The sequence below is a fragment of the Elaeis guineensis genome, chromosome 7, assembly GCF_000442705.2.
Source record: "Elaeis guineensis isolate ETL-2024a chromosome 7, EG11, whole genome shotgun sequence".
Classification (NCBI taxonomy): Eukaryota; Viridiplantae; Streptophyta; class Magnoliopsida; order Arecales; family Arecaceae; genus Elaeis; species Elaeis guineensis.
Window position 1 is genome coordinate 723,103 of NC_025999.2, and position 72,089 is coordinate 795,191.

Sequence of the window (72,089 nt, forward strand, 5' to 3'; positions counted from 1 at the left end):
TCGCCCCATCTCTCTTCATTCTGTCCCCAAAGTTCCGACCTTAGCGAGGAAGGGGTGGGATTGATCTCCGAAGGCGGCGGGGGTAACAACGGCAGTAACGAAGACCTGTTTCAAGAAGAGCCGTAGCCATGACGGCCGCAACCTGAGACGCTCCGGCAAGGTCGGCATGCGCTACTTCCACCGTCTCCGCAACAAGTTCTACCGCCCCACCGTCGACCGTCTCTGGTCCCTTGGCCCCGACGGCGTCAAGGATCCCGTCATGACTTGTGACGTCTATTCTGCCCTCTTGACCGATATTGCCCCGCCTTACTGCTCCGAAATTCGCGGGCAGAATAGCTTCTACAACAGCCCCCGATATTAAACCCCTGTTGTTGAAGGAATTCTTCCTTGGGCCCCCTCTGAGATGACAGAGATTCTCACCGACTGTCCTCCTCCTCCTCACCTTCCTCCGAGCCCTAACAATCCCCTCAAGAACAGCCTCCAGAGTTGAGGACATGGTGTGGAAACCCTCAGAGAAGGATTGATGGGCAAAAGGCGGCGAGAATTGGCACGAGGGGAGCAAGACTCTCAGGGGAAAAGAAGAACGCCAGGATGAGACCGTGAATGGATCGAAGGGTTTAAATAGCCGGCGGATCCTGGCGCAGTTATGACGGCGAGAATTCCTGGGCCAGATGGTGTGTGCCGCGTGTCGCGCTTATCCGCTTCGTTGCTATCGAGGGTTGACCGCTCACAGATTCCCACAGAGCGACGCCTGGGATCGCATTTCAACGGAGGTTTCGAAAAGACTTTTCAAGTTGCCTTTGCCAAAAAACGGATTCTGACACGCGCACATTAAGTGGGGGCAGCTGCGCACAGGGATCGAGGGGGCAATTTCGGCTGCGCATCTCTCTCTCTGTGTACTTCCTTCGCTTGAAATTCAAACTTGGAAGTAGGGGGACTGGTGTTGGGTATAAAATATCCGCGGCCGAAATTCCCATCAGAACGGCTCCGCCCGGACTCCTACGGGAGCCGGGCTCCACCTCCGCCATCAGCAAGCGCTGCTCCGCCCGGACTCCTACGGGAGCCGGGCTCCTACGAGAACGGCTCCGCTCGGACTCCTACGGGAGCCGGGCTCCACCTCCGACATCAGAACGGCTCCGCCCGGACTCCTACGGGAGCCGGGCTCCACCTCCGACATCAGAATGGCTCCGCCCGGACTCCTACGGGAGCCGGGCTCCACCTCCGACGTCAGAACGGCTCCGCCCGGACTCCTACGGGAGCCGGGCTCCACCTCCGCCATCAGCAAGCGCTGCTCCGCCCGGACTCCTACGGGAGCCGGGCTCCACTGCCATCAGCAAGCGCTGCTCCGCCCGGACTCCTACGGGAGCCGGGCTCCTACGAGATCGCTCCACCTCCGACATCAGAACGGCTCCGCCCGAACTCCTACGGGGCCGGGCTCCACCTCCGATATCAGAACGGCTCCGCCCGGACTCCTACGGGAGCCGGGCTCCACCTCCGCCATCAGCAAGCGCTGCTCCGTCCGGACTCCTACGGGAGTCGGGCTCCACCACCATCAGCAAGCGCTGCTCCGCCCGGACTCCTACGGGAGCCGGGCTCCACCTCCGCCATCAGCAAGCGCTGCTCCGTCCGGACTCCTACGGGAGCCGGGCTCCACCACCATCAGCAAGCGCTGCTCCGCCCGGACTCCTACGGGAGCCGGGCTCCTACGAGATCGCTCCACCTCCGACATCAGAACGGCTCCGCCCGGACTCCTACGGGGGCCGGGCTCCACCTCCGATATCAGAACGGCTCCGCCCGGACTCCTACGGGAGCCGGGCTCCACCTCCGACATCAGAACGGCTCCGCCCGGACTCCTACGGGAGCCGGGCTCCACCTCCGACATCAGAACGGCTCCGTCCGGACTCCTACGGGAGCCGGGCTCCACCTCCGACATCAGAACGGCTCCGCCCGGACTCCTACGGGAGCCGGGCTCCACCTCCGACATCAGAACGGCTCCGCCCGGACTCCTACGGGAGCCGGGCTCCACCTTCGACATCAGAGCGGTTCCGCCCGGGCTCCTACGGAGGCCGGACTCCAACCGCGGCCGAACCTCAATCGACAGATCCGCACCCCCTCGGCAGGTCGCGACAACAATCATGATCCTGTTCCAGGTCCTACAGCGGATTCTACGCGGCTCCAGCAGCGGACCCATTACTCCCTGACAGGCTGTAGCAAACGGCCACGATTCTGTCCCGCTCCCTGCGGCAGGTGCTGCACGATCCCACTACTCACTGACAGCTAGCGGCAACGGACGCCGCCCCACTATCCGCAACAGGCCATACATAGCAGACTATGACAACAGCCACGAGTCTGCCCCACCACTCTCCGCAATTAATTTTCCTGACCGTGGGCGGCCCACTACCAGACGGTTGCAGGTGTCACCATCAATCCGTCGCCCCCTCTGCCTATAAAAGGGGATCCAGATACGTTATTCTCTAAGCTCATTTTTCTTATCTCAAAACTCTGCTAAATTCTCCGTTCGAGCACTCCATTCTTGTTGAGGCAGAGAACTGACTTGAGCGTCGGAGGGTCTTGCCGGAGCAACCCCACCTCCGGTTTAGACTTCCCTTGCAGGTCCCGGCGGCGACCGCGGCTTCCTCAACTCCAGTTTCTCCGACGCAGGCGGATTTTTGCACCAACACCTCCTATTGTTTCTTTTTTAAATTTATTGTGATGATAATATTTTGTTACAAAAAGTTAATATATTTTTTTATGATAAAGGCTTGATTGTCACAAAAAAAATTAGATTCCTTCTTTTTTTTAATTTATTATGATAAAAATATTTATTACAAAAAATTAATATATTTTTTTGTAATAAAGGTTTGTTTGTTGCAAAAAATTTAGATTTTCTTCTTTTTTAAATTTATTGTGATAAAAATATTTTATTACAAAAAGTCAATATATATGTTTTGTGACAAAGCTTCATTATTAGAAAAAATAATTTTTTTTATTTCCTCCTTTTTTAGTTTATTATGATAAAAATATTTGTTACAAAAAATCAATATATTTTTTTGTGACAAAGACTTATTTGTTGCAAAAAAAAATAAAATTCCTCCTTTTGTTCTCTTTTTTTTTTAATTTTTTGTGACAAATATTATTTTGTCACAAAAAGCTATTATATGTTTCTTAATTTTTGTTGCAAATGGGTTATACAAAACAGTATCATTTTATTTACAAAGCATTAAAATGATATCATTATAAAAAAAATATATAATTTTAAATATTGTTGCAAAAAATATTTTATCATAAAAGTCATTATATTTTTTATTTTTTAAAAAAAATTTATAAAATTATGAAAAAAATAAATGTTAAAATAAGTACCATAAAAACTTTAGAAAATTCGAGTATGCTTTATGTAATATTTTTAAAATATTTAAAATTATTTTTTAATATAATACTCTTTCTTTCTTAGATATGTATGATTTAATTTTTTAAATTTTTTGATATAGAGTAAAATAAATTTTGCTAAAAATTTAAATACTACAAAACTTTAGTGGTTCAGCTAAGATCGCATTCATCTACTTATTATATGTTGTAGAATATCTAACCAAGGAGTTCGGCACCAAATATGATAGGAATAAGTCTATGCAAGTAAACCGTCGGGCTGTTATTGACCAAACTTTGACTGACTATACTTTTCACATACGGTGGTGTTCGGGACGATCAAGATATACTTTTCATATATTTTTTGAGATATACACAGTGGCAATCAGGGTGGAGCCCAATTTGAGATTTGTCCATTAGGTACCCACTATCTGATCTAGATTATACATATTTTATAAATTTTTAAAAAAATATAATATAGATGTATAATGAGATTATACGAGGATTTGAGTCTCTAATCTTTAAATGGCTTAACCTCAATCTTAACCACTAATCAAAAATTTTAAATAATTTCTATATTGATCCATAATATATTTATACTTATTTTAACTCTTATATATTAGCACCCATCATAAAACCCAAGCCATCGTTTAAGATTAGTCGATCGCTCTGAGCCCCATCGTCTAAGCTTCCATAGTTGGCCGTTTCAAGCCTCCCATCAGATTCAAGCTCATCAGGATGGGAAAAATAGTGCAAAACCTAAGGAGAGACATAGGAAAAATCAAGAAAAGATGGAAAAATTAATAGATAAGATCATTTCACTATCAAAAATCAGCCTTTCACTAAGGGATATCATCAAGGGATTTGTCTCTCGAAAAATCACTAAGGGATTGGAAAAGAATTTTCAAGGGACATTAAGTTGCATTCAAAACCTAGTTTCACTAAGAAATCTTTAAGTGATTTGTGAGGAATTTATTGTCCTTCATAAATCCCTTGAAAATCACTCGATAATTTATAAGGGATCAGTGAGTGATTATTTTAATTATTTTCACCAAAGGATTTGTATTGTAAGTTATGTCCCTTGAAGATTTACTAAGAGATGAATCCCTTGGTATTGATAAGATATTTTTAAAAATAAAAAAAATTATATTAGACAGGGATTTTCTCTTAGAAATCTCTTAGTGATATTGAAATATAGTACCAAATGAATGTCACTTGTACATTCTCTCACTAACATTAAAAGAAAAATCGATTAGTACCACATATTGATCTCTAATACCAATTAAACTAAAAAAACCCCTCCACCCCTATCTTTCTCTCTCTCTCTCTCTCCCTCTCTCTCTAATCCATTTATATCTCATTAGAACACCCCTCTCTCTTCAACTGAAGAACAAACCGTCCACCTCTCCCTCCACTCCACCACCCCTCCATCTCTCGACCCCTGAACGAATGAGTAGGAGGTGAGCAGCTCATGAATAATATTGCTGAATGGTGCGAGGTAAGCACATCGCATAGGTAAGCCCTATTAAACCAACACATAGTATATTGTGCACCGCCATCTTACCAAGAAGTAACACCATTCAACCAACCATATTCGATTCGAGATAGGTATTGAATGGATATGGATATAAAATTTTAATTAATTACGAGATAGATATAGATATTGGCTTATCTGACCCATATACAATGCTATCCCTAAGTTCGTCTGGCAGCATCTTATAAAATTTGGAAAGACTTTAGAATTTAAAATTAAAATTCATTTGGATTTGGGATTTATCCATTGGATATCTTTTATTGAAGAGTCTTTGTTTGTGTTTATCTTTGACAGTTTCTATTTATCGTCGTAGAGTTTCTATTTATTATGCGTAGTTTCTGTTTATTATATAGAGTTGGTATTTATTCTAGGATAGTTTGTGTTTATCCAGTCATGGGTTCATAAAAGGTAGAGAGGAATCTAGATAGTTTGTGTTTATCCTGCATCAGTTTGTATTTATTATTTAGAGTTTATATTCATTCTCTGATAGTTTATATTTATTTCAGCAGGACTTAGTATTTATCCTCCTCTCTTGTTATTTATCCATTAGGTCATCTAATTTTTGGATTTCGAGTTTGTGTTTATCTTGAATAATTCTGTTTATCATTGTAGAGCTTTTATTTATTATATATAGTTTCTATTTATTATACAGAGTTTGTATTTATTCTAGGATAATTTGTGCTTATTAAGAATAAATACAAACTATCTGCATCTGTTGCTCAGCAGGGGTCGACTAATGGGGTGTCCTAGCTCCACTTCAGCATGTCAGGGTCGACTTTCTCTCTCTTAGGATCGACTTTTGATTTGTCAGCTTATGTTTATCTTTGACAGTTTCTGTTTATCATTACAGAGTTTCTGTTTATTATGCATTGTTTTTGTTTATCATACAGAGTTAGTGTTTATCCTGAGATAGTTTATATTTATCCAGTCATAGATTCATAAAAGGTAGAGAAGAATCTGGATAGTTTGCATTTATCTTAGATCTGTTTATATTTATTATTTGGAGTTTGTGTTTATCCTCTAATAATTTATATTTATTATAGTCAGTTTTTGTTTATTCTATGATGATTCATGTTTATTCTACGATGGTATGTGTTTATCCTCTCTATGATCTCAGAAACAATGAGTAACCAGATCCTAAACGCACAATAAAAACCACTTCCCTTGCAAACAAGCATAAATTGACCTAGGATAACTTCGACACAAAATCATCTATAAAATAATTCTCACACAAATAATAGAATTGAATAATTATTGGACTTATTAATAAACATGAACACAACCTATAAACAAACTTAAATAAACATAAAGAACAAACTCACATATCAAAAACTCCATTGCATCTATCACAGAGAATAAAATTGATTCTCATGTAACTAAATCTTCCTACACCATTAAGTCAAAAAAAATATAACATAATACATAAAGTAAATATCTGAACTTCATAATCATCAATGTAACATTAGATATACAAAATCTAACAGTCCAAATTATATTGTTATATAAGAGTCATATATTTATTCACAACTATGTATAGCTATATATCTTTACATGTTAGTGATGGAATAAATCATGTACATCATTTACTTATATCATCTATCCAACTCAAAATAGTGCCCATCATAGTAAAATTATAACCATGTGATCTAAAACATTGGTGAGCCTACATGGTCGTCAAATTTTTCTTCCTCAGATGAACTGTTACTGATGTAGGCTTTGAAATTATCTATCTGCATAAAGTACAACCATCCACTAAGTCATAGAAAAATATTTTTTTAAAATTGAATAAACATAAATTAATTATTAACATGCAGCTTTCACTAACATTTGTCGAGAACAAATTTTTGTTATTAAATACTTTTTTATCTAAATAATATAATAATAAATATATTAATTATGATTATTTTCTATATCATAGTAATAATTCTTATCCAATGAATCAAAATTTCAAAGACTAACCATCCACCCTCTTATGAATTAAACTATGTGTGGATTATCCTAATTGAAGAGTCTCTATATTTTTAATATCATAAATTTTTAGAAATATCACATAAATATTTGATACAATCAATGAAATATTTAGCTTTTAATGGAGTAACAATATTTAGAATATATCTTGCCAATGAGGTCTTTGCATTGGAGAAAAAGAGAGGGAGGGAGTGAAGTAAATACCAGTGACATATTTGTACTGAAGAGAGAATCGACGACGTCTTTACACTTGAGATAGAGAACCGATGACGTATTTACGATGGAGAGAGAGTCGGAAGGTGCTTACGTTGGAGAGAGATGGGGTAGAAGTTTCTTCCGAGAAGAAATAGAGGGAGAGAGTGGAAAAAATATGTTTTGCCGATGAGAGAGAAGGAAGGGTTTCATTTGAAAGAATTTCTTTTAAGGAGAAACAAAGGGAGAGAGAGGAAGAAATGTGTTTTGCCAATAATAGAAAGGAAAGAGTATCATTTGGAAGAGTTTCTTCCAAGAAGAAACAGAGAAAAAAGTTCCATCCCCATACATAAAGGTGTTTCTTTATTTTTTTTACAATAGCCATATTATAGCCTCAAGAGGATAAAAGACTGGAGGGACGTGAATGATGGCTGGAGAGAAGACGCGTGGCCTTCGGAGCTTTCGGAAGGGATGTGAACGATGGCTGGAGAGAAAGAAGAAAAGAGGATGGTGGTGGCTATGGGTGGGGGTGGGGTTCGGAGGAGACGTGGACGGTGGTTGTGGGTGGGGGGATTTCGAAGAAGACGACAAGAATGGCCGGAGAGAGAGAAGAAGAGAGGATGGTGGCCGCAGATGGGGGGTTTCGGAGGAGACAAAAACAGTAGTCGGAGAGAGAGAAGAAGAGAGGACAGTGGTCATAGGTGGAGGTTTTTAGAGGAGATGAGAACAATGATCAAAGAGCGGTAAGAAGAGAGGATGGCGGCCGCAGATGGGGGGCATTGGAGGAGACGAGAATAATGGTCAGAGAGAGAGAAGTAGAGAGGACTATGGCCGCAGGTGGGGGGTTTTAGAGGAGACGAGAATGGTGGCCAAAGAAGAAAAGTGTGGGTTTTAGGGAGAGAAGAAGGTGACTATTTTGAAAGGGAGAGAGGAAGAAGAGATAGGAGGAGGGGTGCACGTGGCCTTACGTCATGCTCCATTCAAAGCTGAGCTCTTTTTTTTTAAAACAAAGTCATATCAGCCAAATGGTAATCCAAGCCCTCCGTTAGCCATTCCCCCATGCTTTGAGATGTGCATTGATCTAAGAGATAGGGAGCTGATCGAATTTGGATTGGGATTTGATCAACTGGAGACCAATATATATATATATATATACATATGTATATATATATATGTATGTATATATATATATGTATATATATGTACATATATATGTGTATGTATATATATATATATGTATATATATGTACATATATATGTGTATGTATATATATATATATGTATGTATGTATGTGTGTGTGTGTCTATACACACACACGCACGCACGCACGCACGCACGCACACACACACACACACACACACACACACATATATATATATATATATATATATATATATATATATATATATATATATATATATATATTGCAACCAAACATATGGGTTCAGATAGGTTCGAATATGTGCGCATATGTTAGCTATGTAACAGAAGGGAGTGGTCGATTTTATGAACCATGATGGATGAAAGGATTTGCCCTCCTGTCCCGGATCCTAATCCCGCTCTTGGGCCTGCCACCATCCCTCCTCTTGTTGCACTTCAGCTATCTCATTAATATCTTGGATGGATGAAAGTGTGGGGCTGGCTCTACTATATTCAAATCAATTTCATCGATTTCATGTTCTACATAAACCATTATATTGCTCTCCCCCCTTACAGATAGCCAATATTTGGATCACATCTTGATCGATGTACAAAGGCTTTAGTCCATCTTTCAAAGACTGCCGTGGAACTGTATAATATAGTTGTTACCTTTTGATAACAATCTTCTTCACGAGATTTTGCAACTCTATATAATTGATTTGGTCTGTGTTATAATTATCAAAGGAGTTGACAGAGCCACCAACATACTGCATGCTGTGGAAAAATGAAGATATCTCCCATGATGGATCTTTAGTGTAAATAGATCATCCATTCTTCGTACCCATATAAAATCATTATTTATGTAATGTTGTTACTAAACTTAGTTAACATGTAACACTGTTGCCTAACTTATCTTAAAAAAGAACATTGTTATAATACAATAATATAATAACTAACTGATTTTCATTAAGATAAATAATATAGTAAACAATCATTTTTCTCTAATATAGTATGTCTCGCCTTTACCTATTAATTCAAATGTATCTCTACTCCTAATCTTTTAAAACCTTTTTCCTTTCTTAATATTGTGGTCCAATAATTCTATTATCAACATTTGCTCAAATAGGTCCAATAATACTAAAATCCTTTATTATATAAAAAACTAGTATGTTTTGGGTCTTTTAAGTTAGCTTATTCATTAACTCTATATCTGGTTGTCGAGTAATACTAATAGAATATTTATTCCTATAACCAAGTTATTCCACATATTAAATGGTTATTTTTAAATTAATATTATAGTCCAACAATTTTTTTATTAATATTTGCTCAAATAGGTCCAATAATGCTAAAATTCTTTATTATATAAAAATCTAGTATGTTTTGGGTCTTTTAAATTAGCTTATTCATTAACTCTATATTTGGTTGTAGAGAAACGCTAATAGAGTATTTACTTTTATAATCAAGTTATTTTATATATTAAATAATTATTTTTAAATTAGTTCAGTCTTTTATATCGAAGATCAATTTTGGTTGGAAAAATAGAATATGGAGATAATATATTATTCCTATAATCAATATTTTTTGTTTAATGATGCAATATATTATTTCATATTTAAAGTCATAACATGTTGAATTCTTTTGACTATAGCTATTAGCAATACTTAACTTAGATAATAGTGCTGCTTTCATTACTTAATAATTATCCCAAATAATATGCATTATGCAATGTTCATACTAATAAAAAGGATAAATAATAAATTTTAAAATTTCTCTTATATTTATCATTTAGGTTAAAAAATATTTTAAAATTAATATAAAATTAATAATAAAAATTATAATATATAAAATATTAAACTAGTTAGTTCTATAGTGGACCGCTGTAGTTTAACTGCTCTAACAATCCACATGAACATCATCGATTGCTGCCTTCCTGCCGTACCAAAGTTGTAGGATTTTAAGTGGTGTGGTAGTCCCCTAGCTTCAACAAGTCCAAATTCTTTAGGTTACCGTCCTCTTACACTAAGGCAGCACCTTCCAATGTATATGGACGATGGCCCCAAAAAAAGGTTTCCAACTTTAGGAGAGCCCAAAAATTTTTGAAAAAAAATAATTTCATACAATCTCCAAACCAGAATAGATTATAAAATGCAAGAAATCCATCGTATTATCAAATATAAAGAAATTGGTTGCATCAAAACACAAGAAATCCACTGTTATTGAGCACAAATAAATTTAAATAGCAACGAAATCCTTTCACGCATAAACATAAAAAATTTCAAAATTATCTTTTGAAATCAATGAATTTATTGAGAAAATCATACCAATGAATCGGCTGCTGGTGAGAATTTTAGCTATTTTGAATATCTCGATGGTCCCAAAGATAAAATCGAATGATCATCGTTGATAATGATAGGGGAAGGCAACAGAATTAGAAGGGCTTCGATGATTTTTTTCCTAAAAAGCAATCCATCCGATAGGTAAAAAGAATCAAGGGCATTTTTGTTATGAACCCTTTTTCCATTAATATTGTTAAAATAGAGACTAGCAGCTGGGACTTTTTATAATATTTTTAAAGTTTTGGGGTCCTTTTGAAATTTTTGTCTATTTGGAATCCAAATGTAAATGGGCCAAAATACAAGGGTGCCCGGTTTTCTTTTTTTCTTTGGATACAGTTTCTAGCTTTGCTTCGAGATCCAATTTTCATGGGATGTGTGCGCATGTGCTAACTAGGTAACGGAAGGGGGCGTTTCATGAGCCTTGCTTGAATGAGAGGGTCCGCACCGAACCGCTTCCGATCGAAGTAAGATAAGAGTCTGATAATGTGACTCACCTCCCTCTTGTCTCTGTCGCGCTGCAGCTTGGCTAATGGCTGGAGAAGCCATGATAGGATCCCGCTTCCTTGCTCCCTCCATGTATCACCCCCGGTCCAGTCTTCGGCATAAGATACCGCACACGATAGGAATTTGGAAGGGCACGCCCCATCCCAACCCCTCCTCCTCCATCGACCATCATATACGCAGCAGCAGCACCGCAATCCTCCTCTCCTCACACTCAAGTAGAGAGAGAGAGAGGGGCGTCCAGACTCCAGTAGAGCCGAATTGGGGAGGAAATAAGGAGAAGAAAAAGGCGGCAAGCTTTGGGGCGATGCCGGAGGGAAACCCTCGAAATCCTACGGCAATGGAGAGGAGGGAGATGGAAACTTTCAGATCCTTCAGGATGGATCGTAACTCCCCCGAGGCCGCCAAGCTCCGCGACGCCGTCTCCCGGAAGCTGTTCGACTTCCTCGGCACCTACTCCGACGACGTCCTCGCGGTACTAATTCATATCCCGACCCCATGCCCCTGCCTTCACATCGTTTCCAGTCTTCTTCTCTAGCAGATTTATGCGCCCTCGGTTTCTCTCTCTCTCTTTCCTCCCCTTCTCCCCGCTTGTCCTTTTTCTCTTTGTCGTTGAACTACTATCAGGGATTGCGTATTTTCTCTTGGTGTTGAACTACTGTTAGGTGATTGCGTTTTTGCTCTTGGTGTTCCACTACTATTAGGGGTTGCGTGTTTACCGATCGATTTGTGTCTGCTCCTGCGTTTGAAATATACGGTAAATCTATCCTTGCAGCTGATACACCGTATGCTCTTGTTCTCGGAACACTGGTTATGAAACAGCCACGGGGAATATATGATTGCTTATGCGGGAGGTCGATGTTGCCATCATGGGTGAATCATAGTTGAACATTCAGTTCGAACTTTGTCGGGGTTTCTTGCAGCGTTGGCTTTGGGGTAGAAGCAATGGCGGAGCTAGGATTTTACCAGAGGGGGAGCCGAACAGGGAAATTATTATCGAAGGTTAAAAATAAGCTCAAGCAATACACGTGAAAATAATAATAATGATGATGATGATGCCGACAATCCTACCATTTGAAAAATATATTTTTCACACAATTTTTTTAGAAGTGCGTCCAGCCAGATCTTTTTATTATCTTTAATCACAAAGGGAGAGGAGAAAACCTCTTTGGCCGGAGTCATGAAGTCTGCAATGGTTTATAGGCTCTCTGGTATACATTTACAAACGAAGGCTTGACCTTATTGGCAATGCTCAGTTTGGCAATCTGGTGTCTGTTTGTATTTGCATGTGTCTAGTCATCATCTGCGGATTCCAGAGAGTGCATAACCTCGCGAGAGATTAAACAACATTATAATTATATGGCATATAGCATGATTGCTGACATATGTTTTTTTCCTTTATTGATCAAGGAATACATTGTAGTGCTTGTTTGCAATGGCAAACATCAGAATCAGGCACAGGATGACCTGGAGGCATTTCTTGGGGATGAGAGTGCAAAATTTGTGGCATGGTATCTTGATTTTGACCCCTCATTATCCATTTGTGATTTTATTTCTATGTAAGATATGCTTATTTTTGCTTACCCTATGGATTTATGATTTTATTTAGGCTCTGGGATTATCTCTATAAGGAAGTAAGTATTTTGAGATCACCTCTTGACTCTTCAAACCTTAAAGCTGAGGGGACAAGTATGCAAGACAATTTTTGGACAGGGAGCAGAAATGTAGCAGGCCACTGGATCATCAGATTACTGACATTCTGCTGGTAACAATTTCCTTTCAAATTTCTCTTAGCATACAAATAATATTTGATCTGTTTAACAGTATAGGAGGTTTTAATATATTTTGCAGTCTAAGGATGGCTTGTATGAATCACCAAACTTCTCTACAAACTCAAGTCGGTCAAACACTGTTGAAGTTTCGGAGAACCTCCAACGATGGCGTCCGACCGACATCCCTTCAATTGAAGTAGATGCTGAGAGATCACCGGCACAGACACATGAAGTTCACCAGAAGTTTATTCCAACTGACAGTAACTCCAGTGGAGCTATTAAGCATTTGTCATCTAGCATACGATATGAGAGTCAGCATCAGAAGGTTGATCGGCTAAGCCATCTGTATTAGGTTTGATTATCATGTAAATTTCTAAAAAAGATTGCAGTATCTAACTTCATCATTGCATATGGTAGAACAGATTACCAAAAATAATTCCAGTGCAGTACCTTGTCAGCCTTTGCCTATGCCAAAGACAGAAGCAGTTGCAAGGAAATTACAATCAACTATTATAGGCAAGTATTTCTTTTTTTCGAGTGCTTGGATTAACTACTGAAGGTGCCTGCATTCTTGCATACTTAAATATCATGCCCCTAGGTTCTCCTATAATGGCAGTTTAGTTGTGTCTGATCTGCAACTTCAGAGTTACTGTATTCCCTGTCATCTTTCATTGGCCCTTGTATGATGCTATATTCTTCACAAGTATTTACTTTATCATGAGTGTCCAAAAGTCCGTGCTCTTCTAATTGAGTGTTACAGAATTGTGGTTTTTCCTTCTTCTTTTTTTATATGCAGAAGATGCTGAATCTAGGTCCTTGTCCATGAAAAATACTTCTGCAAGAAGGCTGCCTTCAAAAGCCATGGAAGTTGAAGAGCATCAAAATACTCAGCCACGTGGTAGTGTTTGGGATAGAATAGGCAAGCCATGTAAAGAAGGTGATCCTTTAAGGGAAAAGAGAAACTGTAATGGAGAAGAGCTTCAAAATATTAGATCAATTGAGCCAGATGCAAGATTGAGTTCTACTCTAACTGGTAGGTTGGTTGCACCTGATGAAGTTTGTGGCAGGACCATTTCCAACCACCATTCTGATAGGAACGGTAAACAGGAGTGGAATTCCCATACATTGCACGCTCCTGATCATGGGGATAAATCCAAACGCAAAAGACAATATGATCAGATTGATTCTGGGAACAGTTCTTCATCTTTTTCTGGGTGCAAGGAGAATCATCTCCAAGATAAAGAAGCATTTCCAAAGTTGCAAAGATCATTACCTGTTAAACATAACTGTTTGCAAAGCTTAAATAAGTCTACAGCTGAAGCTAAAGGTTTAACAATGATGTTTTCTGAGCCAGCATGCCATTCAGCAGAATCCTCAAGACCAGAGCCTCATCTACAGTCCAATACAGTATCTCAATCTCTGTTGGATAAAAGGGCTTTACGAACCACTCTTATGCAGAATCTGGTTCCAGCTAACAATCCAGCACCAACCCAATCTGAATCCCTCAGCAATTCAGAACATGGAAATGGCAACAGTAGGCCTATGGAAAATGTAAGAATTCATTGATATATGCTAGCACTATTCAAAGTTTCCAACAATTACCATTTTATCTCCTTTAAAACCCTCATGTAGGAAATGTTGAATGTGAAATTAAAACTGCACCAAGTTGAGATGGATATGCTTAAGCTCCGTTCGAAGCAGGTGGAGATGAACAACGGAAAACTCAATGCATCATCAGGTTTTGAGCTGCAATTTTGTGTATCTTATTTCTTTGAATTATGCATCAGTGCCCTCTGTCCTACTCAAAGATTTAATATTAGTGGTTGTTTTTCAGTTGAAAATGTTTAAATTTGAATATCATGTGCTGCTTGCCAAATTTTTGAGAGAACTTTCATCCAGGGTTCCTTGGTATTTTTTCATGTACTCAAATCCTTCTCCCACATCCAGTCTTTATCTTCACCCAGGCCTCTTGTATTTATTGAAGATAAAATTATTGTCTTAATTGATTCTCCACCATTGTATCAGCTATTATAGACATTCCTGAAGTTCCTTTTATGTGCTTACATTTATCTTTAACTTTATACTTGTCCATACACCTATTTCAGTTTTTTCATTTCCACTACACTTGCATGCTATATACCTGAACCTTCCATTGTCCAACGTACTGTTTGACACAATTTGTGAGTCTCACTGCTGTCCTTCACTTATGACTCTAGTTCATCGCATGTAATGCATGTAACTATCACACAGCACCTTAAAAACAATGTTCTACATCATCCTAATAATCCATTATTCTATCTGCATGCACAATGTGTGACACATGTTAGAACAATATTTCTTTCTTAAAGTCCAAAACTTAATCTTCAAAACTAGCATATTAACTGCGTGTGGGACTCCATCTTACTTGATGTAGTTGAATTTCATGATTCAGATATTAGGCATAATTCCATCTGGAGACATATACCCATTTCCTACAAGTTCCTTGCAATTTGGAGAATTTGGCTCTTGTTGCCAGAATTTATCCAATTACTTACAGTTACCCTATAAATTAGCAACTAATCATATGTGGCAGCAGCATTAAATAACAGATGTCTGCTTAATTTCTTTTTGCGATGTTACATATTCATGTTTGGCCTGATTTTCTTGAGATGTAAAGACATATTTTATATGTGAGAAAAATGGCATGAAAGGTGTTTGCCCTTTATCAGCTCCTGCTTAATTCACTAGTAATTATTTTATCTATATAAAATTTTTATTTAGCTTGTTTTGTTCTAGATGGAAATACCTGTAAGGGCCTGTTTGGAAAACCCTGATAAGTTATCTCTGAAATAGATTCATATATAGTGTTAGAAGTAATTTGGAATGGACCGATGATGCATGAAGATTCAAGCCCATTATGACCCATCGGACCCATATCAGCGTCTCTCAAGTGGCTTAGTTGTTGTGGTTTGCCCGATCTCTGATTGGTAAATGTCTGTCCCGACTCTTGATCGGAGGCTATTCTGTCCAACCTCTCGTCGGCATATTCTTTATTCGAATCCTGGGGGAAAAGATTCTTGGTCGGAAAACTATCAGTCTCAACTCCTAGTCGGCACGCCACACTCTTTGATCTTTCTTCATAAGCAGATTGATTAGGCTCAGATTCAAAAGGCAGGCGTCAATTGGTCATAGTTGTCAATACTATCTGGCCATATCTGTCAATACTATCTGGGTGTAACCGTCTGATCATGAGAATCTTTCGGATGTAACCGTCTGATCTTGAGAATCACAACCAAATAACTGCACAAGATTCGGCCAGTCTGTCTACCAAAAACGATTACACTGCCGTCTCCTCTATAAATACTTAAATCCTGAAGATCCAGATAAGTAACCCATTTCAGAGAGCTAAAATTTTACTTCTCTGTTTGCGTATTTTGACTTGAGCATCGGAGGGTCCTTGTCGGAGCACAATCCTTCGATCCGGACTTTTTTGCAAGTTGCTCCAGCACCGCGCTTCCCAATTTTCCGGCGTCAACCAGAAATCAGGTAGCAACAGAAAGAGGAAGGGCTGAATCTTAGGTCCTATAGAAAGAAGTAGACGAGTCAGAAACTCTCAAAGATGGCTCCCCGCAGGACTTCCTCTCGGCGAACCAATACCTCCACCTCCCGGTAGGTGCAGAATGAAACAAATCACTTTGCTCGGCACCTCCAGCGACGATGGAAGTTCCTGCGTCGGTGCAGTAATCCGCGGCGGTGATCGTGGAGCAATTCAATCTGCTTTTCCAGCAAGTGCAACAACTCACGACTGTCGTTCAGGCAGCGATCTAGCATCCGTCGGAGCCACAGCCGATGAATCAGACCCAAATCTCTTCGCCCCAGCGATTGGCGGCAGATTAGACTCAAGAGCCAAGGAGACAGTGGTCTTCGAGTCCTCAGTCGGGGCATGATTCAATCCCCGACCGACGATCTCCTCCGCGCTCTGAAGCGCATACTAATTGAGATGTGGAAGTCGAGTGAAGACTTCAAGAAATGGATCGGAAGATCCAGCAGATTTGCAACAACCCGTCAGCATCATTCGACGGGTTCGATTCTGAGCCGTCTTTTGTGACGAGCATCCTCTAGGAATCTATCCCACCAAACTTCAAGGTTCTTCAGTTGGAGTAGCTCAATGGCGCTAGAGAAACAAATAAATATAAACACTGATCCTGAAGACCAGTGGATCTTCCAATTCATTGGGATCAAGAGCTGGGATCATCTTAATCGGGCCGGAAGGTGATGTGGCGGAGTACGCTCTGCGGTTTGAATTTTCAGCCACCAACAATAAAGCAGAGTATGAGGCTTTAATTGCTGGGCTTAGACTTGTAAAGGATGTGAGAGCTAAATATTTGAAGGTCTTCAGTGACTCTCAACTAGTGACGGGATAAGTCAAGGGCGAATATGAAGCACGAGAGAAAAACATGAAGAGGTACCTCGAAAAGGTAAAAAAAATAGCCATATCTTTTCTAAGCTTTGATATTCAACAGGTACGTTGGATACAAAATATACGAATGGATGTGCTGTCAAAGCTAGCAGCCTCTCTACCATCCGAATTTCAAAAAGAAATTTATATTGAGATATTGGAAAACTCAAGTTTGGAAGAACCTCTTGCTGTTCGGCACGATTGAAGAAGAGTCTTGCTGGATTGATCCCTTACTGAAGTATCTCAGGTTGGATGAATTACCATCTGACAGTCGGAAAGCTCGAAAAATCCGCAAGCATGCTGTCTACTATGTGCTTCATGATAACAAGCTGTATAAGCGATCCTTCTCTCTCCCGCTTCTGAAGTGTCTGCGACCGTCTGAAGCCGATTATGCACTAAGAGAGATCCACGAGGGAATTTATGAAAATTACTTGGGTGTAAAGACTCTTTCTTACAAAATCCTCTGACAAGGTTATTATTGGCCTTCGATGCAAAAGGATGCCTCCGCTTTTGTAAGAAGGTGCGATCGCTGTCAGAGGACTTTCAATGTTTAGCATCAACCAGCGGTGCCTCTTACTCCCATCGTCGCTCCATGGCCTTTCGCTCAGTGGGGAATGAACATTTTGGATCCTTTTCCTCAGGTCTCAGCTCAGCACAAATTCCTCTTGATGGCTATTGATTACTTCACAAAGTGGGTGGAGGTCGAGCCCCTAACCTGTATAACAGAGGCTAAGGTTAAAGACTTCATCTAGAAATCCATTATCTGCCGCTATGGTCTTCCGAGAGTGCTGGTAACTGATAATAGCAGGCAATTCAGCGGCTCCGGGCTCCGAGAATTTTGTGAAGACTTTAGAATTGAACAACGCTTCACTTCAGTCGGACACCCACAAAGGGGAGGTCGAAGTAATGAACAAGATTCTTTTGCAAGGTCTGAAGGCTAGACTTAATCGAACTGAGGGATCCTGGGTGGACGAGCTGTATCATGTGCTGTGGACATACCGAACAACTCAAAAAATTTCGATCGGAGAAACTTCATTCAATCTTGCATTCGGAACCGAAGCAGTTATGCCGGTTGAGATCGGCTTCCTTAAAAGTCGAGGAGTACAATGAGGACACCAACTCTGAATGGTTGCGAACCAATCTTGATCTGGTTGAGAGTCGGGAATGGGCTGCCGTGTGAATGGCATCTTACCAACAAAGGGTGGCCAAATACTACAATTTTCGAGTCAAGTCTAAGAAATTTCGAGTTGGTGATTTGGTGCTGCGGCGCGCCAAAGTCTCACAACCTACGGAGCGGAAAAAGCTATCACCTAATTGGAAATGTCCTTATCAGATGGATGAGATGGTATGCTCCGAAATTTATAAATTGAGACAGCTTGATGGAACTCCACTCCAAAGATCGTGGAACTCAGCTAACCTCCGTATGTATTATCAGTGATATTGTAATTTTGCTGAAGTATATGCATGAATGAACGTTCTAATTTGTCAACGTCGATACTTCCACATATAAGTGAGAGTAATATCAATGAGGGGCTTATATTTGAATTCGATCTTTGATCGGTCTTGAGATGTTAAAAATCTTTGATCGGCTTATATTTAAACTCGACCTTTGATCGGTCTTGAGATGTTAAAAGCCTTTGATCGGCTTATATTTAAACTCGACCTTTGATCGGTCTTGAGATGTTATAAGTCTTTGATCAGCTTATATTTAAATTCGATCTTTGATCGGCCTCGAGATGTTAAAAGCCTTTGATTGGCTTATATTTAAACTCGACCTTTGATCGACCTCGAGATATTAAAAGCCTTTGATCGGCTTATATTTAAACTCGGCTTTTGATCGGCCTCAAGATGTTAAAAGTCTTTGATCAACTTATATTTGAACTCAGCCTTTGATCGGTCTCAAGATGTTAAAAGCTTTTGATTGGCTTATATTTAAATTCGGCCTTTGATCGGCCTCGAGATGTTAAAAATCTTTGATCAGCTTATATTAAACTCGACCTTTGATCGATCTCGAGATGTTAAAAGTTTTTGATCGGCTTATATTTAAACTCGGCCTTCAATTGATCTCGAGATGTTAAAAGTCTTTGATCAGCTCATATTTAAACTCGGCCTTTGATCGGTCTCGAGATGTTAAAAGCTTTTGATCGGCTTATATTTAAACCTAATCTTTAGTCGACTTAGAAATTCTAAAAGCCTGAGATCGATTATAACTATCCCTATTCTAGTGTCGAAGGCAAAAAATAGGTATCGGTGCATAATTTGAGAACTTGCGTCATATAGCTACTCCCTCAGCCTGATTTTTGAACTCGGAAGTAGGGGGATAGCATTACGAAAATTGAAATTTTATTAAGATAAAGCTTTTACATTTTATGACAACCATGTGGAGTTAGTATGATTCAGAAAACGACAACATAAAAAAAAATATATATGAATGCATGGTTGGAAAAGTTATAATTTTATTCCAACAAGAAGCGTTTATAAGAGTCTAGTCAGCTCTTTGTCTGACATTACAAGATGAGAAAAGACAAAATGAAGAGAAGAAAAAAGTTGGCTACTCGACTGGTGGGGCATCGTCGGCTGGTTGCATCTCGTCGACCTTGAAAATTCTCCCGCCATCAAGATCTTCGACATGTCGTGCTCTGCGGGCAATCACGAATTCGAGAAATATGTAAGCATTCTCTCGTAGCTGCATCAAGGCATCTTCCATGTCCATCTCGGGATCGGACAGCTCGGACCGGTCAAGTTGTGGGTATAAAATTCGAATTGCATTCCGACAAAAGTTGTAGTCAGAATGATGCTTGACAGTAAAGGTCGTGTGGATCGTTGATTGAGAATTGTCCATTAGCTGCTCGTGAGGTCGGGAATAAGAAGCTCTTTCTCCTCCCGCTGGAGATCGGCCTTCTTGTTCTCGCTCTCCCGATCGAGATCTTTCGTCATAGGAGATTGGAAGAGGCTCTTTTGAGCCGACGTTGGTGATGGGAGCCGTCACCTGGATACCTCGTTGTTGTACATCATTGGGAGTGACGACGATCTTCTTGCTATTCAACGTCTTTTCAACTTTGAAATTTTCTCTCTGGCGTTGCGGAGTTCGTTCTGAAGTTGCAATGTTCGCTTGGACCTCATCCAACCAAATTTCTTACACTTAATTAGGGACTCCAACGCGCGGATTTTTCCATGGATAGAGTCAAGCTGACGACGATATACAGTCAATTTCGCTGCCACACCCCAGGATTTTTTTTCGTCGCGTCGGATATCCACTGCACCTCTTCAGCAAAGCATGCCTTTTCGACATTGTGCGCTATAGCTCCTCGCCGAACCTCCTGTTGAAGTCTACCGACTTTTTTCTCGATCTCATCAAGTTTTTTTTGAGCCATTCGTAGTCTCTTTCCCCGGTTGGTGGCCTTTCTTTTGAAAAATTTGAATTTCTTCTCCAAGCTCTTAATGCGAGCTTTAATCTTGACCGCCATCACTGAAGGAAGAGGAGTGGCCAGTAAAGGAGCAGCAGCTATCGGGCCGACGTTACAAGCATCATTCGCCAACATGCAAACAATCGAAGACAATAAATTCAAAAAGCTCTAATTTCATTTCATTAAACGTAAGTTTCTTACAGAGATAAAAGAGGGAACAAAAAGTACAAGTCTTTAATTTTCGACCTTTCTTTGGAGAGTTGTGTCCGAAGGAGGCTCGGAAGCACCTGCATCAGCAGTTGAAGAGGAGAGCAGCTCAACGACGTTCTCCTTCTCGGAGATAGGGAGTTCGGAGACAGTGTGAACTTTATCTTCATTTTCATCTTGATCTTCATAGTCTAAGAAGATGAGATCAAGCTCTAGATGCTCCTCCTCTATCGACTTTCGATAGTTGACCTAGCCTTCTTTGTGAGCCTGATGAAAAATCTTCTCGCTGAAGGTCACATGGCTGTTGCGGTATTCTTCAGATGCCTTAAATGTCTCCACCGCTCGAGCCATCTTCTCAGCGAAGACAAGTGATGCCTTGAATTCTTCGATTGAGGAGCGCTTGGCATTTTGAATGTATTCCTCAGTCCTTCTCTCCGCCTCTTTCTCCCTCTCCAGGGTGAGGCGAGGTTGGACTCCACCTGCCCAAGGGCCCCCTGGAGATTCTTGGTCTCAGTCTCTAGTTCTTTAATTTTCCTCTGAGCTACTTGGTCATCCATCTCGGCTTTCTTCTCGGCCTCTCGCGTCTGTGCTTCTCCGATCGAGTGGTCCTACAGATTGACGAGAACATGAAACAGCTGCATTTCAAATCAACTGAGTCAGAGGAAATATGATGATTAAAAAAGAAAAAGGGGTGACAGGATAAATGCTATACCTGATGGCCAACGATCAAGGACAGTTTCTTCGGACTGGAAATGCTCATCTTGTCTATCTGCTATAACTCCATTGGAATAATGGAGTTTTCGACAGTTTCACGAATTGCCTTCCAGTCTTGAAAAAATAAGCCTTCTGAAATATCATCGGGAAGAGCCTCATCATCGTCGGCCTTCTTAGAAGACCCTGCTCGAGCAGAAGTCTTGGAAGGCTGAGGTCGCTCAATGATTTTTTTCGAAAGTCGGCGGTCAGGGTCGGAGTAGGTGCAGGTATCCCAAAACTATTCCGACCTCGAAGGAAAGTGTTTGGTCGGCAGGGACAAGCTCTTGGCTGAGCTTGGCAGATTTCAATTTCTTCTTTTCTTTAGTTCCGACAGTCTGAGTCTTCCTCTTCTATGGAAGAGAGGCCTTTAATTTCGCAAGATCCTCTACCGAGAGTTTCATTTCTATAATTGTTCAACAAATGTCGAGTTAGAAAGCTATACATACATACATACATACATACATACATATATATATATTATATATTTTATAATATATATTATATATATATATATAAGAAGAAGAAGAAGAAGAAAAAGCATGAACGACTCCACCACTTTAGGTTCGGTAGAGGAAAGCCCTGTTGAGAAGAGGGATTCATCGGATAAAAGCTCATCCAGATGAGGAGCGTTGCGATCCAGGAGATCCTTAAGTCCTCTCTTTTTCTCAGCACTCAACTCTACGGGCTTCAAGGATGAAGCTTCGATCCAGCTCTAGTTCGGAAGTCCCCAGTTGTCTATCGAAGCACAAGAGACAAAAAAAGAAACGGCTCTTCCAGCCGTGAATAGATGAGGGAGCGTCAGAAACTAGGGAAGTAGCACCCCTCCAGGAGGAGACATACAGCCAGTCGGCGTATGGGAGTTCTTTAATGTGAAGAGAGCTCGGAAGAGAGGATTCGAAGGTCGGATTCCTGTCCGAGAGCAGAGAACAAGAAACCCTATGATATATCTAAAGGAATTCGGAGACACAGAACAGAAAGCAATCCTATAGAACCTAAAAAGCTTAAAAATAAAGAAAAAGATCAGAATCTGAGACATGCTCGAAGATTTTCCTCGTACACCGCTAATCGATCTGGAGGTGAACTGTGGACTCGAGCATTGGAATTAGGAAGTTCAAGATGGAACTCATTTGGAATATAGTATTGGGTTCGGAGCAACTCCAGGTCATTCAAGGTCAATTCGGTTTGGATCTCTCCAAGTCTGACCAAAGGATTGGTTTTAGATCTAGAGTTTTTCAGATCCTTTGCTTTCTCTCGTACGGGACTCTCACTTAGAGTTTTTAGAATCCACCATGAAAACAGCAATCTAAGGGGAAACGAAAGGAAGAAAAAATCAAGAAGAAGGTAAGAGGGACTTACTTTCGAGTAAGAAATCAAAAGGAAGCAGCTATCTTTCGAGAACTCTTCACATGGTGGAGAAAGAAGGAAATCTGTTTGAGGGAGCTTTGGAGCAAGAAAAATGGCAAAGGGAGAAAAGATTTCATCAGAGTCAGCAGGGTAAGGGAAAATAAAACAAAAGAAACCACCCCTTTAAATAGAAGGATGCATGTCTCATGGAGGACGTCAAGTCGGTACGAATTCATAAAATAGACCACGCGTCAAGCCTTCATTAGCTTAACAACTGGCAGACGGTCTCCACATTTAATGCGTCCCAGCAAGACGAACGACGTCAGAAGTGGCATCTGCGCAGATTTCAAAAATTTCATCATTAGCTCGACAACATTTTCACTTGAAAAATCGCGCGCAGGTATTTGGTTTAAAAATAGCTCTTCACATCTCCGGCCATTCATAATGCCAAGATAAATACTCCCATAGCCCGACCAGAGCTCGGACTAGGAAGTAGGGGGTATCTGTTAGGAGTAATTTGGAATGGACCGATGATGTATAAGATTCAAATCCATTATGATCCATCAGGTCCATATCAGTGCCTCTCAAGCGGCCTAGTTGTTGTGGTTTGCCCGACCTCTGGTCGGCAAATGTCTGTCCCAATCCTTGGTCGGAGGCTATTCTGTCTGATCTCTTGTTGGCATGTTCTTGATCCGAATCTGGGTGGAAAAGATTTGGTCCGACCCATGGTCGGAAAAGTATCAGTCCCAATTCCTAGTCGGCATGCCACTCTCTGATTTCTCCTCGGAAGCAGATTGATGAGGCTCAGATTCAAAAGGCAGACGCCAACTGGCCATAGCTGTCAATACTATCTAGTCATAGCTGTCAATACTATCTAGGTGTAACCGTTTGATCCTGAGAATCTTTCGGATGTAATTGTCTGATTCTGAGAATCACAACCAAATAACCACACTAGATTCGGCCAGCCTGTCTACCAAAAACGGTTACACAGCTGTCTTCTCTATAAATACTCAAACCCCGAGGACCCAGATAAGTAACCCATCTCAGAGAGTTAAAATTCTGCTTCTCTATTTGCGCATTCTGACTTGAGCTTCAGAGGATCTTCGCCGGAGCACAATCCTCTAGTCCGAATTTTTTTGCAGGTTGCTCCAGCGCTGTGCTTTCTAATTTTCCGACGTCAACCAGAAACCAGGCAGCAATATATAGTAAAGAGTGAGAAAATGGATAACAGTTGAAAGAGAAGAATGTAAGTTCATTGGGGAAGTCCCGGGATCATGCAATCCCCAAAAAATAGGATACTACATTCCTTCTGGATGGTGAATAATGTTGTACTAGTTCATGTGAATCAAATTCCCATATTGGTAAAGCTCTCTCAATCTCTCACCCTCCCCCTCTCCTATCCCTCTCCATCAATGACACTCCCCAAAATCCCAATTTTTTAAACATATATGGACCTATTCCATTGATAAGCTATTCAAGATCCAAAGAGTGCCTAACTGAATATATTCGAATAGTGTACCCAAGCAATTGCTATTTTTGAGAAGTGGATTGGACCTTGATTATTTTAAGGTACATGTATCCTTAGGATCTTATTATGCTTTTCGAAATTGATCACAGATTTTGCTCATATATTGCAATGATGTCCTTCATATGTTATGTATTAGATGGAAGATTTGCCAACTTGTTTTCCCCTTTCTGCAGGTGTTCAAGATAATCCAGAGGAAGATATAGAGTTAAGGACTGTTCTTGTGACCAATGTAAGGGCACCAAAACAATTAAAAATTTTACTTTGTTTCTTTTTTTTTTTAAATATCTAGATCTTTTTCCTTTTTTTTTTTTGTGTGTGTGTGTGTCTGCAAACATTCTCAAAGATAGCATAACTGATAATCATGGTCTAAGATACTGATATAAGGGGTTCATGTTCCTTTAGCCTCGGTCCAGAAAGGCACACCCAATGCTTCATTTGAAAACTTTGAGATACTGGATTGTTAATGAGGTTTGACTTCTTGGAAAATAGACAATATTTTATAGATTTTAAGGAACATTAGATTTGTAACTTGGATGAGGTAGCATTCTTTTTAGTAGGCATTCTATTTTGAGTTTGTATGCAGTGATTGCTGTTACAAGGAAGTGATTAGTGCGAATTTTAGGAGAAAAGCTAAAAGTTATAATAAGTGGCATGGAGAGATACCTGAATGTATGATTTCCATATTGCTTACTATGGTATGTATATTTGATTCAGACTCAACTGTACTATAGTATATTTGCCATACTTATGCAGCTTTGACTATAATCTTTCCATTTTCATATTGAATCAGCAATTTTGTGCTTTTTTAAATAATTTATGCTATTATAGCATATTTGAAATATTATAATACATTGGAAGTACAGTGGCATGCTCTACATATGAGTGTTTTCAGGGGACGATTATATGGCAGTTTTTTAAAGAAGCAAAATGAGGAATTAGGGATCAGAAATAGCATTTTCTAATGTTATTAGAATAAGTTAAGAGGTTTACAGGAAACCTTTGTCATGGAGGAAAAGCTAATGCTCAATGTTTTTGGGCAAGAAAAAGGTATTTGGATCTGCAAAGTGATGAGTAAAAGCAATAGAGATCTAGATGGGTTTTACATGGAAAATCGTGAAAATAGTTTTTTTTTTTCCTCAGGTTCTACCCTGAAATCATGGACTTGCTAAGCAGGATGAGCTGTTTATTCCATCTTATTTTTCATGAGCTTGAGATATTTGCAAGTCTTATACATTTATGATTGATTGATCAGAAGTAACATTCCTGAAACTTGACCAAACTGCAGGCATAATCTGGGCTTACTTCATGTTCCTTTATGTGAGCATGTGAACGAAGATGGATGATCATGATCCAATCCAATGGATCAGCCTAGAGATTAATAGTTTAATTCTGATTACATACCCATCAATGAAAAATGACAAAAAAATTCGTAAGACTATACTATACCTGGCCTTTCCTCCCAGGAACCTTCGATTCTATCAGAAACTAATTACCATCGTTCAATGCTCTAATTATATGGTATTGTATATGGGTCTTATGTCATGGTTGCATGCCCTTCTACTTTATTTCCATCATTTCTTTATTCATATTTGAAATTTCAATCAGCCATTTCCCCCTTCTTTCAACTTTGGGTGCCGATATTGCATTTTTTTTATTCTTTATTCTCACTCAGGTTTTAATGATGTTCTGAGGCCAACTGCACTTCTGTCTCATTGCTACCACAAGGAAACTGGAAGTGGATATCTGATGCTGTTGTGACAATGTCTATGTTTCAGGTGCATTTTGCAGCATCAAGAGAAGCATTGTTATCACATTTCACAAAGTGTGGGACAATTGTCAAAGTTGTCATGCTAACTGACACAATAACTGGTCAACCAAAAGGGTATCTGTCTTGCAGTTATTCTGTTTTTAAATATTTGTGAATGATCTAATTGTAGCTTCTGCTAAATTGGGTCCCTTACAAAACGTGATTTTCGTTTCCAGGGCGGCATACATTGTTTTTGCTAGCAAGGATTCAGTGGACAAGGCACTATCTTTGACTGGGACTTCATTCTTCTCTCGGAAGCTGATGGTATGGAGAAATTATATACTCTTTAAGAAGAGTTTCACTGTCACAGATCTTCAACTTTTTTTGGGTCCTGCTACTTATCACAGTGACAGATGATAACTGCATTTACTTTAGCAGAATAGATTGAAACAAATCCTCAAAATGTGGAGACTTGAATGTTAATGCCGAAATCTTCTAAGTTGGCAGCATCCTGACCTTCAGTTTGGTTGGTTAAGTTTGGTCTGGTCAATATGGGCTATTTATGAATTCATGGAGTTTGTAAGATCAGCAGAAGTTGCATTACATGGAAAGTGTAGTAATACACCAGAACTAAGAAGCAATAGATGGAGAGAGTATCTAGATTGGATATATTCATGATTATCTTTGTTAGGAAGACGTTATGACTGCAGACATGAGGATTAATGCTTCATATCTCCCAAGATGGTGCCTTGGAAAATTTCAAGCTCGCTCTTGGTGTTAAATCAAAACTCATTTCTCATCACATCATTTCAACCTAGAGTTATCTTGAACAAAAAAACCAGCAATTAGTGGACTTCAATTGCATTAGCAATATGACTTACAAATTTTGACAATACTAACTAATTTATGACTGGTATTTAAAAGTTTACTGTACCGAGAGCATACCAATAACTTTTCTTATATTTCTGTGCAATTCTTTTCAGGTGATGCGAAAAGCAGACATTCCCCCAGGATTCTTGGTGCCAGCCCAGCCAGCTGGAAAACATCTTCAACCATGGAACACCCAGCTTCCCAAGAAGACACCCATCCAAAGACATAATATGAGCTCCAATCTCCAATGGAGACGTGACCAGTCAGCAAGTAGGGAGAACTCCATACCTGCCACTAATGGATTTGGATCATCCAATGTTGGCAAGTAATCCGTCATCAGCTTTATCTGGAGCCCTTGCATAAAAAAACATGACAGTTCTATAGATTCAAATATGAGTTGACAGAGGATGTTAGATTCATATTAGTATGATTTTATGCAGCTTCAGTACCTCTGTGATTTTAAGATTGCAACAAATGGTCACAGGATCGCAGCATTGCTGACCTGAGAGGCACTCCAACACCATCCTATGCTGCCTCAATCCCCACATTATCTGGTTGCAGATCATGATCCCATGTCTGCTTCTTTTTATTTTTTCCCCCCTTCTGATCAAGATCAGAGTTCTCGTGGAGTGATGTAGATCTCTCTAGGCTCCCGATCCTAATTTGAACTATGCCGGACACTTTATTATCTGGATCTATCTGCTTCACTTGGCAAGGTGCTGTCACTATACGTGGGGATTAGAGCAGACCTCCCATGTTCTTAAGGTCCCAGCCATGTCGAACTATGTTTTTTCTTGCTTGACTGTACGTAATTCATTTTCATAATGTCTTGGATAGGTTCACGCAAATGTTCAGATGAACTACTGGAATATACTCTCAGTTAAAATGAAGATAGCATGTAATTACTAATTAGTGAACAGATCATTCGTGGATGTTTAGGTTTGCGTCTCTCTGTTTAGCAGCCCTATCAAATTGCAGAGAATATAATTATACTGCAGATGGTTTTAGTTATCCATCTGCCTGAAAATTTAATTCAGGAACTTGAGACACATAGTTATTGATTTTGGTATACCATACAACCATGTCCGGTGCCTCCGCTCCTTCCGGTAGTGGAAATTAAGGAAAACTTTCCTCACGTGTCAGGTAGTTCGGTCCTCTCTTATGGTTGTATCTATTTGTTCCCCTTCCTGTTTGGTAAAATTTTCTACAGAGTGATCCTGTGGTCTTAATTTCCGTCACAGGGGACTGGTTCAGTAGGTCTGTTTCGGATTTATATCGTCTGTTGTTCTACCTCTGGTGTTTTCGGGTTTGCCCGCTTGCGTCGCTTGTGTCTGGGTACAACGAGCTGGTACAAGCAAAAGTTCCTTGGACCCATTTAATGCCGATTTGGCAATTTTTAGTGTTCAACCAGTTTTTAAAATCATCGGTCATTTAATATTCAACCAATTCTTAAATTATTGCAATGTTGTATGTGCATGAGTGGCCCTTTGCGTTACTTTCTCATAGCTGCTAGTTGCAGTTTGATGGTTTCATGTTGGTGATCATGCTTATTGTTGCTGTCAATCTCCGGTGAGATGATCGTCGATAAGATTATAGTTGAGTATTGAACCGTAGAGAATTTGCAAAAAAAAAGTCGTGAGAGTTCAGTTATTTCTATTTATCTGATCTCCTACGGTTTATCGTTTTATATAAAGCAAAAAAAATTATTATTGTGTAATTCTTATCCCTGAATGTTCGGAACATAGAAGTTATGGTATTTACTGGATGATTATCTCATTAATCATCATTAAGGTTGAGTAATAGATCGTTCTTGGGTGACTATCATGTCCCACGATTGCATATAGTTAATGCTCATATCGAATAATCGTCGTCTGATTTTCGTCTGATTTTCAGATCTGCGGGATTTAGATAGTCGGCATGATGTCGACAATTCGTCGGGCAAATGTCGATCATGTGTCGAACGTTGTCGGTTGGTTGTCGATTGTATTGAATCAAGTCGGTTAAATTTCGACTTGGTGAAGCCTGTCGGCTTAAAACAGCTTAATTCATAGCATAGTACTTAGTCGGTTCAATTTATAATTAAGTCGGTGCGGAGATGAGGAAAAAAGAAATTATTGTGCACTTAGTCGATAAGGACGTAAGGAGGAGAGATAGTCGTCTGAACGGTAAGGATCTATCCTAACATTTATTAATTTCACGATGCTCTATGTAGCTGAAACAAGCAAGCGTGCAAAATTTTTAAAAGGAGTTGTGACTCAATGGTCCCATCGCGACCTATTAACGCAGCCGAGGGGACGATGTCTCGGAATCTGGCATCAACAATCCGAGTCAGGTTCGACTGGAACGCTTGAACCAGACTCACATGTCAGAAGAGGAAATGGACAAGGCTTGTATAGAACTGGGCGACAAGAACTATTTGTATCCGCGCCTTGTTGCTCCTTTATAATTCGGCTAAACAATCATATGTATTATCTCTAGTAACTAACTAAAAACCAATACTTAGAAAACAACTGCTCGCTGTCTATCTAAACTATTTCAATTAACGAAAATTCCAATAATAGATGATCAACATTATATACTGACCGTGGTAATTCTTATGCTTAGGTAATTTTGCACGTTTCTATGCAGCTACTTGTGCTTTTCACTGCTCTTTTTGGGGAAAAAAAATGCATTTCCACTCGATAAATACATACGTACTTGATGAGGTGTATCATACTTTCGATATCTCATTCATAAAAAAAGGAAGGGGCTTTGGTGGGCTCTGAGATGTAGCCCGGTCCATCTGTTTCGAGCAAATGCGGCTTGGGATCCTGCTGCAGTAGCTGAAGCAAGTCAGTCGTGTCAAAAAAATAAGTGGAAGGCTTGGTCAGTGTCGGCCCTCTCTCTCCACCCTACTCGTTTGGAGATGGCAAAAATAGCAGCCCTACCCACCTCCCACCCCAATGGACAAGAGCTTGTTTCTTGCCCCGTGACATGCTCTTCAACGTCGACCCTATTATGTTCATCGACTCATGAAGCTTTCCATTGTATCCTCTCTTGTCTCCTATCTTCTCCATTCGGCTGATGACCAAGTTTTTGATCTCGACTCGGATAGAATTTTTATACAAATTGCAATCCACGAAGAAAGCTGATCTACATGTTTTTCCTGGCCTGGCCCAACCAGTTTTATATTCAATATTTACAAGGGGGTGAGGTTTTAAGTCTCACCGAGTTTTGTACTAAGGGACAATCATACATTTGCCTTTCTATCTGTCTATCTATCTACGTAATATATATATATATATATATAATATATATATATATATTCGATCTTGATAGTGAAGTGTGGATGGGCAGAGAGCATTCAATCTGATGGCTTCCGCGTATTTGGCAGTTTGCTGAAATGAATCTACATTGTTTCTCTCATTGATAGAGGTTTATTCTATGTGGCTCATCTCCGATAGACCTGGTTTGTGTTCATCTTCTATCGGCCCACAAAATTGTCATAAAGTTTAACGTGATTGCGGAAAAATGGTGCATGTAACTGAATGAGGTGCAGCTTTAGATATGGAAATTATAGAACTTGGAACTCGTTTGGTTGACGGAAAGTAGAGGAGGAATAGATACTTTTGAAAAGTGGAGAAAAAGCCTCTTATTTGTTGAATTTTAAGAGAAGAGAAATTAAAAAAATATTTTTCATGAGAAGTCACTTTCCACATTTAATGGGAGTGAAACTCATGAGAGAGAGAGGATTTTGTACTTGTCGTAAATAAAAAATAGTGATATTTTTTTCTTTCCTAAAATATCTTTTTAAAATCCATAGCTAAAATTTAGTAAAATATTAATGGATGGTTAGAATGGAATACTGAATAGTAATATAATATAATATTATATTAATATTAATATAATATAATATTTATATTTATATTAATAAATTTATTATATTAAAATATTTATATTATACTAATACAATATTAATATATTAGTATTATATTAATACAATAAATTATTTATTTGGTCTAATGTTATATTATAATATATTAATATTATATTTATATTAATATAAATATAATATTATATTTATATAAAATTTATGAATAAAAATGTATGGCTTTATATCTATTAAAAATATAATAGATATTTTATATAATTTTTTAAAAAATAAATGTTCATCCAAATATAAGTTATTTATAATAAGTCATTTCTTATAGTTAATTAAATATATTAAAATTTATTATAAAAAATAATTTTTTAAAATTTTTTTTTTTTTTTTTACGCGAACCAAACAGATCCTTAGGTTTGTTTAACTTCCGGACGTAGTATGCATTTGAGATAGAGCTTATGTCTCTCAGAAACAAATGTTCCTTACCGAGACATTAAGGCCTAACAGTTCACAGTCTATTAGCCGATCGTTCCATTTCCACCGGCAAGAAGTAGTCTCGCCGAGCACCAGTTTTTCAGTAACTTCACATGAAATAGTCAATTATAAAAGGATAGAGGAATTGAAAAGAAACCAAGAAGCCTACACCTCCACTTATCGTAGTCATTTTGAATGACTAAGCCTGACATAGTTCTTGATCATCCGATGTTGTTCTGCATGTCTTGAAAGATCTCGTTGACCTTCGAAGCCAGCTGATGCCATCTTCGAATTTATCCATCTTGCGATTGTTTCGGAGCAACTTTTCAAAATTGAATGGCCAATAGTTGGCGGTTTGGCCAAAGATGGAGGAGAATCCACCCCACCGATCCTGGCGAAGACACGGGCGGTCTCGTAAGATGCATTAAACCCTGTTGAGTAGGAGAAATTATACCCTCCGTTGAGTACATAGGATATTGTCAGCTACATGCAGCTACCGGAGATATTGACCTCTTGAAACTTGCCATCCAAAATCCGGACTCGGAGAATGACGAGGGAATTTAAGCTATCCTTCCAGGCAGGGAACTCATGGTGGAATTTATTTTTATTTTTTTCCCAATGGAGGAAGCGAAGTGCTTTCCCCAGGTTTATTGAGAGATGACTACTTACATCGATGGGAGCGTTGCAGAGAAGGCGAGCATTTACACTTGGCCCTCCAAAACAGGGGAAGCTAAGCACGAGTGCACCCAGGTGTTGGACAGCCTCTTGAGGACTCGTCTTAGCTTTGCCATTACAAACATTTTCCCATATGATGAGCTCTATGAAGGACTGAATTAATATCCAAGGTTTCTTTTGGAGGAAAAGCAGGGAATTTTGAAATGTGCCAATGAAAAGCTGATCCCATCCCCTTCTATCTCTCTTTTGATTCTCTTGTGCGACTAGGAGTCCAAAGGTCCCGAATATCTTTTGGCCAACCTTTAGTTCTTAGGTGAAGCTTCGATGTGAGCCAAGGGGAATTTGACAAGAAGGCGTGAGATTGATTCGGTGACAGCTCCAAAAATTAAAAAAAAAACGAACAAACACGCACCACTTCCCCAACCTATTTTTTATTTTTATTTTATTTTATTTTTTTGGCTAGAACGCAATCCGGTTTCAAGAGTCAGCTGGATGAAGACCTCGATTCTCCCAGGGGCTGCCACTTTCCAAATAACCATGCAATCAATACCTCCGATGGCAGGCCAACAACCATGTCGAAGTCCCAAAGGGACCGACCGCATCATGTGGTGAACAGACCAAGAGACTACAGTATGTTGCCAGATTGATTTTTCCGCCTACCATTACGATGACTTCATCCTTAGAAAAGTTCTCGATTAGTCTTTTTTTTTTCCACACCCCCCCCCCCCCCCCTCTGGGAACATTTCGTTAGTTGTTCATCCGTACGGTGTCGGATGCTCCACCGTTTGGTTATGTCGGTGTAATTCCTCCAATTTCATTTCTGTGGTGATGGGTGTGATGTTTATGACCTGCAATGTGTCGGGATTAAATTCTGCGTCTGGGTCGCCAGACCTCATTAGAATTCGAGCTTTCTGTGCAAGTCGTGGATAAAATTACGTCATTCGAGGATGATCGGATTCTTTAGCCTGAGGAATAATAATCCCCTCCAATTGTGTGCACAATTCTTAACCTTTTGCAGATGAGAATTGCGGAGTAATTTATTCGCGATCTTTCTTACAGAAGATGCTATTGCCAAGCGCTGCAATATACTCTGATTTCTGCGGTATTTTAGTTTGCTTTGGAGAGAGAGAGAGAGAGAGAGAGGAAAGCAGAAATTTAACCGTAGTTTATACTAAACACCAAAAAAGAACTCAAGACTTTTTTTATTACCGGGTCTTGGATTTCACCAAACGAAGCGTAGCCTCAGCTGCACTGCTACGGTCAACTCCACTTGAATGTGAGTTACGGTTGGTGCAACTTCAACTGCATACGGTTTCACGCGGTAATCCGCCCACAGGCCACAGCTGCTGCTGCTGGCAGCCAAACGGAAGTTTCCTTTTTTTTTTTTTTTTTTTCTTTTCAAACGCTGAATCCAAATGGCTTTTCCTTTCCTTTTTTTTTTTTTCCTCTTTAAAAAATAAAAAGTACTGAATAAAATAATATAATAATAAAAGAAGAAGGGGGATCGATGCTGGCGTGCTTCTTACGCGGACCGAAGAAAACCTTTCTCCACCCATATCTCTCTACGGTCGCCCCACGAATGCAATCACCACCGTTGGTTTACGTCGTAGACCCCGCCCCTCTGTCCTATAAGACTCTCTCCTTCCGCCCTCCACCGACCCAAATCGAAGAAGAAGACAAGGAAACCATCGTCGTTGTAGACGGAGGAGGGACCTACTCCTACTCTTCTTCTCCGTTCGCGTGGTGGCCTGCCTTGCGGAGACCTCCGTTTCCTGTAGGTAGGTATTCGAGTCGTCCTCCGCCCCCTCCTTCCCCATGGATTCATGCCACTCCTTTTCGTTTCTTCTTCTTCTTCTTCCAACTTTCGTCTTCTTTTTGTTTCGCTTCTGGCCGGTGGATCTTTCTTTCCCCATCAGGAGACAGAGAGAAGCAGCGCATATATACAAGTTCTTGGTCATCTCCTCCTCTGTGGCGTCTCCCTCCTTTTTCTTCTCCTCCTCCTCTCCTCCTCCTCCTTTTTTTTTTTTTCCACTAGCGGCTCATCTCTTCAGCGCAAAAAGGAAAAAAAAAAAAAAAAAAGAGAGAAAGAAAGAAAGAAAAGAAAAGGCTTGCTTGTATTTTATTAATCAAAATCGCCCCACAAGTATTGCTGTCTATCCTTTTATTCAAGATTTCTTGGGACATGGCATGTTCTGCGACTGGCATACATCGTGTTCTTCTTGCAATACCATCAACAACCCCACCCCCCCTCCTCTATAATTTAATGGTTTTTCCATCCGGGACTCGTAATGTTTCTTTGTTTTCATTAAAAAAAAAAAAGGATCTTTCTATTTTCTGACAAAGAAATGCTTTGTTTTCTTAGTAATGGCCTTCATGCCAGTTTCCTCTGGTTCGATAGGAGTGGGCTTCTAGGGTTTTTCTGAGTCCACTAAGGCTCACCATTTTTTTTCCCCCTAAAGGAACATGGGGCAAATTCTGTCTATCTTGCTAGTTGCTTAGCTGATACAATCAATCGGGCATACATCTGGTAATGAGGACCATGCGAAGTGGCCATTCCCAAACCTTGCTGATCGGTTCCCACCGCGAGGCGTGGATTGATAAAATTATAATGAGCAACCTTGATTTTTACTGCTTTCTTTCGGCTTCCAAAATCCTTCTTCGATGCAATTCAACTCTTTCCTCGCAGCTGGTTGTTGATGTGATGTCAAAAATCTGTCCTTCTTCTCTCCGTTCAGGACTGGCATCTTTGGATTTTCCATGCAAAGTTTGCAAAGTTTGATAGATTATAGAATTACAGAAGTTTCAGCTGTCTCTAGGTCATGAAAGATTGTGTTTGGTTCAGATCTTTATAACAGTGCTGTCTCCAGCGGTCCAGCACCTGTAAAAAAATTCTGATAGTTGACGGATGATAATGATCTGAGCTTGTAGAACACAATAATAATAATAATAAAAAGAAAAGCTCAGGCAACTACTCTGCTGGTGTCCTACACTGTTGCAAGTGTGATTATATGCAGTTAATGGATATGCATTTGTCCCTTTTAGTTCAAACATGACTGTCCATTATTTAAAAAAAAAAAATGGTTTTCAATCGATGAAATGCAATGTTTACCTTCCAAACTCCCTGAGAATAAATTATACACAAGGTGTCTTTGGTTGTGGTTGGTTCAACTGTCAAAATTGTTTGCCACCTTCCCTTTGCCACCCATTTTACTTATTTAAGTTCCCCAAGTACATAAACTTTTAGATTACTCTCAACATTTCCGTCCTCAAATTCATTGTTTTATGTGAAAAACTCTTTTTTCAAAGATCAAAAAAAAAAAAAAAAAGTCATTTTTAGCATTAGATGTACCGAGTTTTGAGTTTTGTTGAATTTATATTTCTGCGTGATGTTAATGTCCCCTCTTAGATCTATTCCATCGCCAAGCTGCCCACAGTATGATTTAATTCCTGCACTAAATTTGTCCTGTCACCTACATATGACATAAGTGCAAAGGCTATAGTTAAATCAATAAAAATTTCCTTATTCAATAGTCATAGATGAAAGAGAAACATTGAATTTTTTTCGTTGTAGGGAATCTTGTTAGCAAGAAAGAATGTCTGGAGGCATTGCTCGTGGTCGTCTTGCTGAAGAACGCAAAGCATGGCGTAAGAATCACCCCCATGTGTGTAATCCCTCGACTTGCGCCCCTTCACTCCTCGCCTTCTCTCCCACTCTATGTAACTATTTTATGTGTTAATTTCTAATGTGCCTCTCTTGGTAGGGTTTTGTGGCGAAGCCAGAAACACTGTCAGATGGTTCTGTAAATTTGATGGTGTGGCATTGCACCATCCCTGGTAAACAAGGGGTATGTCCAACCTTTCATTCACCTCTCTTTTGTTCACATACTCCCTTTTTGCCTGGAAAAACTTTAAAAATTGCCTTCTAATATGTTTGTTTTGCAATCTTCATGACTGCATGATGCTTCTCGCTTCCACCAACATGTCAATTTATTAAGCATGTAGCTTATGGTCATTCGTACACACTTTCAAATATTTGGTTGTCTTGGTTGTTTCTTTGCTTTGGTTAACCAAGGGAGCATGGCTCATCCTATGATTGAGTTGTTTAAGGCATGTTTTGCCAATCTCCTATATTTTGCCTCTTTTGGTAGTTGACTATAGTAAGGTGCCTATAGATGACACGTGTTTATAGGCAAGGTTCATCGTCTTGGTATTGAACCTCATATCGATATCATCATATTACAATGTTAGTATACGTATGATATGTTCGGTTCCATATGGTATTGATTGGTGCGGCAAACTTGCTTATAGGCATGTAATTTCCCAATTTCGCCTCTCTTGGTTTTTGACCATAATAAGATGCTTAGATTATGTTCACCGTCTCAATACTAGATTCTGTACTAGTTCTATCCTATTACAATATGGGTACAATATTTGGTTTGACGTATCGAGTGTCGGTACACCCTCGATGCTGGATACCGGTTCGGTGTGGTATGGTCACTTAGTGTGCCCCTCTCCCTTTCATACTACGTATTGGTTCAGTACTAGTACGATCGATATGCACAGGTACTGACCACTATAGCAAACCTTATGCTGAGAGATGGCTCATGTCTATGGGCATGTATTCCCCAATATAGCCTATTTTGGTTTTTTTGACTATTTATTCCTATTTGGACTCACTTCTTGCCCTACCGATTTTCTTCTCTCCCCCTTCCTCCCCCCTCTCTCTTTCTCTCTACCTTCTTTTCAAAAGTGTTGGGGTTGCGGCTAGCTATCTTGAAGGCTTATGTTGGAGTTTCATCGAGGGGTTTTGGAGTATAAAAGAAGTGTTATGTCATAGTATATGTTGAAATTATTCTACAAGAAGCATTGGGTGGCCTAGATGTGAAAATTTTGAAGTTTTCTTATGGCTCTCGTGGGTGAGTTGTGGTGAAAGTTCAGGTTGAGGGAGTTAATAGTAAGTGGCATGTAGCCATGTATCTACTGCTCTTAGACACAGTGTAAGGTCTCATTGTAGTTGTTGGAAGTGTCTCAGAGAACAAAGCCATTGGATCCGGAATCAGGTTTGGGGAGGGGATGGTCATGTAGCTATTATATATGTGATGCATGGCATGTCTTTGTATCTTTAAAAGTATGCTTCCTACCTATACTAGTAAAGGAATATTGGGATTATGAGGGGGGAATTTGGAGTTGCATTTTGTGTTTGCAGGTAGAGAAGCTTAGTGCCACATTTCATTGTTGTAAATTACTTATAATTTGACTTCCCAAGAGGGGTGAGTGGGTGTAGAAGCAAGGACGGTCGGGGTGGTTTCAAATTTTTGATGGGAGCCTTTCTATTAAGTCTTGTTGAGGGTGAGCTTTGGCACACTGGTAAGGTTGCTCCATTTTAACTTGTGTCATGGGTTCAAAACATGGAAACAGACTCTTCGCATGTGGGGGTAAGGCTGATTACATCTGATCCTCCTTAGACCACACAACAGTGGGAGCCTCATGCATTGGGTCGTCCCTCTTTGTTCTCTGTTAAGTCATCTTGTAAGTTGATCAATATGCTCCCAATTGTCTTGTCCTTGTTTTGCTTCAATGTCAGGCTTTCTGCAAACAATTAAAATATTTAATTGCCAGTCTGTTAGTCACCCACAGTAAGTTGCTTATAAATGAATATCATGAAATTGGGACCACATTTTTTGATTTGGTTTCATGTATTCCATCAGGCATGAATATCCATGTCATCTAATAATCTTCTGGGTTATCAAGAAATGCCGATATTTATCTATTATCAGATACAAATATCTATTATTTCAAGAGGTCAGGCTGGCCTGATTGGCCTGATGACCTGGTTACAAAAAATCTGTTTGTGGGCTGATAATTCAGGCCATGGGCCAAGCCCAGGTCTTAGTAGTTGACGTTTGAAAGATTTTAGGCCAGGTTTGATTTTGGACTTCAACATTATTTTAGCTAGGCCAAATTCCAAACCAACGGAATCTGTCAGAGCCCAACTCAGGCTAGTTTCAAGCTGATCTTGGGCCCGAGCATAGTGTTTTCAAACTCAGACTAATTTTTAGCATATCTCGTTCCTGGCTCTACCTTGCCTGTTTGACATGCCTCTTGATTATAATAAGCTTCTTTAATGCTTTCATTTCACACAAACAAAAGGGAAAGGAGATCTGCTTATGGGGGTATTGGTTAGTGGGTCTGGTATTTGGTTGGCCTGTCCTATGCGACCTATTGTTGTGAAACATTGCTACTATTGTTTATTGGAGACTATAGATGTTTTTTTGGTTGCTGCCCTCTAAGGATATTGTTTTTTTCTGATTTAAGCTGCTGGTATGTTGGTTATGCTTTATCTCCTTTTGGTTAGATTTCTTGGGCTTCTTTGTGGCTATTTGCTTTTGGCCACCCTCTGTGACCTTGTATCTACCTTTCATTCCTTTTGGAACTTTGGTTATGGATGTGTGCATTCATGGGAGGAAAAGGTAATGAAACAACAACATGAAATCTAACGAGGGGAATTGGCAAATATCAATTGAACCAAATTGGATGCCAGATTAGCTACCAAATTGTATCATGAAAGCTGTAAGAGAATTTATTGAAGGATTTGTGTGTCTGTATGTTATGTTAGAAAACTGAGGAAAAGAAAATAGTTAAAGAAAGGAAAGAAAATAGAAAAATTTCATGTTCTGTCAAAACGAGTCGTTAGGATACTGGTGGCCTTATCCACTTGCCTTTTCTTATTTTCACTTTGAATTGCTTCCTAGATCAAGAATTCTTTTGCCTCTTGCCTTTGTTTGCATCCATATGGTTCCATTGCTTCTTCACCTCATGAAGAAAACCAGTTTTCTTCTTGTTCTACTTCTTTTTGATCTTTTTTTTTTCGTTTGGGGTTGGGGGGGGGGAGGGCATCTAATGGGATCATAGGATGCCTTTTCTCCCCTTTAATTGTCTTATGGATTTTGAACTTGTTCATTATCTATCCTGGGCACCGGATCAGAAGCCTTTTGTTTTTTCTCTGTCAGCCACTTGAATTTTAGTGTCATCAATTTTCTACTGTAACCAAGAATTCCCTAGAGGGCAAGAAGATGACGCCCCTGTACCTAGTGATGAATGCCCACCATGATAGAGGGAAGAGGAGATGCAGTTATATATAAAAAAAGGAATGTGTGTTGGATCGGGAGAAACCACTGCTCGCATAATCCATGAATTTTCAGAATAACATGTTTCTTCAGAGGTGATTTATACGGTCCCTAAAATTTAGGTATATGAAGAGCAAAACGTTCCCTCAATCAATGAATATCTGTTTACCTCAGATTTTTTTTTTTGCCCTCACATTTCCCACTGCACACAAGTTATCACACTGGTAAGGAATGCAAGCATCCAAACTTGGCCAATGTGCATATTTTGTACCTGACATTCTAATTGCACATTAAAGAAAGATGTCCGTTTAAATAATGCACAAAATGCAAGTAACAAATGACTTTTTAATAGAAAGGTTCCTGAAAGTTTTCATGCGTGCAGTAGAATACTTGGTTTTGAAGGTTGAAAATTTTACTCTAGATGTTTTGAATACCATCATCACATTAAGCTGGCATGCTCAAAACTTTGGTGCTTGACGGTTTGAAAACATGGACATGGCAACTTAACTGAGCGTTAGTGTTGCCACTTCTTCTTTCCCGTGGACAACAAAAACAGAAGTTATTATTGGATATGAAAACTGTAATCATAAAAAATGCCAAAATGTAATATTTGCAGACCGACTGGGACGGTGGTTACTTCCCTCTCACGCTTCACTTCAGTGAGGACTATCCCAGCAAACCTCCCAAGTGCAAGTTTCCCCCGGGCTTCTTCCACCCAAATGTGTACCCTTCTGGAACAGTCTGCCTATCAATCCTCAATGAGGACAGTGTAAGTATCTTCCTATCAACTACATATATGGATCATTATTGATGTAAATCATGAGCTTAGATGAAAACATTGTTTTCTTATATGCAGGGTTGGAGACCAGCTATCACTGTGAAACAGATTCTTGTGGGGATACAAGACTTGCTAGACCAGCCTAATCCAGCTGATCCTGCACAGACAGATGGCTATCACCTCTTCATTCAGGTTTGCTTCGCATCAGAAAATTCAACTGCTCATTTTCAAGCTTCTGGGGTCATTGATCCTCTGCAGAAAATCCCTAACAAGTCTATGAATTTGCAGGATCCTGCAGAGTACAAAAGACGGGTCCGTCAGCAGGCCAAGCAGTACCCACCTCTTGTGTAGCCTCACCTATTTGCTGAATGAATTATTCTCACCTGTCTGAATACTTAAAACAAATAGACGCTTTTTATCAGTGTTGTTTAGTAGATTGTCAATCCTCGCCCTATATATAGGGCAATACCTCTGTGAAAATGAACTATACAATTGCATCTCTGCATGCAGTACTGATTATATCCATTTTGTTTTGTGGTTGTCGGGTTCTGGTATCACATTAAGTTGTTGCAACCAGTCTGGCTGGTGCATGTGTGATTAATTGATGTCTGAAGCATGATAGAATTGGTTAGGAAGGATGCTTATTGTTTTAAGTGATAAAAAATGGCCTTGTGAATGCTAGCTAGTGCATGATTACTTGATCATAGGGGTCTGGAGTGTGAAGACTTATTCTGTGAAGTGCTTTTCTCGGACTCAGTTGTTAGAGACGGTTCTTCCAATATCTTTGTGAGCTTAATTGGTGTCTGAAACATGATAAGAGCTGTTTAGGAAGCAGATGTATCATTTTCAAACGAAACAGAAATGGTCTTGTGAATACCAGGCATGACATGATTACTTGCTGATCCTGATTTCATGGGTCTGGAGTGATAGAACTTATTCTGAGAAAATGCTTGGTGGCTCTTGAAAAGTTTCCAGGCGAACCGCAACTTGATGCTGTCTTGTCCACTCCACATTCTACCACCCGGTGTAAGTTGTACTGATCTCCTCCTGCCACGTGGCAGTGGAAGTTTTCGTCTGCAGGAAATGGAAGCCACACAGCATTATTCCTTTGTGGCTGGCTGAAATTGAGAGCAAAAGGTTCAGCAGGCCATTGGTGCGTAATATCATCCCAATTAAGTGAGAGCGTCTGCTAATTCAAGTACCCAGCAAGCATGGTTCATAGTTTTAGTTGAGTCTCTTCCGCCTGTCAAACTTTTTCATTTTATTTCTTCCCAATGATAAATCTTTAGAGTGCTGCAGTAGTTCATGGATCCTGTTCTAGTTCTATATACTTCGAAGGTTATGCTTTTCACCCGTCTCAGATGATTCACTCTCTAAACCTGAGAGGATGGTTCAGCAATCAGCATATAGGCCATTAAGGATATGGTTGTACGATCCTGTAGATCAGATCCTGTTCAAGTACGCCAGTAAGCAAATCAAAGGAAACAGAAAAAAAAAAAGGCATAAAAATAATGCCTTCTATGAGGAATAAGGGCAATTTTACCCGACTAACCTGAGCAGGTTTTATATTGAAGACAGAACATGAGCAGGTGTCACATAACGAGAGCTCCACTTGAGATGGTTTCTCTTTAACTACTTTTCGAGTCCCACTTCCCTTTGCACCACTCAATACTGAACCCAAGCAGAGGGTTATGACCACTAGGGAGCTCCCCTTCACATGGCTTCTGTTTAACCACTTTTTCTGTCCAACATTTAGGCTTGATTAACAGCCTTTCATTCTCATAAATAGTTTCTGGCACACTTGTCACAGCAGAATAAATTTTAGCGTGTTGCGCTAGCTTAAAAAGTGTTGTAGCGGATGAAAAACTAGAAGGCTTCTCTCCTGTTTTCTAGACCAAATGGTTGGAACATAGAAAGAGATTGTGTCAAATTTTTAATGCAGAGTGATCAGTTAGTGGAACGCCATGATACTGAGTCAAGTAGACAATGCATCTGATAAACCAATACTTCAGTGTATGCCTGTACAAAGAAAAGTTAAGGTTCACGTTTGGATAAAGATGGAATAAACCATGTAACTTAATACAATACGAGAACTCAACAAGGATGTTCAGAGTATAACCCTTCTGAAAGGGAAAGCACCAAAACCCCATGATACACAACAAATTTATCTAATCCATCTACACTCACAGCGCTGTTGATGCAGGAGGCTTCATTTGTGAATTTCCAATCCTTAGTCTGTAGTCATCGGTTGTGATAGGCAACACCTGAAGCGTGCTTTGCGGACAGTCATCATGATCTCCGATTGTGCACTCTCCAGCATCCTAACGACCTCAGCGAAGGGCGGACGTGCATCAGGGTTGGCATCCCAGCAGCGGGTCATGATCTCATTAAGTGCAGGGTGGCAATCATGTGGTATAATTGGTCGTACGCCCTTGTTGACAACAGCAAATGCTGCCTGAACAGCAGTCATATTCTGGAAGGGAAGCATGCCGGTTATAAGCTCCCAGAGCACAATGCCAAAGCTATAAACATCAACTTTCTGATTATAAGGTCTGTGCTGGATCATCTCTCTGCGATCACGAGGAAGGTGTGCTCAAACAGAGCAATTCAGCAACAAATGTTCATGTAGAAACATTAAAAAAGAAAATAAAGAGCAAAGAAAAATTTGCAACAAAATTACAATTCAAAAACAAAAACCAACATTCAAGATGACTGAAACATATATTAATTATCTCATATACAATTTTGTCTGATATTTACACAGTAATTTTTTTAGTAGAATATTTACATAACAATTTTTAATTTAATAAAAAGACTATTTTGTCCATTGCCCAACTACAATTGGATATATGTTCAACAAGCCTTCACAACCATGAAGTTAACAGAAGTACCTTTATTTCAAAATATGAACATTGACTTCCAATATAAGACCTGAATGCAATTCAATGTGGTTACTACTGCTAGTCCGTAAATCAATCCAATATCCATGCAAGAAGACTTTGCAAGATCAAAAGTTATGGGAAAGGTGATCATATTCTTGACATCTTTTGGCTTCAAATATATGATGGACATGCAATTTTGGCAATGCCGGTACATCAATGGCCTACATTAAGCAAATCACAAAATAGGAACAGTAAATCAAATTTCTACCAATTGGGACAGAATAGGGCCTCTAAAACGTAGCCCAAATGCAGGCTTAAACCAGCACGGTCTTAAGTTTTAGTAAAATGTGTGATCCTTTTTATTTTTATTTTGCCATATGGTTATTAACTTGTGGTTTGTAGATACGTATACCTGGTAACATGTCTCTTCTAGGATAAGTTACAAACAACAACAACTGATTGGAAGAATGCATCATGCAGTCAATAGATACGTCAAGGTTTGTAAGAGGTTTGCTTATTACTCTATAAATCATTCATAAATATCCTAGATGCAGAATAAAGAACAAATTTCTTGACATATCTTTTGGAAATCCCTTGTATGCATGCTCAGACTACCAATTTGTAAACTTCCATTTCCTAGCTTATCAATTGATATACTAGCATATAAAGCAAGATACCTAACTAGCATGACAGTCACTTATATAGCTCAGATATGAATAAGAACCAAATACTGCTCAATTATACTTTTCAAAAACCCAGCAGGAAGAATTGCATTTTTGTGAAGACTGGGACTTCGGACACAACATGACAAGACATTCCATTCTGACACATGCTAAGATGGAACAATGAAGGGAAAGGATGACTATCAACAGTTGAACCACAACAAAGGTTTGTGGACCTAGAACTTCAGATTTATATATCTGTTATAAACAAATGTCATCAGACACAAATATAAATATATTTGCAACATGCACAGTGATCAAGAAGTCAATTGCTGTCAATGCCCACCAAATGTCCTTTCAGGAATTTATACTCTTTAAAAATCAGACACAGAGGAGACAAGAAGAGGAAAAATATATCCAGGTCAGTTAAACTTCAGAACTCATATACTAGCAAAAAAAACAACCATAACTCTGAAAGTGGCAAGCATCTCCTTTCAAAAAATTGTAGAACAATCAAACAAAGGGTTATCCACAAACATCTCTAGTCAAGACGATTACTCTGCATACATCAACATAAAAGAGGCAACATCTATAAAGTTAGAAACCAGAAACTTCTAAAATTTGCACTATCCAATTTAAAAATCTATTCTGTAAAAACAAAGAAAAAGCTATAAACAGTACTATGAAGCATAGATGAATAAACAGCAATAAACCCAAGCTAAAGCTAGGGATTCTGTGAACCTCAAAACCTCAACTCATGCCCACTAAATAGCCCAGTTATAAATGTACGTTAGATTTGTTAGTTACCAAGTCAACACATCGATCCATATCTGTCACCTCATTAACATATGGATTGTTAATATAAATCAGTTTACTTCCAGATTTAGACATGTTGATATCCAATTTGTTGATCCACTTATGGATGCCAATATACTAAGGCCACAGCCAACCAGATCACTGGCTTGTGATTGTACAACTTTTACCTATTGGTATCCTAATTGTTTGAGTTTAGAATTTCATCCTCACCTACAACTCTACCTGATACATAGCACCTGACTTACATGGTTAATGTTTCTTTCACATAAACTAGCATAGCAACACCTATCATGATTCATAGTCGAAGGATAACCATAAATGCTCACTAGAGTATGCTGAAGCATTATGAATGTACATGATAGCAGCATGTGAAGTGACGTCACCACATCCCACCGATACATCAAAGCAGTAAATCTTACTAAACTTATGATCAAAAGAGTTTTAGCAATGCAAAATCAAGCACTTAAAGAACTTAAAGGAGAAGACAACAAATCTTTTACACAAGCAATGATCTAAAATGGATGACCTACTTGAAGAGATAATGCTGAAATCACTAAGATTCCTTTTATAAAAGATGATGCTATCTAATCACAGTTATTGCAGTTACATAGTTGTCATTAATTTGCATAGATGAAAAACAAATTCATTCATGTGTAACCTGGTATCCAGTAAAAGATTGTGTGAGAACTAGTTTGCAGGAAAAGGTTCTAAGCTAGTGATGCAACAACAGTTTAACAAACCAATCAAAGTGATAGATGTAGAACACTGACTTCGATGTTAGCACCACATAAGGTTCTAAACATCATAAAGATGATAGGTAGTGTAGGTATACATACGGAGCCATCCAACGATAAGTTCCTGTCTCTGGGGTCATGCCTTCAGCCTGCACCTCAATACGGGCCACTCCAAAGTCAGCAATCTTAATTGATTTATCTGTAAATATGAGAAGATTGTCGGATTTGAGATCCCTGTGAATCAACCCCAAACCATGCACGTAGGCCATACCCCTGGCGACATCCAGGGCCTGCTGGACAGCCAACTTCAGCGGCACTGACCTGTTCTGCCTTCTCATCAGAAACTGCCTGACAGAGCCACCCTTTGCATACTCTGTTACAATGCACCAAACCATTGGCTTCCTGCATGCTCCAATAAATCTCACAATATTTGGGTGTTTCAGGGTAGCCAGCATCATAACCTCCTGTGCAAATTGCTGCTCCATTAGCTGTGCTCTCTCCGGGTCATTCTCTGGCTTTTCCAACAACTTAATAGCCACATCTTCTCCATTATAAGTACCCTTGTAAAGCTTCCCAAATGCCCCCTGAGCAAAGGCCATACCCACATGGAGCTTCCTCAGGTCAATGGTCCACTCATCATAGTTCTCAAGAGATTCTGTTGGGTACTGAGGATCCATCAAGGTTTGGGCCAAGGCATCTTCATTGAGAGCATGAGATACCCTCCGCGGGCGCAGCACGCTGTGGCCTACCGAATAGTTCGCACTGGGCATAGGACGGAGACCAGGGTGGTGGAGGATTCTGGTATGGGAGTCATTTGACCCAACGCTGCTGTTCTCCAAGGACATGGCTACAGAGTCACCATCGTTGCTCATCTGAAGGCTCCCAATGCTGTCTATGGACATGTTGGAGCCCTCCTCGAGCTTCCGATAGAAACCCATGTCGCAGAAGCTATTCCCAATCACATTCCCACCACCACCGCCACCCCCCCCTATAATTCCAGTAAATTTGGTACCCTCTACCATCTTTTTATGCAACCCGGCAAGAGAACGCTCTCAGTTTCCGTCAAAACTCCGCGGCAATCTGCTGCCGCCCACTAAAGTTTAAATATTTCAAAATAAATTTATGATCTGATTACTTGCTCTTTAATCGCTCGAAAAAGTAAAACTTTACACATCCAGGCATCCATCCCCAATCCGAAACATAAAAATAGCAGTCAAGAAAGATAAAGCCCCAAAAGGTAAAGCCATTGATACCTCGTCCAGTGCCTACTTTTCCGAGCTATACCCGAAACATGATTTGGAAAACGCGTGATCGGTCGGAAACCAGCAATCAAATTCAAAGACAAACCGACGGCTACATCTGAGAGCCGAATCCTCCCGAGAAAGAACAGAGATCAAAAGAAATGGAGGAAAAGATGAAACGTCGTGGAAGCCTGGAAACCAAGAAAACCCTCGATCTGAGATCAAAAACCACCGATTTCTTCGATACGTACCTTGATCGAGAGAGGATCTTCCAGCGCGGCGCCGGGAGCTGAATCCGGGTAACGGATCGCGAAGGCAGATGTCGGGATCGGCGGCCGAGAGGAAGAGAAAGAGATAGAAAAGTTTATCGGTCTCTTCGTAGAGACGGGACGGTAGAGACGACCAGTGGGATGGAGAGTGAAAAAGTCGTCGTTTTTTCCCACTTTTTCTTGGGGTTCCTTTCCTTTTTTTTTTTTTTTCATAGAATTAGGTATCAATTGCCGTGTGTAAGACTGTAGAACTAGGCTTTCTCGGTTTGTGCGTGTCGTCTACGTTAACTAATTGAAGTCGGCAACGCAATGCTTGACTTCAATAGTTCACATTGGGGATTCCGTTCTCCACTTCCTTTGATGGACTTCGGCTTTGTTACCTCTTCACCTCTCGAACCCGTTAAAAGCTTTCGTTGCTTTAACTTTCGGATTTGCCTCCCAACTCGATCTAAGCTTGAATTCTCTGCCGCATTTAGTTTTTCAACTCCAGACTGAGCGCCGAATTTTGCTATGGATCAAACGACTAAAAAGCTTTTTTATATTACACATACACGATGTGTCTCTCTTATTCTTCTTTATTATTCTGTTGAAAATAAGAAATTTAGAGAAAGAGAAGCGGAAAAGAGAAAGAAAGACGAAGATGGTACTAATGAATACTTTAGAGTGGAAAAAAAAAAAAAAACAGTCATGTTAAGTGCATATAGTTTAATATCTCGAGAGAATAGATGTCGATCATTAGGCTATTTTTTAAATTTAACAGATAATCTGTTGCAACTAGTTTCAAAAATACACAACGTGGGGTTTGATCCGTCACTTAAGGTATTATCCATTCTGATCCATGAGTCTCACGGTTTTGTCTCTTAAAAGACATTTTATGTGGAAATTTTTTTTTTCTCTTTATAAGTACGAGTCCTTTTTAACTCATAATCGATGTGAGACTATTGATATCCTTCATATTATTAGAACCACAACTGTATATATAAATTTTTTTATAAAAAATAAAATTATATATGCAGTTTGTGTTTTTCTATTTAGTCTTGCGTTTATTCCCTAAGCAAAATAATACGATCTTCAATAATTATAGAAGGAATACTATGAGTATATGATATAGATCACGGGCTACCTATCTTGTCGCTCGCTATAGAAATTGCTAAAACTTATGGAGAAATAAAAATAAAAAAAATTAAGCCCATTGGTCGGGGGATGTTTGGCTGCGGAAAAGTGAGGGGATATCCTTCAAAGTGAGGGGATATCTCCCCAAATTTTTGCCAAAAACCTTATAATAGGAGCTTATACCATGGCTAGAGATATCCCTTGCCGTGGTTTAAATCTATCCCACTAAAATGGAGGTGACTTATATGGCAAAATAGGTTTTGCTTTTATTTTTTTTTCAAAAAAAAATTAAATCATAAGAATCAACTTAAAAAAAACATGTTTGGTATTATTATTTGTATTTGTATTTTTTAAATCATTTATATTATATTTTCAAAACAAAAAAAAATTACTTTTATTATTCTCAAGAATGAAATTCTTATTTTATTATTCTAATTATTATCTTCACTACCACCGTGCTACTATTGTTATCTCTTTTACCACCATCACTATTGCCATTTCTACTATCACCACTGCTGCCTTCATTGTTATAATGTCCACTATCATGATTACCACTATCTTTAGCATCACGATAGCCGTTGCCACCTATCATGCCCTTGACTCGAGATCGTGAGCCGAGGGTCATGGTAACTATCACATACTTATGAAAAATTCTTTTCATAAGCATGTAAGATATTCCAAACCAATATCAATGCGATATAATGGTCTTCATTAAAATACTAAAATACTAAAATTTAGATTTATTAACCAATCCAAATAGTATCCAAATTCACATGTCTTATATCAAATAAAGTTCCATTAGAAATAACAAAAATATATCTAAGTTCAATGAAATTGACAGTGCTAATTCCGCCTCTAAAACTCTCTCCCAAATAATGCCCACGTTAGTAGTCAATTATCTGAATTTGAAAAAAATAAAAAGAGAAATGATGAGCTCAAAAATTTAGTAAGTAATGAATATCTCAACCAGATATTTTAGATATAAAATATGATGTTTGAAAATAAATACCATAGATAAATATAAGAACATATTTCATGCTAACCGATGTAAGTCAAAATCCTTTCAGATATTCATATACTTGTATAAACATATATCTAATTCAAAATAGAATACATATAACTCAATAGTCATAACAAAGATCACACTTATCTCTGTGGTAGGGTCCAGAACAGAGTGCCAACATATAATCCTCATTGGTAGGATCCAAAAATCAATACACAATCTCCATTGATAAGATTTAAAAATCAATGTATAACCCTCACTGATAAAATTCAAAAATCAACATATAATCTCCATTGGCAGAGTTCGAAATATAATTAGGTTGAGAGCATGAAATTTGATCTATATCAAAGTATTTTTGCAACATAATATATAGATATCATAATTTCATTAAATATATGCACATTCCATAATAAATAATAAATCATGATATTTCATGAATTAGTCATCATTCAAAATATATTTTTATAAATCATGCATTATTCAAAGATTGATATTTGCTTTTAAAATAATTATAAAATATCTCGAGAAGACAGTTCATTACTTATCCTCGTAGAATACTGAATGAATGAATCGATTAACATTGAGGAGATCTTTCAGAATCTATTATTCATAATTATATTTTTATATTAATTTTAATTTATAACTAAATTAAAATAAAATCTCAAATTAAAATCCCACTTAAGATCGGATCAGAGATTGGGTGTATGTTTTGAATTAATTTCTAGGATAAAATCAAACTAATCATGGAAGATGGATCTTTAGTTTCACAAATCCAGAAAAGAGAGAGAAAATATTAAATAAAGAAAAATAAATCTAGAGAGAAAATCTTAGAAAGAGAAAGTGGAGAGAGAGTTATAATTTTTAGAGAGAGAAAGATAGGATTCAGACTCAAAGTAGAGAGAGAAAATAGAGAGAAAAAAGATTTTTTATTTTCTTCTTTTTTTTCTATTTTTTTTTCCTCTCTTTCTTTTTCTTTCTTTTTTTTTCCTCATGTAAGAGAGGACCCGCATCCTCTTCTTCTCTTCTTTTTTCACAGAATAGGAAAGGTTCCCTTTCTTTTGTTGACGAGGCTATGAAAGCCTCTTCCCCATCGACAAAGCCCGTGGCTAGAAGAGCAAGCTCCAGTGGCGACCATGATAGAGTCCGATGACTGACGGCAGCTCACGACAATAGGAATCAAGAGCAGCACACAAAAATAGGTAATTCAAAAAATAGTGATTTTTCAAAGGATTTTTGATAGAAAAATTAAGCAAAAATTTAAGATTAAAATCAGAAAAGATTAAGGGAATAAGATGGAAGAGATTTACTTGATTTAGATAGGATTTGATCTCATTCTTAACTACCAAAGCAAAAATAATCCATCAAAAAAATAGGAAGAAAAGAGGAAAAATAGAGAGATTAAATGATGATTTTTGATAGGAGAAAGCTAAGAGATTGAGGCCTTTATATAGACCTCTAACAGGGAGCAATTTAAATTCATTTTCAAATAGAATTTCTAATGGATTTAGGATTTTTGATCAGAAGAACTCTTTGGGAGTTTTGTTTACTCACCCAGCTCCCATCGTAATTTCAAGCTTCAGCTTTTCTAGCACATGCAGAGCATGTGCTGGTCTTAACTTTTTTTTTTTATATTTTGCTGCTTTGATAGATGTACTATGAGACTGGATATTATATTCTTCTATCCTGAAAAAAAATTTCATCCTCAAAAATTTTCTTGCTTAAGTCTTCAAAAATTTAGATTACTTTTATCTCAAGTTATAGTCATTCTCTAATTTTAAAATCAAATCTTTCATTATAATATCTTTCAAATCAAATTCTCATCTTAATTAGCAAGTAATTCAAACTATCATTCTTCCACTGCATACTCTGATTTAAATCCATAAATGTGTTTGTATCAAATCTAAGTCTCCAGATTACGTCATAATCAATATAAGTCATCGTTCCAATGCTCCTAGTATCTACGCACCTATACTAGTATGTCTGATTCTATGTGTCATAATTTATCCACTCATGCTCTTATAACAATTAATTGTCACGCCTCCAACTCAAGATCGTGAGCCGAGGGTCATGACAACCATCGTATACTTATGAAAAACTATCTTCATGAGCATACAAGATATTTCAAATCGAATTAATGCGATATAATGATATTAATTAAAATATTAAAATTCAAAAATTTAGATTTATTAACCAACCCAAATAGTATCTAAATTCAAATGTCTTATATCAAATAAAATTTCATAAAAAATAATAAAAATATATCTAAATTCAACGAAGTTGACAGTGCCTATTTCATCTCTAAAACTCTCTCCCAAATAGTACCCATATTTGTAGTCAATTATCTGAATCTGAAAAAAATAAAAAAAGAGAGGTGATGAGCTCAAAAGCTCAGTAAATAATAAATATCTCAACCAAATATTTTAGATATAAAATATGATATTCAAAAATAAATATTATAAATAAATATAAAGATATATTTCATGCTAATCGATGCAAGTGAAAATTCTTTCAGATATTCATATACTTACATAAATATATATCTAATTCAAAATAGAACACATATAACTTAACGATCATAACTAAGACCACACTTATCCCTGTGGCAGGGTTCAGAACAGAGTGCCAACATATAACCCCCATTGGAAGGATCCAAAAATCAATGCACAATCTCCATTGGTAGTTGTCATGTCTTCGATATGAGATCGTGAGTTGGAGGTCATGGTAACTGCTACCTACTCATAGAAAACTCTCTCTACAAGTATGCAAGTTATCTTATCATACCATCATAAAGCATCAACAGAATAATTAGTCAATAATTTAAGTCTAAAACTTAATAATTTTAATTTTAATTTTAATATCTCGATGAATTTAATAATATTCAATAGATCTTACATCAAATTCAATAAAATTTTTAATTTAAAATAAAAATACTGAGGCTTTGCTTCTAATAACTCTCCCATATGTATCTCGTGTCATCTTAATTTCTCAAGATCTGTAAAAATAGTAAAATAGGAGGTAATGAGCTAGACAGTTCAATAAGCAATGATTACTTTAACTAGACTACATCAGATAATAAAATAAATAATTATTTATAAAAAATAAATATATAAAGTTCATCAATTTGAAATCTATTTCAATCATGCAACATAGTTCATATCAAATTCAATTTTTTTTTCAAAAATTTGAATTTTTTTTCAGAATTCAATTTCTTTCATTTTCAAGTTCTTTTCATCAACCATAAGTTATGATCATATTTTTCTATGACAGGATCATAACATCGTGTATCATCTTATAATGAGCAAAGCCTTTCGATACTGCTGGTCTCGCAGGTAATTTATTGCTAATCTCATTAGCGACATATTGTTGGTCTCGCTAGCAATATAAATCCTCAAGATAAATTAATTACCAACGTATTAACCCCTATTGACAGGATTCTTTACATAGTCAAGTTGTTAATTCATATCATTCTTGAATCAACATTCTTCATAAATTATATTTTTTATTCTAGTTCGATAGGAATACACATAATTATGTGATATCAATCAATATAATATATAACAAAATTAATACGTTCAATCATGCTTCACCATAATATTTTAAAATAAGATATTTTTAATAATAAAATATTATTCATCAAATTCATATATTATTTTATAAATTATGTTAGAAAAATATATTAATCTATCGATAAATTTAAAAAAATAAAGCATTACTTATACGTATTCCAATAAATCCACATAATTCTAGAGATTTTTTTCTAAAATTTTGATTCATAGAATATATTGCAGTATCCCATTGTCAGATATTTACAACCCTATACAGGATCAATTTTAATAATTAGAAAGAATACGAAGAATTAAGAAAGACAGGATTGATGCATACCTGCATCCAATAGTCCAGATTGGTCCGATCATCTAATTTTATTCAATCAAGATCTAATTAGGACATAGATGGTTCAGAGTTTAGCTATTTAGATCAAATCAGATTGAAAGTAACAGGATTAAAAATCCTTCACTGAGTTCATAAATCAAGCAGAGAGAGAAAATCATAAGAGAAAAAAATTAATCAGGTATAATCGAACTGATCAGATGATACAATCCAACATCTCGATCAGTCTGAACAAGATGATTTTCATCAAATCATGATTAAATTAGTATACAGATGATTCAAAATAAAATCATGGATGATTAACTTAGGTAGTATCAAATCTGATCAAGATAGATGCCAACATAATGCCCGACGATTATGGATCAGAATCTTTTCCTCAAAATTAGTCAAACTCGTTGATATAAAGTTATTTACTAGATCAATCTTGAAGATAAACTTCTAGAGAGAGAAATCTATGAAAAAAAAGAACTATCTAGAAAGAGAGAGTAGAGAAAAAATTATCTAGAGAGAGAAAATAGAGAAAAAACTAGAGAGAGAAAGAGAAGAGGAGAGAAGAGAGAAAAAGTCTCTTCTTTTTTTCTTTCTTTCTTTCTTTCTTTCTTTTTTCTCTTTCTTTTTCTTCTTCTTCTTCTTTTATTTGGGTGGTGAAACAGGGGAGTTCCTTTGTCCAGAGAGGGAGAATATGGAACATGAGTCTTTTGTTCCAAAATTAGTTAATTGTCATGCCTCCAATCCAAGATTGTGAGTCAAGGATCATGACAACCACCACATACTTATGAAGAACTCTCTCCATAAGCATGCAAAATATTTCAAATCGATATGATATAGTGGTATTAATTAAAATACTAAAATTTAAAAATTTAGATTTATTAACCAATCTAAATAGTATCCAAATTTAAATATCTTATATTAAATAAAGTTTTACTAAAAATAATAAAAATATATCGAAGTTCAATGAAATTGATAGTGCCAATCTTGCCTATAAAACTCACTCCCAAATAATGCTCATGTTCGTAGTCAATTATTCGAATCTGAAAAAAATAAAAAGAGAGGTGATGAGTTTGGAAGCTAAGTAAGTAATGAATATTTCAATCAGATATTTTAAATATAAAATATGATGTTTGAAAATAAATATCATAAATAACTATAAGAACATATTTTATTCTAATCGATGTAAGTCAAAATCTTTTCAGATATTCATATACTTACATAAATATATATCCAATTCAAAATAAAACACATATAACTCAACAGCTATAATTAAGATCATACTTATCCCGATGGCAGGATCCAGAATAGAGTGCCAATATATAACTTCCATTGATAGAATCCAAAAATCAATGCACAACTCTCATTGGTAGGATCCAAAAACCAACATATAACCTCCATTGATGGAGTCCAGAATATAGTTAGACTGAGAGTATAAAATTCGATCCGTATTAAAGTATTTTTGTAACATAATATATAGATATCATAATTTTATTAAATATATGTATATTTCATAATAAATCAATAAATCATAATATCTCATAAATCAGTTGTCATTCAAATCATAATTTTTTAAATCATGCATAATTTAAAGGCTGATATTTACTTTCAAAATAATTATAAAATTTTTCGAAAAGATAATTCATTACTTATCCTCGCAGAACATTGAATGAACGGAACGTTAACCTTGAGGGGATCCTTCGAAACTTATTATTTAAAATTATACTTTTACATTAATTCTAATTTATAACTAAATCAAAATAAAATATCAAATCAAAATCTCACTTAAGATCGGATCAGAGATTTGGTGTATTTTTCAAATTAGATTTTTAGGATAAAATCAAATTAATCACGGAAGACAGATCTCTAGTTTTACAAATCCAGAAAAGAGAGAAAAAATATTGAAGAAAGAGAAATAAATCTAGAGAAAAAAATTTAGAGAGAGAAAGTGGAGAGAGAGTTATACTTTTTAGAGAGAGAAAGATGGGATTCAGACTCAGAACAGAGAGAGAAAGTAGAGAGAAGAAAGATTTTTTTTTTCCTATTTTCTTTTTTCCACTCTTTTTTTTTCTTTTTCTTTTTGTCTTTTCTTTTTTTTTCTTATGAAAGAGAGGACCCGCGTCGTCTTCTTCTCTTCTTCTTTCACGGAACGGGGGATGTTCCCTTACCTCCCCTTCCCTTTATTACTGAGGCTAGGAAAGCCTCTTCCCTATTGGCAAAGCCTGTGGTCGGAAGAGCAAGCTCTGACGGTGATCATGATGGAGTCCGGTGATCGATGATGGCTCACGGCAATGGGAATCAAGAGCGGCACACAAAAATAGGATAATTCGGAAAATATTGATTTTTCAAAGGATTTTTGGCAGAAAGAATCAGCAAAAACTTGAGATTAAAACCAAGAAAAATTGAGGGAATAAGATGGAAGAGATTTACCTAATTTAGATAGGATTTGATCTCATTCTTGACAGCCAAAGCAAAAAGAATCCACCAAAAAAATTGGAAGAAAAGAGGGAAAATAGAGAGATTAAATGATGATTTTTTATGAGGAAAAGCTGAGAGATTATGGTCCTTATATAGACCTCTAATAGGGAGCAATTTGAATTTATTTTCAACTAGAATTTCTAATGGATATAGGATTTTTGATCAGAAGAATTCTTTGGGAGTTCTATTTACTCACCCAGCTCCCATCATAATTTCAAGCTTCAGCTTTTTCAGCTCATGCAGAGCACGTGCTGGTCTTAAGGCTTTTTTTTATGTTTTGCTGCTTTGAGATCTGTACTATGGGATTGGGTATTACACTACCGCCAGTTGCACTCTCTTTGCTGCATTGGAACAACTACTATAGCATCGGTTATATCACTTCATCATTTTTATCTTTATTATTGTATTGTCAATGCACCCACCACCACTATCACTATCGCGATCACATCACTACAATTTTCTTAGTCTCAGGACTGGAAGTGGGTCTGAGCCGAGCGGGCTTCGGGTCGAACTTTGGACTTGGTCCAAAACCATTCAGGTCGGATCAGACAAAAAAATAGGACCCATTTTACTTTCTGACCGGGCTCGGGCAGATCTTTAGCCTGGCCCGAGCCCAAGCTCAAATCTAAATCTGATTAAGCCCGAGGCTATTAACGCGGCGAGAGTTTATTTAAAGAAGCGGAGGATTTGTATTGAAGGAAGCACAGCACGCCCAAGGCCCCCACCTTCGAGGAGTTTTGATCTACACCGGCATCGAAGAACTCGTCGTCGTCTTCACCGTCATCGCTAGCCACCTAGGCCATTCGCGTCTCTACAGCCCATCGCGATTCCTCCCTCTCCTCCGCTTATGGCGAATCCGCCTTCTCCTCCGCCTATCAGGAATCCAATTGTCCCAATCCCCCCAGGTTCATCCCATTCGATTTATTCTCTTGATTGTCTTTTAGTTCTGGAGATTTGATTTCGATCTGATCCTAGCCTCCTTATATAAAGTGATGGAACTCAGAGGTTTCGTTCACATGTAGATGATTGGAATCCAAATTTATGGTGAGAGATTTGAGGAATTCACGGTGGGTATGATTGGAAGTGGTGCTTTTTTTTTCTTTTGGTCGGATTTAGTGACCTAATTTTTGTTATTGCTGTGGAAGAGAAACTTTAGGTAAATTGACGGAGGAGGGGAGCTCGAGGTGCTCGACCTCATCGGGGACGATGCCAATGGACTTGAGGTACTCGGAGATGATGATGCGGGAGACGATCCGCTCTTTGCGGCTCTGGATCATGCCCCATGTCACTGACGGTATCTCATACTCGAGAAATTTTGTCGGCGGTGACAACGAGGAGAAAAAATAGGGGTTGTTGGGGGATTGATATAGGGGGTTTGGGGATGGAAAAGGAGATGGGATGCGGGCATGGGGATGGAGGAAGAGGGTTGAAATGGGGATTGGAAGGAGGGGCCTTCAATAGAGGCAAAGCACAAGGGTCATCTCTCGGGGGTGGCTGGAACAGGGAAGGGGGGAAGAGGAGAGAATGATGCTATAGATGGAAGTGGTACCGATAGGGCTCGAAGAAGGCTTCAAGCAGCGATGGGCCTTATTCGGGTTTGGACGCGGGCCGGCCCAAGTGGGCTCGAGCAAATCTTGGGCCCGGACTCGGGCCGGGCTTGGGCCTGTATTTTTCTAAAAAAATTGAGCCTAAGCCTAGCTCGAAGTCCAAAAAATTATTTCGGATCGAACTCGGACAGGGGTCGGACCCGGTCCCGCCCAATTCCGACCCTACTTGGTCTCTACCGATACTACCACAACTTTAACCACTATCATATTGTTAAAATAATTAATTATGTGAAACATATTTATATTTTTATTTTGAAAATAAAAAAAATGCAAGTGGTACTAAATGACACTTTTGCAACTAATTTATAATACTCCAAAAATCAAATACTCTATCACGGAATTGTAGAAATCATCCCTCTATCATTAACTTGTTAATTTTGTATCAATTAATCTGGTAAACTCATGTGTGAAAATATAATATTTTAGTTATGAATTGCATTGCATACTTATTATTTTGGAATTGCCATCATTTCAAATTTTAATTATGAGGGGTTCTCACTGTTAAAATCTTAATTTCTTTTTTAGTACACTGCTCAAAGGTCACTTGTGTGATTCTTTAATAAATATCCTTAATTCAAAGGAGATTTAAAGCCTAATGCCTGACATCCCTGTCTATTCCTCCCATCCTCCCCACCTTTGTTCCCTCAACCCTTCCTCGCCACATCGTCTTCTACATTCCATCTATAAAAAGGCCCTCTTTTGGTTTTCTTGGAATCTCTAATTGCTTTGTTGAAATTTGTTTTTTCATAAGATAAGGTATGGATTGAAGAATTCATCATGTGCCATCAAGTGCATGCTAGTTCTATAAACAAATCAAAAGTTTTTTCCTTTTTATAGAAAAAAGTAAGCGCATTTATTTTATTTTTAGATATTCTGAAAGTTTACTATTCATAATATTTAAAATATCAGTAGGTTCCATATGTTTTCTACCTCATATGTATTTAACATTTCATAAAAAGTTAAATGACTCATGAAATTTTTTTTTGTTTTTAAATTTATGATGCACAGAAGAGTTATATAGAACGTATATCCAAGTTATTGAAACTATGGCAATTAGAATAGAAGACATAATAATAATTATTCATTTTTATATTATACTTAAATTTTAATATATTTTAATATAAATCCAATAAGAATGATCAACTTGATTGTCGAACTAGTGACCTAGTAATCAAACCATTTACTGGGTTTTTTTTTTTTATGTGAGTTTTATAGCTATTGGATCAAGTATTCATGGAGGTATAGAACATACAACTATAGGAAGGGTAGTGATGGGGATTAGGGATCAAGAGATTGAGAGAGAAATGAAAATGGAAGTATGTACCAGAATGTGATATCGATTGCAAAAGATAGAGGAGAAGGATGAGGAAGATGGTTGGCTATAGTGTTAGGATCAAGGGGGTGGTTGCTGCATTGCCAAAGATGATTGCAGAGGTTATTGAGAAGAGGCCAAAGGTTGGGCACCTAACCATTTTCTACTATCTTTCTTACTTGCTAAAAATTATAAATAAAAATTATATTATTCACAATCAAATCTTTTTTTTTTTCAAATTTGGTGAACCCAAAAATGATAATATGAAGGCCATGCTTAGAAATGAAAATATGAAGAGAAATGAGAAAGTGATCTTGCATCATCCTCCATCATCTCTCTGAATATGCACCATTTATAAAATAAAGAAGAGATTGTTAATTAGATTATAATTTTATATTAAGTTTATGGAAACTTTAATATAGTTTATGATTTATATGATAAATTGCATTTAAAGTGCTAATATAAATGACTAAACATTATATTTCTAATTTGGATAGTATATGATATATTATTTATTAAATAAATATGTGTCCATCTAACTTTAGCACACACTTAAAACCAAAACTAGGATAACTAACTCTATACCTGAACTTTTTGCTTTGCAAAAACACATAATTTACACAAGAAAAAAATCATTAGAAACTAAAATTTTGAGGCAAAAGAGTAATGCATGAAGGATTTTTTGGGTGTACCAACTTCTATTGGTAGATTTCTTTCATTGGTTTGATGCTTGATTCATTATGTGTCTTTTCTATTATTGGTCAATTGATTCTTAATTTTTCAACCTTAAAAAAAATATTACCACTCAAAATATTATCATCTGAACATATAATATATGTTGTCGTAAATCTTCGACAAGATGGTCGGTGGAGAGTCGAAGTGTTGCACCTGATTGTTGATTGATAGAAAATCTATAAAATCAAGTCCACTTGAAAGAAGTCGACCGGCAGGAGATCCTCCGATGCTTAAGTCAATCAGAAAAAGAAAATTATCGAAAGGACCAAAATACGAGAGTAAAATATTTGATAGCCAGCCAAAACTTATTGAGTCCCCCTTGCTTACTGCTTTATATAGGATAGAGAGTGCCGTTACCATATAACTTCCACCCCATAAGATTTGGGATATGGGCATTATTGCCTTTAGTGGGTTGTTACGTCCTTAACTATTATTAAGACCGAATAATGAACAATCAGTGGGAAGTTGTTATGCCCCATGATTCCCTAAACATGGGAAATTAATGCCCACATCGGGTAACTGTCGTTCAACCCCTATTTTTTCAAGATCTGTTTGGCTGGATATTGGTAGCATGTCGAGCTTAGTCGGCCTAAGCTCGATTTAGTGTAGTCGATCATCATCAGTTGAATCTCGAGTTAGATCATCGATGAAGAACAAAGTCGGCATGATCCTTGTAATTGATTGTACGTTCAGTCAGTGGAGAGACGAGGATTGCGCATAGTCAGTTGAGCGACGAGGATTTATCCTAACACTTGCCCTCCAACTCTTGAGTCTGATGCTATAGTATAGTTGGACGAGAGGAGTTAATTGATGCTTGAATCTGAGTTGTTTCCTTCAACGAATTTCATTTATTACTGTCTCGAAAAATGACATCCAACCATTCTATTGTTTCGTAAAGCGGGCAGCCATTTTGCCGTTTCGCAAGATATGTGATGGCTCTGTTGTCTCATGGGATGTGCAGCAGTTAATGCTGTGGGTCACTCGAAGCAGGTTTCTATAATGATTATGGAAGATCATACGGTAAAATAATGGTTCTTGAGTGGTCTAAGTCAGCCACATGTCAGCTAATTACTTGCTTGGTTGGTCTTCACTTGGATTCAACTGACTTGGAGGGATCACAGTGGCAGTGCATCGAAAAGCTGAATGAATAGTCAACTGAGATTGCTGTCACGTATCGAAATCTCTGATGATGACAGGATTTTTTATCTATAAATAGGGGATCTTCTTCCTTTTAGGCATTTTTTTGGTTTTCGAGTTTTTGTCACTAGTTCCATTTTTTTGCTCTGGTCTTCTCTATTCCGATCTTAGTTGCATGTAGGGTTCGTCTTCCTTGGGGTGCTCTAAGCTTCATCATTGTCGACTTCTTTATCATCGTCGATGTATTCTTGAGGTCGAATCTTTCTTCCCCTTCCCTTTTTTTTTAGTTTTCTAGGATTTCTCTTAGGAATGTCTTCATCCAGAAGAAAATTTGGAGATGAGAACGTTGTGAAAGATCAAAGTTCTTGAACTCCAACTATCCGAAAAGATATCGAGGATGTTCTTCGGGATGCTCTCGAGGACGTTACTTCTTCTCGATAAGGCCATCTTGGTTCTCATTAGTTGAATAATCAGTCAGCTACCAAAAATCTTTCTGAACCTCTTTATGAGAGGTCAAAGATATTTGAGGCCAACGTTCAATGGCTGAGGGATTATTACCGAATTCCTAGTCAGTATAGGTTGTTGTCTCGGCCAAGATGGTCGGGTTGTCCATCTTTTAAATGGCTACATTGCTATCTACGAGGAGTTCCTTTGGTCGGAACTCCAATTTTCTTTGCATCATTTCTTTACTAATGTCTTTGACCTATATGATATAGTTCCTGCCCAACTTGTTCCTAATTCCATCAGGATTCTTTCTTCCTTTGTTGTTCTTTGCCACCTCCTTCACTTTAAGCCGAGGATATCCCTTTTTCGTGCTCTTTTTATTTTGAAGAAACATCCTCAAAAAAGGAGATGATGATTTTTCAGTCTCCGATATCGTCATCAATTCATTACAGGGCTTCCATCTTCCATCCATGGATGGAAGAATAAGTTTTTCTATGTTGTTACTGATCATTTGTGAGATTTCAATTGGATTTGAACTATTCTCAATCTTTCTTCGAACAAGAATGAAGTAGTCCTTAAAGAAGATCAGGAGTCGTACGAGCTACTGCTCGGTGTCAAAGTTTCCACTCAATGGGAGCTTCCTGATAAGCAATCATTGTATGATGCGGGGATAAGCTTGGTCAACTCTTTAGATAGACTTTACTTTGTAAATTTTTGAGTTCTCTTATCAATTTACTTTTTATCTGTGTACTAACTTTCTTTATTGGCTTGTGAGTATGAAGATTTCGACAGAATCCATCCATCGTGCTGTCAGAAAAGGTCGGATTCTTGCCTTGGTGGACCTTCTCGGGGACCACCGAAGAAACCTCGAGAAGGATCTTCTTCATCGGTTCTAAGGTGCACACAACCACCATCACCACCTTGAGTATCTCTACCTAAGCAGACGTTGCCTCCACCACCAATACCAGTAGTATCCGTCGAATAGGATGATGATGTCGTCATTGTCAGCGAGGCTTCGGCTGGGCCTACCAATGCGGTCCAAGCCCTATCGATGTAGGGTGAGTCGGATGTTGGCTGAATCGCGATGCACGGAGACACCAGCTGAGGGAAGGCCCTAATGCCCCCCACATTCACTACTGTGCTCGGCCCTTCAGACTCTTTCGAAGAGGCATATATTACCCTTGGAATGCATATCAAGGTAACTGATATGGCACTCCAAGATCATCGACTCATCGGAAAGTTGATGAAAATGGTGATGCTCCCTGCCGACTGGAAAGAAAGAAAGGTTCGTCCAGTCGAGAAAATCATATCGGGCTCTTATGCGTAATTGATGTCGGTAAGTCTTAATGTCTATCTCCTTGGTGTTCGATTGTTAATTCTTTCACAGAATTGTTGACTTAGTAAATTTTCTCTCTTGCAGCTGGCTCATGATGTGTCTATTTTGTTTGAATGGTTGACTACCTTCGGACAGCTCAACCATCAATTGGAAGACAAAGCTCAGACTACCAATGCGCGGGCTGAAGTAGCTGAGAAACTTCTCCATGCTGCTGAGGAGTAGGAGAAGAAATACTAAGATAAAATTATCTTGTTGGAACCAAGTTAGCTCCTTCTCGAGATATAGTCATCGATTTTGGAATATCAGTTGAAGAAGAATTATGAGGAGTCGAATAGGTTGAAGGCTGATTTCTAAAAGGAGATGGAGTCGGCGAAAGTTGCCGTTGATGAGGAAAGGGGCAAAAGAAAAGATGTTGAGAAGGCTGTCCAAGAGGCAAAGGAGAAGATGTCAGCGGTGGAAACTCGTGCCCAAGAAACAGCTTCTCGGGCATTTGCCGAGTTTCGGACATCCCAAGAGTTTGAGGATGAGATTGCTGAGGGATTTATTGTCGCTTACCGAGTCGGCTTTGAAGATTGCAAAAGGGCTCTTAGTCAACTTTGATCTAAACTAGACCTAAGTGGGTTGCAGCCCGATGAGGCTCTTAGTGAGTAAGAGGAAGATAAAGTCCCTGAGAGCAACAAGGAAGTGGGTGACCCAGAAGAACATCCTTAATCTCTTTGTATTTTTTTTTGTTTTGTTGTTTGATCATGTCAAACTTTTTTGAAATGAAAATGAACTTCCTTTCAAGTTTCTTTTGTGTAATGCCTTCTTTTGTGCTTTGGATGAGTAGTTGGTAATCATAGAACACAATCCCATAAAATGCCTAAGTATGATAGTTGGCAGAGAGGCATAGGCAGTGACGAATAAGATCGACTTAGCAAAATTTTTCTAAGTCAACTAGTCGGATATTGTAGAACATCTATTTGAGTCAGCTATTAGAATATATTCAGTGAGAGAACTTCTCAAGTTTGTCTCGGATCGTTTGACCCTTAGTTAACTGGGTGTAAGCCAACTAACTAATTTTTAGCCAAATAATTTTTTTCGTTAATCAGGTGTAAGCCAAATAACTTTTCATTGAGTATCAACCGATGATATAATTATACGATCGAGTGTTCATTGATCATGTTATCCAAAAAATTATCGAATAAGTAAACTTATTTGCACAATATCGTAGAAAAGAAATCCTTAATCTCTTTGTATTTTTTTTTGTTTTGTTGTTTGATCATGTACAAACTTTTTTGAAATGAAAATGAACTTCCTTTCAAGTTTCTTTTGTGTAATGCCTTCTTTTGTGCTTTGGATGAGTAGTTGGTAATCATAGAACACAATCCCATAAAATGCCTAAGTATGATAGTTGGCAGAGAGGCATAGGCAGTGACGAATAAGATCGACTTAGCAAAATTTTTCTAAGTCAACTAGTCGGATATTGTAGAACATCCATTTGAGTCAGCTATTAGAATATATTCAGTGAGAGAACTCCTCAAGTTTGTCACGGGTCGTTTGACCCTTAGTTAACTGGGTGTAAGCCAACTAACTAATTTTTAGCCAAATAATTTTTTTCGTTAATCAGGTGTAAGCCGAATAACTTTTTATTGAGTATCAACCGACGATATAATTATACGATTGAGTGTTCGTCGATCATGTTATCCAAAAAATTATCGAATAAGTAAACTTATTCGCACAATATCGTAGAAAAGAAGTTTTTGATTTATTTAAATCAAATAATATACTAGTAGTACATACGTAGATTCTCGACATTCCAAATTCAAGAAATTTTCATGCTATCCAAGTTCACAATTTTATATGTCCCTAGTCTGAGTACTTATGAAATTTTATAGGAATCTTTCTAATTTGGAGAGAGTTTTTCTTGCTCAATTGGTTTGAAGATTTCAGCTTTTCTGAGGATAAGGTCTTCTATTCAAAAAAATTTGAGCTTGATCCGAGAGTTGTAATATTGGGCTACCCGTTGTTGATACAATACCATTCTCAGCTGAGCTTGCCTTTGAGTTTTATCGAGCAAGTTCATGTTGGTTTGTCATTTGTCTGAATTAGTTGACTCATCATATTGTTCCACCCAAGTTGATCATAAGATGATTTCCATCGGATCACGACTTGGGTCCCAAATGCTAAGTTGAAAGGAGTTTCTCTGATTGGGATTCAAGGAGTTCTTCGGTAAGATCAAAGTACATTGTCGAGTTCATCAGCCCATTAACCTTTGGTCTAACCTAATCTCATCTTTCGATCTTGTAATATTGTTCTATTGGTCATCTCAACTTCTTCATTAGATTGCGAATGTCCGATTGACGTAAGTTTATGAATGATCTGATACTTCATACAAAATTCTTTAAACTAGATATTATTAAATTATCGATCATTGTCTATAATGATTATCCGAGATAGATCAAATTGATAAATGACCAACTTCCATAGAAAATCTATAGCCTTTCTCTCTGTTATTTGTGCCAATGGCTCAGGTTCCATCTACTTAGTGAAGTAGTCTATAGCGACGATAATAAATTTTCTTAGCCCACTGGTAGTGCAAATAGATCGAGTATGTCGACTCTCCACTGGTCAAACGGTCAAGGTACCAAAATAGATGTGAGGTGGTTTGACGGAAGCCTCTGAATGTTGATGAATTTTTGGCATTGGTCACACTTTTATATTAGGTCAGCAGCATCTTTTTGCATAGTTAGCAAGTAATATCCTTGTCAGAGTACTTTATAAGACAATGATCTATCTCCCAAGTGATTGTTACAAATGCCTTCATACACTTCTCTTAGGGCATAGTCAGCTTCAGAAGGACGAAAATATTTGAGTAAGGCAAAGATGCCGATCTTCTGTAAGGTTGATCATCGATTGGCACATATTGAGTCGCCAATCATTTTATCCGACATGCTTCTACATGATTAGTTAGTAAAATTTCATCAGTTAAGTACTCAATGAATGGGTCAATCCAACTCAATTCGTGGCCAACTTGGACTTGATGGACTTCTTCCTCTGTGTTGATACTTGGGTCATTGAGATGTTCAATAAAAATTTTTCTCAGCTCGTTGTAACTAGATATCGCAAGTCAGGACAGAGAATCGGCTTTGGCATTCTTCGAGCAAGGAATGTGAAAAATCTCGAAGTAATCAAAATTCATTTGGAGAGATCGGAGCTTCTGAAGATACCTTACTAGGAGTAGATCTCAGGCTTCATATTCTCCTCGAAATTGTCTGGCCATCAGTTGTGAGTCGGTGAAGACCTATAGTCGTTTCACATCGAGGTCCTTAGCTACTTTCAATCCGGCTATCAAGGCTTCATATTCAACGTGATTGTTTGAAGCTTTGAATGCAAACCAAAGAGCGTACTCAATGACCATGCCATCGATGTTGGTTAAGATGAGATCTGCTCTGCATCCTTGTGCATTTGAGGCCCCATCTACATGTAGAATCCAAATCAGTTTTGAAGTTTTGTCTTTGGATTTTTTCTCGATTTTCTCATCGATAGTTATGGTGCACTCGATGATGAAGTCAGCTAATATCTAAGCTTTTGTCGAGGATCGAAGAATGTAAGAAAGATCTAACTCACTAAACTCGATTATCCATTTTGCCATTTCTCTCCAATGTATTCGATCGCTGCATTAGTGCCCTCAAGGGAAGGTCGGTTAAGACTTTTATTGAATGGGCCTGGAAATAAGAATGTAGTCATCGCATAGTCATAATAATCGTGAAGACCACCTTTTCGATCCAAAAATATCTTATCTCCGCCCCATGCAAAACCCGACTTATGTAGTAGATGGATTTTTACATTTTATCATCTTCTCAAACCAAGATCAAACTTACGACGTTAGGAGATGTGGCCAAGTACATAAGCAGCTCATCATCCATATTTGGCTTTGTCCAATGAGGAGGAGAGCTTAAATACAACTTCAAGTCTTCGAAAGCTTTTTGGTATTCTTCTGTCCAAGTAAAATCTTTCATTTGCTTGAGGATTTTGAAGAACGAAAAACATCACTCTGTCGATTTAGAAATGAATCGGTTGAAAGATGCGACTCGCCCAACCGATTTTTGGATATCTCGTCTAGAAGTCAGGGGCTTCATATCAAAAATTATCTTAATCTTTTTGGGATTAGCTTCAATGCCTCATTTTGTCACCATGAATTTGAAAAACTTCTCTGAGGTCACTCAAACTGTACACTTAGTCAGATTCAGCTTCATTTGATATTTTCTTAAGGTATCAAAAGCTTTCGTTAAGTCATCGATATAGAGAGGTGCTTCATCACTTTTTATGAGCATGTCGTCAACCTATCCTCCATATTGTGATCGATCTGATTTTTGAAGTCTTTATTAACCAAACATTGATATGTCGCTCTGGCATCTTTGAGGTTGAAAGGTATGACTTTGTAGCAGTATAAATCCTTCTCGGTGATAAACGCTATCGTCTCCTCATCTTCGGGAGTCATCTGGATTTGATTATATCCGAAAAAAGCATCCATAAAACTTAACAGTTAATGATCCAAAATAGCGTCGACTAACAAGTTGATTCTAGGCAATAGAAAGCTATTCTTCAGATAAACTTTGTTCAGATCGATGTAGTCGATGCATATTCTTCATTTATCGTTAGCTTTTTTGACCATCACAATGTTTGTGAGCCAATTTGGATAGACTGCTTCTCAGATGAAGTCGGTAGCTAGCAACTTATTGACTTCTTCATCAATGGCCTTCTGCCATTCAGGGGCAAAACTTCTCTTCTTCTGTCACACCAGCCTATACTTGGAGTTAGCATTTAACCGATGAACAATTACATCAGAAGAAATACCTGACATGTCAGAGGTTGATCAGATAAAAATGTCAGCATTGGCCCACAGAAAGATCAAGAGCTTTTTCCAAAAATCATTACTCAATAAGGATCCAACTTGGATGGTGTTGGTCGGATCCTCCTCCTTAAGGGGTATCGAGACGAGCTGTTCAGCAGGTTCTCCTCGACTTTCTTTTTCCCTCTGGTTTAATCCATCGATGAGAAGAGCTTCCATGGGCTTTTTTCTCTTAATCATAATTAAGTAATATTATTGGGCTAGCTATTGATCCTCTTGCATTTCACCAGTCCCATTTCTTGTCAGAAAGTATATGAGTAGATTGTATGTTGAAATCACAGTCTGAAGTGTATTTAATCTAGATCATCCCAATATAACATTATAGATCGAAGGGACTCGAACTATGAGAAAATTAAGCCGCATAGCGAATTGCTGAGGTTATTGTCCGGTGGTGACAGAAAGTTCTATTTTTCCCTTTACTCTAATCGAGTCATCCGTAAATTCGATTAAGGGCATATTAAGTGGTTTTAATTGGTTAGTAGAAAATTGTATTTGAGAAAAAGCATCATAAAATAATATATCAGTAGAATTTTCATTATCAACTAAATATCATTTTACATCATAGTTAGTCATTGTCATGAAAATGACAACAGCATCATTATGAGAAGTTTGAACTCCTCACAAGTCTTCCTCAGAGAAAATGATGGCATCATCTCTCTGCTGATGTTTTGATGAACTTGCCGAGTCTCCTGCCCGTTGAGGTGTTGGTCCTTCAAAAATCATATTGATCATGCCTGCCGTCGGTTGAGCATGAGTTTCTTCTTCAAAATGTGGCTGAGGTTGAAGATCAGCATACAGTTGTACAGGTCGATCTTGTAGATCCTTTTCAAGATAACCCCTCTTGAGCAAGGCTTCTATCTCATCCTTCAGCTAGATGCATTGTTCAATATCGTGACCATAATTTTGATGGAACCGATAATACCATTTTTTATTATGAGATATCAATTGTGTCTTCATTGGCTGGAGCCATCGGAGGTAGCTTTCTCCTTCTATCTTCATGAGAATATGCGCATAAAGAGTAGTAAGGGGGGTGCAAGAGTCGTACCTATTGCCAAAGTTTCTTAACTTCAGACTTGACCGGTGAGGTGGAGCTTCCCCATCAACTCAGACTTTGTTGGGTCCCGTTGAGATTCCACCCTTTTTCATCTTTTTTTGACTTTTGCCTTCAGACTGGTGTCAGTCAGTTGCACCTTGGTGCAGATATACTTCTGCGCATGCTCGAAGAATTTAGCATATGTTCAAGGAAGCATCTTGTCCAAAAAATAAGTGAACCTCAAACAACGTAACCCCTCTTTTCATGATCGAGATGGCTGTGGACTCATTGAGGTCATGGACCTCCAATGTGGCAGCATTAAAACGTGCCACATAATCTCTTAGTGATTTTTCGTCTTGCTGTTTGACAAAGAAAAGACAATCAGATGTTCACAGTATTTTCCTACTGGTGCTGAAGTGAACCATGAAAAATTATTCAAACTGCTTGAAAGATCGAATGCTTCTCGACTGAAGTCCAAAATACTAGATCCAAGCAGTTTTTCAGAGAGTAATCGAAAAAGCAACACAAAGAAGGGCATCAAATACCCCTTATGAAAGAATTATACCCTATAAGCCAATCGCATATGGAATGCGATGGGATATTTTTCTGTATTTTATCTTTCAAACTCATATACTTGACATTATTAATTAATAAAATAGATATTTTAATTTATTATATGCTGCATCTTATTATTGTTTTAAGATTATAATGAATCCTATAGGTCTGGATAATAGTTTTAGGACCGTAATGAGATCACACCAGTGAGATCTAAATCTTTGATAGTCTTGATCTAAAATATTTTCAATCATTGGTTCATTGAGTTGGAGATCAATGATACTGGTAAGGCTGGCACATCCTATGTATGCTTAATGATGAGGGTGGTTGATCTCACAACCACTTGTGTGGTGGCACTAATATAAGGATGTATGTGGGTGCTCATTAAAAAATAAATTTATTAAATTGACCTACGAGAGAATATCTGATGGAGTCTTATTTACATGTCAGCTGGTTATTCTCTAGTGAGAGTTATGTAAGTGATCTTTTGACCTGAGATCATCATGGTACCTTATATACATGAATCTATATTTTGGTTTACTTTCTAACTTAGTTCTCTGATTCTTATGTGGAGTGTTCTGGATATAGTAAAGTATGTATGGAGGTTGTGAGTGGTCAATAAGAGATCGGTCACTCCTAATAAGAAAAGCGAACATTCTGTGTGATCTCATAGATTGATGATTTTAGAAGTCTTTAGTCAAAGCAGAATGATAATTAGAAAAAAATTTTTAATATATCATCAATTGAATCATCACTTTCTGATCGAGATACATTTAGATAAGTAATTGAATTTGATATGATTCTATGCCCATAGCTCATCTGAGGTGTTATATGATTGAAGGATTGACTTGTATGGTAACTTATCACTGAAGGATAGTTTTAGTATTTTCATCAAATTTTATCTCTTTTGGATAGTCATGACATATTGCTAGATGTCAATCTTGACTTGTGGACTCATAAAAATTAAAAAAGTTTAATTTGAGAATTAATTAGAAAGAGTCCTAGTTAATTGGTATAATTGAGCTGACCTAGTCTAATTGGATTAGGGTTAAGTCAAGAGTTTGAGTCCACTGCTGGCCAGATTTGAAATCCAATGGGTCATACACTTTAAAATTTGATCTTAATCTAATTTAATTAGAGTTTAATATAAATTTTAGGGATTAATTTGATATTCTAGCATATTGTATTAATCCAAGTTCTCAATTAGGTTAGTTTAAATGAATTTGAGCTATCTTAACCTATTGCCTTTGATCTAATTAGATTAGGCCAATTTATTTGATTTATTTCCTTATTTTGGAAGTATTTCAAATGGGAAAGGAGTCCTCCATGCCACTAGATCCATGCCATTTATTTATTGCCACCCCATATTTATTGGCATCTAAGAGAAAGAAGAGTCCTTCTGCATTAAGGCACCTAACCACCTCCTGTTTATCCACTCATTCCTTAAGTGTCACATACTAAGTTAATTCAAAAAATTTATGGGGTGTAGAAGAGGAGGAGTCCTTCTATATGAAGGCTCTTCTGCATCAATTAATTCGTTGGAGATTTAATTCTCTGCATAGGAAGGTGGAGCGCTAAGAGTTGGCGCCCCTTGGGACTCCCTACCATTCCTTCATCCCATATTTATATAGGATGTCCCACATGGGATAAAATTTAAAAAAAATTAGTTCTTATGCATGTGATAAGAGAAGAAAAAGTAAAAAAAAAAATTAAAGCAAAAAGATAAGAAAATTGAGTGGAAAAAATAGAAAGAAGAGAGGTGAGAAAAAAGACAAGCGTGGTATGTTTGTCCTAGGGTTTGATTTTTTCATGTGTTAGAGTATAAAATTAAATCTTAAGTTATGAGATTTTTAGAGAAAACTCTCTTGGTGTGGTCCTAGTGGAGGAATCAAAGGCAAACGGATATTGATGCGATTGTTATTCAAGAAAAAATTCGATAGCACACTTGTGAAGAAAAGGCTGCGACACTGCACCAGTAGGAAAGAACCTTGACATCTTTTATGTAGATCATCATTGGAGGACTTCTATTTTGAAGTCTCTTGGAGATTGTCATTTTATCATATTACTTATTTTAGAAAGTATAAGTTTTTAACTCTTTGTATGCTTGATTTTAGTTTGTTCGATATCTACAAGGTGATTCTAGGGGTTTGAGTTTCGGTCAGCTAGTGTTAATTGTTAAAATTTTTAATATGCATGTTAATTTTTTTTTTAAATTTATATTTTACTACGTAATCGAAACTCAATAGTGGTATCAGAACTATCCTTGCTAGATTCGATCAAATAAGTGTCAAAGTTGTAGTATAGATTTATCTGATTCATATAATGCCAATATATTGTATCGATTTCTAGTATCGATTTTAAAATCAAAAATTATTTTTGACTTTATTTGAAGCATAAATTTAAATTTTAGTTATTAACTTTATAATTTACTATAATCTAAAATTTTATGATTCATGGTTGTTTGATACTTAAATCATTTTGATTAAGGGTGTATTGTATATACATACCTAATTCGATTAGAGTTTAGTAAGTTAATTGAACTTGTTATATATTAAGTCAATATTATTTGTACACCCTTTGTGATTCTAGCAATCATTTTTGGCATGACAATATGAATGATATTATAACTTAAAAAGCATGTTGTATAGTATGAATTGTTATATGTATGTTACATATTATGTAGATGTTAGGATATGCTGAGACCAGTCTAAGACTCTCTATAAAAATTAAATTAAATTGTAGTGTCAGAATTTACTTATAAATCGAATGTCGAATTCATTTGATCAATTGGTGTCTAGGTAAGTGTTAAAGATAGTTCTCTAATTAGGTTCGTATACTAGCCTGGCCAACTATATTGGTGTCTAAGTAAAGCTATGGGGAGCCTCTCACCTACTTACCTGACCAATTTGATCTAATTGAGTTTTGAACTTAGATTGATTAGTGATGTAGACACTACAAAGGTCTTTCTTCATGCTTAGTCAATAGAGTATATTAAGATCTTAATAAGCTTGTTGTGCTATCCACAAGGCTTACTATAAAAATTGATATGATGTTGACTAAGTGCATACTGATATTTATGGTATATTTGAATAGTGTTACCTTGTTGTGCTATCCATAAAGATAACATTGTTGAGTTTGACCATATAGAAATGAAGGATTAACTTACCTAAAACACCATAGTTTGTTGTACTATCTACAAGACTATGAGTGATTTAGAGGTAAAAAAAATATTAAAAATTATATGAAGTACAATTGGTAAAGAGTTACCTACTCTTGAACTCATGAATGCTTGTTGTGCTATCTATAAGGTGTTTGTGAGAAATAGGGATCTCAATCCCACTTAGAAAACTGATAAGAAGTTTTTCGTTTATCATATTAGAAGGCTATGATATTTGATAAAATAATGAGAGTAACAATTAGATAAAAAATCTAGTCCAGTTGTTCCTATCATCATGAGTTGTCTGCTTATACAGTGTTCTTGTTATTATAGATTAACTGCATAATAGCATCCTCACTATCATTACGTGGTATACTAGATGCAAACAAATTGACTGAATCAAATTATGTGGACTGATTGAGAAACTTGAAAATCATTCTCATACAGGAGAAAGTCTCCTATATACTGGATATCTTTGCACCCGATACGATCGAAGAAGATGCATTCGAGGAGGAAAGGACCACATATAAAATATGGCAGGATGACAGTGTAACTGTTAAATGTATCATGCTTGCCTCTATGAACAATGAGCTTCAGAGGCAGCATCAAGGCATAGATGTTCCTTCCATACTCCTTAATTTAAAAGAGTTATATAGAGAACAAAGTCGAACTGCTAGATGTGAGATATCTAAGTAGTTGTTTCATACCAGGATGAGTGAAGACACGTCCATTCAAACTCATATCCTTAAGATAATTGATCTGATCACTCATCTGGGATAATTAGATTT

At 37.9% G+C, this 72,089-nt stretch overlaps 3 protein-coding genes across 4 annotated transcripts; 2 read left to right on the forward strand and 1 right to left on the reverse strand.

Annotated features, from left to right (window-relative positions):
• Positions 1-11,029: 11,029 nt before the first annotated feature.
• On the forward strand, positions 11,030-27,549 carry LOC105049259 (uncharacterized). Its single transcript, XM_010928853.4, is given in 12 exon segments — positions 11,030-11,510; positions 12,446-12,546; positions 12,645-12,739; positions 12,742-12,800; positions 12,887-13,132; positions 13,230-13,323; positions 13,604-14,358; positions 14,440-14,545; positions 24,658-24,713; positions 26,260-26,366; positions 26,468-26,555; positions 27,215-27,549. Coding segments are annotated over 12 exon segments (2,370 nt in total). The 5' UTR covers positions 11,030-11,063; the 3' UTR covers positions 27,431-27,549.
• A 6,173-nt stretch (positions 27,550-33,722) lies between these two features.
• LOC105049260 (SUMO-conjugating enzyme SCE1) lies at positions 33,723-40,542 on the forward strand. The gene is made up of 6 exons (XM_010928854.4): positions 33,723-33,890; positions 35,684-35,774; positions 35,874-35,957; positions 39,856-40,008; positions 40,096-40,209; positions 40,306-40,542. Exons 2-6 carry the CDS (start codon positions 35,706-35,708, stop codon positions 40,366-40,368), a joined length of 483 nt encoding a protein of 160 aa, XP_010927156.1. The 5' UTR covers positions 33,723-33,890; positions 35,684-35,705; the 3' UTR covers positions 40,369-40,542.
• A 1,446-nt stretch (positions 40,543-41,988) lies between these two features.
• On the reverse strand, positions 41,989-46,823 carry LOC105049261 (serine/threonine-protein kinase STY13). 2 transcript variants are annotated; one of them, XM_073260671.1, is made up of 3 exons: positions 46,604-46,823; positions 45,214-46,204; positions 41,989-42,587 (listed from the first exon to the last, which is right to left on the reverse strand). In XM_073260671.1, exons 2-3 carry the CDS (start codon positions 46,131-46,133, stop codon positions 42,248-42,250), a joined length of 1,260 nt encoding a protein of 419 aa, XP_073116772.1. In that variant the 5' UTR covers positions 46,134-46,204; positions 46,604-46,823; the 3' UTR covers positions 41,989-42,247. The 2 variants fall into 2 exon arrangements, with proteins under 2 accessions (XP_073116772.1, XP_010927157.4); XM_010928855.4 differs by having other exon boundaries at positions 45,214-46,823.
• Positions 46,824-72,089: the final 25,266 nt, after the last annotated feature.

What these genes read in the sequence shown, in the direction of transcription:
- LOC105049260 (XM_010928854.4), top strand. Translation starts at nt 35,706, where the DNA reads ATGTCTGGAGGCATTGCTCGTGGTCGTCTTGCTGAAGAACGCAAAGCA. An exon ending in CAATCCTCAATGAGGACAGT is followed by an intron (nt 40,009 to 40,095) that starts GTAAGTATCTTC and finishes TCTTATATGCAG; the next exon opens with GGTTGGAGACCAGCTATCAC. An exon ending in GCTATCACCTCTTCATTCAG is followed by an intron (nt 40,210 to 40,305) that starts GTTTGCTTCGCA and finishes ATGAATTTGCAG; the next exon opens with GATCCTGCAGAGTACAAAAG.
- LOC105049261 (XM_073260671.1), bottom strand. Translation starts at nt 46,133, where the DNA reads ATGGTAGAGGGTACCAAATTTACTGGAATTATAGGGGGGGGTGGCGGT. An exon ending in ACTTATCGTTGGATGGCTCC is followed by an intron (nt 42,588 to 45,213) that starts GTATGTATACCT and finishes TCGTGATCGCAG; the next exon opens with AGAGATGATCCAGCACAGAC.